Below are 65,805 nucleotides of genomic sequence, written 5' to 3'. Positions count from 1 at the left end.
TTTTTTTTTTTTTTTTTTTTTTTTTTTTTTTTTTGAGACGGAGTTTCTTTATGTAGCCCTGGCTGTCCCAGAGCTCACACTCTGTAGACCAGGCTGGCCTTGAACTCAGAGATCTGACTGTCTCTGAGTCCCGAGTGCTGGGATTAAAGGTGTGCACCACCCCACATGACTGGAATAGGCTTCCTAAACAGAACACTGTTAGCAGAGGCACTAAGATCAACAAGTAAATGGAATCACGTGAAACTGAAAAGCTTCTATATGGCAAAGGACACTGTCATTCAGACAAAGCAGCAGCCTAAAGAATTGGAAAAGATTTTTACCAACTGCCCATCTAATAGAAGGTTACTATCCAACATATATTAAAAAATTGATATCAAGAAAACAAATAACCTACCTATTAAAAAATGGGGTATAGATCTAAACAGAGAATTCTCAAAAGACAAAACTCAGATAGCTGAAAAGCGCTTAGGGAAAGTTTCAACATCCTTAGTCAACAGGGAAATGCAAATCAAAACTACCTTGAGATTTTGTCAGAATGGCTAACATCAATAAATCAAGAGACAGCTCATGCTGTAGAGGACGTTGAATAAGGGGAACACTCATCCATTGCTTGTGGGAATGCAAACTTGTATAGCAGCTATGGAAATCACTGTGGCTGTTCCTCAGAAGATGGGAATAGTTCTGTCTCAAGATCCAGCTATACCAGTCAAACATATACTCAAAGGATGTTCCATCCTACCGCAAAGATACTTGCTCAACCATGTTCACTGATGCTTTTTTCATAATAGCCAGAAATTGGAAACAAACTACATATTTGCCAACAGATGAATGGGTAATGAAAATGCGATACATTTACACAATGGCTCAGCCATTAAGAAATGACATTATGAAATTCACAGATAAATGGATGGAACTAGCAAAAAATCATCCTGGGTGAGGTACCCCAGACCCAGAAAGATAAATTTGTTATGTATTTGTTTATAAGTGACTATTAACTTTTGAGTCAATGATAACCAAGTTACAATCCATAGAACCACAAAGATTAGGTAGAGAATAAGTCACTGGGGGCAGGATAAAGAAATAGAATCCTTAGTTGTGGATGGATGAGGGGGCTTTCTTTGGGTCAGGAAGGAATTTTGCACACTACCAAACTATAAACATAAACACCAACGCAGACACAAACTCTCTGATCTACAATAGTCCTCTGCCGTAGGATGTGCTGGGGCAATGGGGTGAAAAAGACTGTGGGAGTGACCAACCAATATCTGATTTAACAGAAGGCTCATCCCTCGAGAGGGAACCTATGCTTTACACTGCTTGGGTAACCAATAGCCTGAGACTAGTTAGTCCAGAGACCTTGGGTAAACCCAAATACTACTGCTCTAATGACAACAAAATAGCAATAAAACAACTCCTAATGACATTCTGCTTTATTCATAGAGCAGAGTCTTGCTCAGCCATCACCAGAGAAGCTTCCCCCTGCAGCATATGGGAACTCAGAGCTCCACAGTCAAATATCAGAGAGTGACAGACTTTGAAATACTTATCCCTGAAAGGAATGTTTCATCAAATCCTTCCCCTTAGGGTTCAGGGATCTCCAGCAGAAGAGGAAACAGAAAGGGCATAAAAGCCAGAGGGAATGGAGAATACCAGGGCGGAAGAAGCTCTCTAAATCAACAAGTTGATGCACATATGGACTCACAGAGACAGAGCCAGCATACATAGGGCCTGCATAGGTCTGCACCAAATGGCGTCCTAGAGCTGAAAGAAGTAGACATATGCCCTCATCCCTGATCCAGAAGCAATCTGCAGTTGTAGAAACCTCCTTATTATATTTTATGTTTACTTTATTATTATTCCTTTGAAATATATTTTCTTTCTTCCTTCCTTCTCTCCCCCCCCCACCCCACCCCCGCTTATTTTCCCTTCTTTTTTGAATTTGAGACAGGGTTTATTTGTCTAGTCCTGGCTGTCCTGAAACTTGCTTTGTAGATCAGGCTGTTCTTCAACTCAGAGATCCCCCTGCTTCTTCTTCCGGGTGCTGAGATTAAAGTCACATACCACCACACCTGACTACAGGCCTGTTTTCTCTTTATTAATTACACTTTATTCACTTTGTCCCCCCTGTGGTTCCGTCCCTCCTCCTGTCCCAATCCCTCCCTTCCTCCACCCTCTGCATGTGTGCCCCTCCCCAAGTCCACTGATAGGGGAGGACTCTTTTCCTTCCTTCTGATCCTAGTCAATTAGGTCTCATCAGGAGTGGCTGTGTTGTCTTCTTCTGTGGCCTGGTAATGCTGCTTCCCCCTCAGGGGGAGGTAATTAAAGAGCAGGCCAATCAGTTCATGTCAGAGACAGTCCCTGTTCCTATCACAATGGAACCCACTTGGATACTGAACTGCCATGGGCTACATCTGTGCAGGGGTCTTAGGTTATCTCCATGCATAGTCCTTGGTTGGAGTATCAGTCTCAGGAAAGACCCCTGTGCTCAGATTTTTTGGTTCTGTTGCTCTCCTTGTGGAGTTCCTGTCCTCTCCAGATCTTACTGTTTCCCACATCTTTCCTAAGATTCCCTGCACTCTGCCCAAAGGTTGCCCATAAGTCTCAGCATCTACATTGATAGTCTGCAGGGCAGAGCTTTTCAGAGGTCCTCTGTGTCAGGCTCCTGACTTGTTCCCTCTTTTCTCCTTCTTCTGATGTCCATCCTCTTTGCCTTTCTGGATAGGAATTGAGCATTTTAGCAAGAGTCCTCCTTCTTGATTAGTTTCTTTAGGTGTACAGATTTTAGTAGGTTTATCCTATATTACATGTCTATATGAGTGAGTATATACCGTGTGCATCTTTCTGCTTCTGGGACAGCTCACTCAGGATCTTTTCCAGATCCCACCATTTACCTGCAAATTTCATGATTTCCTTGTTTTTTATTGCTGAGTAATATTCCATTGTGTAGGTATGCCACAATTTGTGCATCCATTCCTCCACTGAAGGGCATCTGGGCTGTTTCCATCTTCTGGCTATTACAAATAAGGCTGCTACAAACATGGCTGAGCAAATGTCCTTATTGTGTACTTAAGAATCTTTTGGATATATGCCTAGGAGTGGTATAGCTGGATCTTGAGGAAGCGCTATTCCTAGTTGTCTGAGGAAGCTCCAGATTGCTTTCCAGAGTGGTTGTACAAGTTTACATTCCCACCAGCAGTGGAAGAGGGTTCCCCTTTCTCCACAACCTCTCCAGCATGTGTTGTCTCTTGGGTTTTTGATCTTAGCCATTCTGATGGGTGTAAGGTGAAATCTTAGGGTCGTTTTGATTTGCATTTCCCTGATGGCTAATGAGGTTGAGCATTTCTTTAAGTGTTTCTCTGCCATTCAATATTCCTCTACAGAGAATTCTGCAGAGGAATTTAGCTCTGTATCCCATTTTTTAATTGGATTACTTGATTTTTTGCTGTTTAACTTCTTTAGTTCTTTATATATACTGGATATTAGCCCTCTGTCAGATATAGGGTTGGTGAAGATCCTTTCCCAATCTATAGGCTGTCGTTTTGTTCTGAGGAGAGTGTCCTTTGCTTTACAGAAGCTTTTCAGTTTTATGAGGTCCCATTTATTTATTGTTGCTCTTAGAGCCTGTACTGTTGGTGTTCTGTTCAGGAAGTAGTCTCCTGTGCCGATGAGTTCTAGGGTCTTCCCTACTTTTTCTTCCAACTGATTTAATGTGTCTGGTTTTATGTTGAGGTCTTTGATCTACTTAGACTTTAGTTTTATGAAGGATGATAAATATGGATCTATTTTCATTTTTCTGCACATAGACATCCAGTTGGACCAGCACCATTTGTTGAAGATGCTGTCTTTTTTCCATTGAATGGTTTTGGCTTCTTTGTCAAAAATCAAGTATTCATAGATATGTGGGTTTGTCTCTCACAAGACAGATTCTAGCAAAAAAAAAAAAAAAAAAAAAAAATCACAAGACTCAACTGAGTCTTCAAAGAAACCAGAAACTTTCACTTTATTATCATATTTCAGAGGGTCACTTGCTTGCCTGACTAAGTAACAGCAAATATTTCTGTGGCCTGGGAAAATGTCTTGTTGCTCCTCCCAACACATAAAATATCCATGTTCACACAAAGCAGCACCTTTGATCTCATAGGCAATGGCTATGAGGGGCTTGCTTCAGGAAGGTATCTTAGTAGCTGGGGGAAAACTATACGTTCAAAAACAATGGTAAAAAGAAGCTGCCAGGACCATATAAAACACTGAAGAACAGCTAACCTAAATTTAAGATTAACTAGACTCCCTGGCAAGAGCAGTCCTCCAACCAGAAAGCCTTAGACCTACTCATCACAGAACAAGAGGGAACTTGCATGTTTCCAGGAGGAATGCTGCTTTTAATTCATAAGTCTGGGGAAGTCCAAAGGCATATCAGTAATACTTCTGAGGGGCGGATGTGATTAACAGTCAGGACAACAGTCTTTTGGTCCCAGACTGGATAAGTTGAATACTGTCATCACTCTTACCATGGCAGCAGCTCCGCCACCCCTACCCTAACTTCCAGAACCAACAGGTCAATTTACAGATGGTCCTTCAACAACAGCTGCCATCCAGAACAAAAAAGGACCCTCATGTGACCTTGGCAAAGGGAGACATCTGTTCAACCCTGGATGAGCAAGTTGAGAAATTTTACGAATGTTCTCCAATAGGGCCCAAGGAAATATAACTGTTTTAAGGACAGAATAGGAGAGACCGTTTCTGCTCTACTCATTCAGCAGGAAGCAGTTCCAAGACTGACCTCCACCTTCAGCTCCTCTAACAAATGAAGGGGACAAGCATAGGATATAGTATAGTCTGGAATCCGATTTGGTTTTAGATACTCACATAGCACCTCTTCTAACAGTGCTCCAAGCAGCCCGGCACCTTTATCTGGGTGTACTATGCACACATACTCTTTCTTAGTTTGATTTTTATTGCTCTAATAAACATTATGGCCAAAAGCAAGTTGGTCAGGACAGGATATACTTCACCTTAGGACTCTCAGCCTATCATTGAAGGAAGTCAGAGAAGGAACTCCAGCAGGGTTGGGTGTGGAGGCAGGAACAGAAGCAGAACCACAGAGGAATGTAGTTTACCCCCTGCCCAGGAAGGGCATTCCTCCCAGTGAGCTGGGCTCTCCATTGTCAACCATCAACCAAGAAAATGCTGCCACCACAGACTTATTCTGGTAGTTTGATGCAGGACTTTTTTTTTTCAAGTGAAGGTCATCTTTCTAGATGCCTCTAGCTTGCTTGTCAAACCAAGGAAACAAAACAAAACAAAACAAACAAACACAAAAACTAACCAGGCCATATCCCTTCTGAATACTGTGATATCAGATGCACACCCCTTTTCCATCTCCCTTAAATGCACGACTCTGGATAACAATTACATTTAGGGGATGAAGAGATGGCTTGGTGGTTAAGAGCATGTGCCACTCTTAGGGAGAACCTGAGTTTGCTTCTCAGCACTCCGAATCAGGATGCTCACAACCACCTGTGATTCTGCTGCCCTAGTACGGCTCCCACAGGCAGCCATATTCATGGGCACATACCACCACGTAGACACACCTGCATACACACGATGAAATGAAAATAAGACATCTTAAAAAATATACGTGTTAGACAAATTTTGTTCAAAAATATTCTCATTGTACCTAGTTGGAAAGAACTGAAAAGCGATCCAGTGTGAACTGCCTTGGGGAGCATGAATAATAACACAGCTGTGCCCTCAAGTAAATTGTTAGTGAACCCTCTGTTTACCACCTCACGCCTATGTGTAACTAGGCATACACGTGTATAAAATCAGATGAAATATGGGAAGGACATCACAGTAGAAAAAAAGAGTATATGATCTAATCTATCCATCAAACAGAGAATCACCCTTAAAGTACCCCTAAAAAAAACCAAACTCCTTCTCTTGAACCCCACAAAAGACATCCCCAAACAATAATTAGGTCTTTGGGGCTGTTTCTTACTTATGGGACCAACAGCTTCCTTAGGGTGTGTTTCTTTTTTATCTGTTCTGTTTGTTTGCCTTGCTCTTGAGTGAAGCTACTCACTGCTAATTTGCAAATCTGCATGATTCCTTATTTTCATTTTTTTTTTAAATAAGAGTCCAAAAGCTTAAAGACACCTCATCCTGACCCCAGAAACCTGGAAGAGATCTTGTAGAGGTGCTTCAGTGCCAGAAAGTCCCATCCCACATCTCTTAACACATCATCCACTCCCTTCTCCTTAACTGTCAACTCGGTTGCTGTAGATCTCTTCCTTGCTTTTCTTTATATTTTTGCCATCTAAGAATGTATGGCTCAGGGTCATAATTTTGCCTCTGAATTTACATAAATAGAATCATAACTATTTTTTAATCACACTTTTAAAATTGACTCAATTTTTGATGTGTGTATGTAAGACAGAGAGACACAGAAAAAAGTGAGCAAGAAAAAAGAGAGCACAAGCTCAGGAGTAGAGGTATCAGTTACTCTAGAAGTCTGTTTTCTTCAGGGATTGAACTCAAGTCAAGAGGCTTATTTGGTAAGTGCTTGTGCCCATCACTGAACCATCTTCTCAGCCCATGCATTGGACTTTTCTTAGCTTGGCATTATGTTTCTGAGATCCATTTCTATTGTAGCATACAGTTACATAAGCCATGCTCGTTGCTATATAGAAACCCACCGCAGACTCACACCACAATTTATTCCTATTCTCCCACCAATGGCCATTTCACTTATTCTTAAGTTTAGTCTATTTTCAATGAAGTTGTTATAAGCTTTCTTATTCTTTACTGAACCTTGCAAGAATCTTCATTATTTAAAACAGATTATCTTTATTTTTAGCAGACATTCCAAATTTCTTTCCAAATTGGTTAAGCCAGTTTCCATTCCCACTAGCAGCACCTCATGCCCTTGGCAACTCTAAGCTTTCCAGTGCGTATTTAACTTCAGCCCTTCTTTGCAACTGTAATGTTCATTTCTCTGGTGACTAGCAATGTGAAGCCTTTTATCACATTCATTTATTAATTTAACCGTGTCTGGTTTTGTTTATTTGTTTAGGGTGTGTGTGTGTGTGTGTGTGTGTGTGTGTGTGTGTGTGTGTGTGTGTTGCTGTTGTGTCCCCTGAAACTGAAATTACAGACAGTTGTGAACTGTTATGTAGACAATGGGAATCAAATCTGGGTCCTCTGGAAGACTATCAAGAGCTCTTAGCCACTGAGCACATCTCCAGCTCAATATAGCCTGTTTGGGTCTGTTTATAACTGTTGAGTCTATCTGGCTATTTCCACCATTGGCTATTACTTTTTTTTGAGTTTCATGAGTTCTTCAATATTCTAAATAGGAGCTCTTTGTTGGCTGTACAAATAGCTATGGAGTATACGTTTCAAATGCCTTCAAATCCATGGCATCCCTGTTTGCTATTTCATTTTACTATTCTTAACTTTATTACAACAAAATTCACAATCCTTAATTTTAAGGATGCTGTTTTTGTTTGTTTGTTTTTAAGAGAGTCTTGTGCTATGTAACCTAGTCTGGTCTTGAACTCATAATCCTCCTGCCTCATCCTTCAAAATGCTGGGATTACAGGTGTGAGCTACCACACTTGGCTAAGGATGGTACTTCTTAAAAAAAAAAAAAAAAAAAAAATATATATATATATATATATATATATTGATTTTTATAAAATTAGTTCCTATACAGAACATGAACCTTTTTTTGCATTATTTTATGTAAAGAGTCTAGGGTCTATTTAGACTTTTTATTTTTGTTTATAGTGTGGATATAATTATATCATCTTCCTCTGTTTTGTTTTGATAAAGCACTGTCTTCACATCTCTCAGCAGGGCCAATTTTGGCAATATTTTAGCTTTTTGTCAGATTTTTTGACCTTCGATTTTGAAAATGAGAATAGCTGTACCTTCACTATTGCTTGCCCCTCTCCTACCTGACTTTCCTCTCCCCAGATCTATTAGCCAGAGGGTTTTTTTTTTTGGGGGGGGGTGGTTGGTTGGTTGGTTAGGGTTTTTTGGTTTTTCAAGACAGGATTTCTCTGTGTAGCCTTGGCTGTCCTAGATTTGCTCTGTAGACCAGGCTGACCTCGAACGCACAGAGATCCACCTGCCTCTGCCTCCCGAGTACTTGTTGGGATTACAGGTATGCACCACCACACCCAGCTCTAACAGTTTTTTTAACATCATCAAAGCTGCAAGAAGGTTCACAATTAATCACAATTAATCCCTCCATGTTTGGTGCTTGGGCATGTTAAAAGTTGATAGTCAATAAACAAAGTGGCATTATTATAATTAACCAAGTTATTCATGGTAGAACCAGAGAGCTGATGATGACATTCTCTTGGGACAATTCTGTTTTCATGATCCTTGTGTCCCTCAAAGAAAACTCATAGACATTGAGGTTAAGTAGAGTCTCCACCAACTGAAAAAAAAAAAAAAAAAAAAAAAAACAACCAAAAATGTTTTAAATTATTTCATACTGAGGAGATAACATTTTTGTTAGGTGATTTGATTTACCTGCAGTTTCTGGTCATTTTTTTTTTAAAACATTTTTAAGATACAGTTAAAAATAGGTTTTTGAACCATATTCCAGGATTGAATATCTATCTGATATACAGTTCATGTTTTCCTTGAGATAATTCCTCTGTGAGTCAGCCGAGCTCTGCTCTAACCTGGACATGCATCCCTCTGTGTCTGCACAAGAGTCATCCTGGCTGTCATCTCGTCACTCCTCTTATCTAGTAGTACCCCTCATGTATCTGAGAAGACCGAGCCAGCTGCAAACCTAAGGAATACAACCCACAAATGAGCATCGGCTCCATTTGTGGTGTCACCGTCAAGTTAGGGAATTTCTCCAAATTACTCTCTTCATTTTAATGGTTTTCTAGAAAAATCTTAAAGAATCTGCTAAGTAAGACCTGTATTCGTGATTAAGAGTCACTGTAGAGAATGTGAAAGTAGGAGAGGCCCTAGTTGGAAGAAAAGGGGGTTTGGCAGAAGTGGGAGGGGGATGGGAAGTGGGGCTGGAGGTAAGATGATCATAAATTATGTATACATTCATAAAAGTGTCAAAGAATAAAAAACAATAAATTTAAAAGAAGATAAAAAAGATTCCGTCAAGAAAGGACATTGGGAGCTGGGTATGGTGGTACATGCCTGTAATCTCAGCATTCAGGAGGCAGAGGCAGGTGGATCTCATGAGTTCCAGGCCATCCTGGTTTACAAAGTGAGTCCAGGACAGCCAAGGCTACACAGAGAAAACCTGTCTCTGCCTGCCTCTGTCTCCTCATGTGTGGTGAATACAGGTGTGTGCCACCGCGCCTGGGTTGGCCACATCTCTTTACCTAAACTAGACCTAAAAAATTATTTAAAGACAAATCCCTAAGTTTCCCATGGTTTCTACCAAGTAAATAAATTAGTAAATATGCATTAACTGGGAAGGCGATTCAAAACACATTAACAATTTTTTAAAAAATCAACCACACCAATACTTGCAATTAATTCAGAAAGATTTCTATTTTCAAGGAAGTCGTGTGTGCGCCTCCATTTTCACAGTAAAATATTGGGCGTACCAAGTGACATGTGCCAGATGTAAAAGAATAAGAAATGGAAACTTAGGGACTGGAGAGATGGCATAGTGGTTAAGAGCACTGTCTGCTCAAAAGGACCCAGGTTCAATTCCCAGCATCCACATGGCAGCTCACAACTGTCTGTAATGGCAATTCAAGGGATTGACACATTCACAATAATGCACATGAAATAAAAATTTAAAAAAAAATTAAATTAGATGTGAATACAATTTCAATTGTTTGAGGTAGGTGGAAGAACTTTCTGAGGAAAGGGAACTGTATTCACAGGGGATGAAGATGTTTAAAGGCAAGCCTTTCTGGCAGAGATTATGAAAAGCTTGGGTAGCCTGAAGAACAGGTTCTGAGGAGAAGGTATATGAGATCTATCACATGGAAGATCTTTCCTAACAGGCACTGGACTTTATTCTGCATGTAATGGGGAGGTTTTGAAGGTTTTCCATGGCTGAAACCGTCATGAAATAAAGTAGGGCTTCATAACTCTCTTATTTATTCTCTCTAAAGGTTTATGCTGCATTCGCGTGATCCACACAGTTCTGTGGTGGCAGTGCTATAATTCTTTGTGGCTAGAAGAACCTTTATACCAGATCTGGATCGTGAGGCTTCTGATCCCAACTCAGGATTCTTCAAAACAACTTCTACTGCCACAGGAAGGGTGGTATAAAGTACCCTGAAGTAAGCAGACCTTGAAATCAGCAGGGCTGCTCCTAAAGAGAACTTGTGAAAGAGAATGAGGTTGAGGGGCCAATGTTTAGCAAAACGATACAAAAAAAAAAAAAAAAAAAAAAAAAAAAAAAAAAAAAAAAAAAAAAAACACCTAGACCCCTCTCCTATCCAGAAGCTGGAAGGAACAGAGCCGTACAATCTCATATGTCTTTGAAGTCTGCCCTGGAGTTCTTAACACTGACCTGGGCACACTACAATGTCAGTGTGCCCAATATTGTCATTGCCTTCAGCTGGGCACTGATAGACACTTAGCCTGTTCAGAAAGTCATGAAGAAAAAGAAGAACAGAAAGCAAGAGCAGGCTGTGCCTTAATCCTCACATGAGGTTGAATTTTATTAACGCTCCCAATGGTTGGCTCAAACCACTCCAACGGAATTAAGTAGGTGCTTCTCCCAACACAATGAGATGTTTGTCTAGACGGCAACTGTAAGATCCCCGAGGACATGTGAGCCATGTGAAAACTGAGCAGCGAGCTCATTCACAACTGTTGGTTTCAACAGCCAAGAGTAGGCAACTGTGGAAAAAGAAAACAATTTTTCATTGTTCCATCTTGGGTACTGTTGTTTGTCTAAAAGTTTCCCTGCTAATGATTCCACATATGAAGATACTTTTTTAAGGAAGATCTCATGTTAAGATAGACATTTCATTTGATTCAAGCAGTAAAATATAAAGGATAAAATTTCTTGACACTTTATTACTTTTAAAGATTAACGTGGTTAAAACATTAGACAAGGCCTTTCTTTCAGAGTGCTTCCTCTGTTCTGTTTTTTTGTTTTGTTTTTTTTTTTTTTTGAGACATGTGTAGTCATGATTGTCCTGAACTCACTTTGTAGAAGAGGTTGGTCCCAAACCAATGGCTATCTGCCCCCCCTGAGTGCTGGGATTAAAGGTGAGAGCCTCCCACATCCGGCTACTTCCTCTGTTCTGTATTGGAGCGGACTGAGCTGCAAAATCCTTCTCATTCACTCAACTCAGCTATTTCCCGGTTACTGAGAAGTGATAGTAGAAACCTGAAGACTTAATTCTGTACAGAAACCCCGTGAAGTGCTAAAATTTGCTTATTGTTCAGTGGCCAGCACAGAGAACCCTGTCCTATGTAGCCATAAAACTGCTAATCAGAGTGGAAGGCACTGGAGACAAAATTAAGAGAGTAGAGATGGAGGTCTGCTCACGCATGCACCCTTGTGCCATCAATCATTTGCTCAGCATGGAGTAAAAATGTTGCCCTGGAAGTATCCAACCGCAGCTAGAACTTGACTAATGATCCTCAGAAGCTCAGCACATAAGACCATAGTCAGAGCTTCTGGAGCTTCTACTTGCTTATTTCATTCACTCACTCACTCATTCTTTCTTTCTTTCTTTTCATGGCTACTCACTGAATATTTACAGCATGCAAGGGGAGTGTTCTAGCAATGAGAAATCAGCTATCAGCGAAAGAGACAAATTTCCTGCCTTCATGGAGCATACGTTGATCATGAGGGAAGACAGTTTAAAAAAAAAAAAAAGCCCTATGCAAGTCTGGTAAGAAAGTAGATATGAAAAGAAAAAAGAAAAATGCTGTAAGAGAATAGCGAGCGCAAGACATATAAGTGTGAAGGAATGTGTGTGTGTTCGTATGCACCTAGTTTTATATGAGGATCCAGGAAGGGTTTTCTTGTAAAGAGGTTTAAGAAGAGAATAATGAGTCGGCCATGGTAGCACACACCTTTAATCCCAGCACTCAGGAGGCAGAGGAAAGTGGATCTCTGTGAGTTGGAGGCCAGCCTGGTCTACATAGTGAGTTCCAAGACAGCCAAGGCTACACAGAGAAACCCTGTCTCAAAAAAACCCAAAGAGAGAGAAAGAGAGAGAGAGAGTTTCATCTCGTTCTACCTACTAATATTTCATAATGGAGATTAAATTTCAACATAGATGATTTTGTTTTGTTTGTTTGGACCCTGAGGGTTAAAGACAGGACACACCCAGGGAATAACATGTTTTGTTGTTGTTGTTGTTTTGTTTTGTTTTTAAACAGGGTCTCACTGGGTCGCCTGGAAAACAGAGATCTGTTTGCCACTGCCTGTGGCTCCTGCTCCAGGGACTCTCACACCGGTAGACTCCCAGAGCACTCACATGCACATTCCCTTACAAAGACACATGCGTACACATAATTTAAAAATGCCGAAATTCAATCCTATTCCTCAATAAAGTGATAGAAAACACCTGGTGTTAACCTCTGGCCTCCACGTGTACCTTAACCCATACATACATACAAACACACCACACATACACACATACACGCCCTACACACACCAAAAGTGAAAATGATTTTTTGGGATGAGAGATGTTCCGGCAGAAGAAACCATTAAGTGTGAAGTCTCTAAAAACAAGACAGTACACTACGAGGCATGTTTGTGGAAAAGCAAACAAGCCTGAGTAGCAGGGACCAAGTGAGCAAGGATGAGAGTAGCAGCATGTAAATTCAGGATGTTGTCTAAGAAAGATGTGAGTCAGCCTCAGCATTGCTCTCTGGAGTCAGGTAGTCAGTGATGCAACAGATTTCCTATCTTAGCGTGTTCTATACTACTATTAACTTAGCAAACTGAGTAAGTTATAGAGAAAGGAGGTTCATTTGGAGCATGTGGCAGTGGTGCATGCCTTTAATCCCAGCTCACGGGAGGCAAAGACTCGTGGATCTCAATGAGGAGGCCAGCCTGGTCTACAGAGTGAGTGTCAGGACAGCCAGGGCTAAGAGAGAGAAACCTTGTCTTAAAAAAACAAAACAAAAACCAACCAACCAAACAAAAAGAAGGTTTCATTTGGGCTCACAATCTGGTATAAAATGGGTGTCTTTTGTGCTGGCAGAGTCCCCAGGCAAGGTAGGGCATCACATGGTGACAGACAGGGAGTGTACAAGAAACCTAGCCAAGCTGGTTTCTAGAGCAGACTCACTCTGAAGTAACCCATTAACCTAATAATCCATTAGTTCACGAATATGCTAATTAGTCCATCAAGTAACTCATGATACTAGAGCCCAAACAACATCTTAAAGGTCCCACCCCATTCTACCCACTAATATTGCATAACGGAGATTAAATTTCAATATAGACTAATTTGTTGTGTTTTGTTTTTCTGGATCCTAGGGATTAGAGGAGGGGCACAGCCAGGCAATAACATTTTTGTTTGTTTTTAAACAGGGTCTCACTGTGTATGTAGCCTGGAACACAAAGAGATCTGCCTGCTGCTGCCTGCCAAGTGCTAGGATAAAGAAGTGTAGGATCAAAGGGCCATCAAATTGACCCAATAACAATGGCATTTGGAGAATACAAGTTGTATTAAATAATAGCAATATTAATACATATGTGATGAACAGAATCAGAAAATCTTTCTTTCTTTCTTTCTTAACAAGGTTTCTCTGTGTAGCCCCTGTCCACCCTGGAACTCAGAGATCTGTCTGCCTCTGACTACCTCCAGAGTGCTGGGATTAAAGGTGTGCACCACCTCACCCAGCAAGAAACTTCTTCCTTTAGGCAAGAAAACTATATCAAAAATTCTTTTTGTTGGTTTATATTTGTCTTTGTTTCAGTTTGGTTGCTCTTTCCAGACAAGGTCTCATGGAGCCCAGGCTGGCGTCATGTCATCATATTGCTGAAGATGACTTTGGATTTCTGATTCTGCTGCCTACAGCTTCCAAGTTCTGGGATCACGGGAGCAGGGCGCTGTGCCTGGTTTATAATACATTTAATTTCTTACCTCTTCTATCTAAAAGTCAGAGGTGGGAAGTTTATGATTTCTTTGTCTGATATAGTTCAGAACATTCCTGTCTCTTGTGGAAAGTACCACCTCCCTCCCTAGTGTCCCCTGCCTCTCGAACAAAGTGTCCCCAGTGTTTACAGGGCTACCTGCCTCCCCCCCACTTTCTCAGAGTCAGTTTGTGATGTTCTTTCTGCTCAGATTACAGTGTGGCTCGTTCCCAGGAAAATGATGGCTGGTGAAGGATGGATGCCATTAATAACTCAGATCCCCTTGCATTTAAAACATGTCTTACTTTAAACCAAAAGACAGAGAAACTGTTGCAAAATTAGTGGCGTCACACTGTACCCTTTGACTTCCCAGGATGTCAATGGACATAGTTTTGGTGAGTGACTTCAGTTCTCAGCCATTTACTTTAAATTAAGCCATATGAGTTATATTGGTATTATGGGGTGAAAATTGATTTACTCTTCCATTAGTGTGTTTGGAGGAAGCCATTTCTTAGCTTCAGAGTTTAATGGAGCCAGTCTCTTACTTTTTTTTTTTCCTTATAAAGTCAAAACTTATTTTAAGACATTTGTCTCATACTCAGGCAGACTCTGAACTCATTATGTAGCCCAGGCTAGCCTCTACTTCATAGCAACCCTCCTGCCTCAGCCTCCCAAATGGCAGGAGTATAGGCATGAGCCTCAATGCCCAGGTTAGAACCAGTTTCAAATATTTTTTTTTTTAAGGTAGGCTAGGAAACATCTAAACATGTTAAGATAATCATACAACTCAAAAAATTCATCCTTTTCTTTTTAAAGTGTGTGTGAGAGACAGAGAGAGAGAGAGAGAAAGACACACAGAGAGATAGAAATACCATCTAGCTCTGTGGCCTTAAGCTCATTAGTTTCTTGGTTCAGCCTCCTATGTGCTAAGAATAGAGGCAGGTGTCACAAAACCTGACATAATTGTCTGTCTTTTAAATATAGTTTGTCTTTGGTGACATATGGTTAATTCCATGCTTAATTATTTATTCTCTCTCTCATGCACATGAGAGGGTGTGCAGGTACCCCACCACACACACACACAAACACACACACACACACAAACACACACACACACACACACACACACAGAGTTTGCTTTGAACACTGATAATGAAGCAGCTTGGAGTTTTAGCTTCATCTAAAACAAGAAGAAAAAAAAAACAGAGCATTTACTAGACATAATTAGGGCAAAGGCAGGATATTAGATTTAGTTGTTTGACATTTATAACCAAAGGAACCAAGCATGAAGGCACACACCCTTAATCCCAGCACTTTGGTCCCTGTGAGTTGGAATCCAACTTGATCTACAGAGTGAGACTATTCAGTCTGGAACTGAATATCTCAACAAGAAAAATAAAAGGAATAATGTCTTTTGTCATTTTGGAGTCTGTGTGAGTTAAGTCCTTTCTGTTTAGTCTCTTTGTCACTGTGACAAAACGCCTGAAACACACAGCTTCAAAAGAGAAAAGGCTTTATTTGGCTCATGATTTCAGAGGTTTCTGTCTCTGAACACTTTTCCTTGTTGCCTTGGGCGCTTAAGACAGAATAGTAAGGCAGAGAGTACATAGCATAGGAAACTATCCACTTCGTGATGAATGGGAAGCAGAGAAAAGGATGGAATGAGGGAGAGGAAGGAAAAGGGAGAGAGAGAATCTGGAGTGGCCTCTTCAATGGCTCATCCCAATGAATTAACTTTCTTCCATGAGGACATACCTCAGATGTTTCTACCACCTAAATGAGCCAAAGGATGGCAATCAAGCCTTTAGTGTAAGAGCCCTGTGAGAATACTTTAGTTGGGTTTTTTTGTTGTTGTTGTTGTTTGTTTTTTTGTTTTGGTTTTTTGAGATAGAGTTTCTCTGTATAACCTGGGCTGTCCCAGACCTCACTATGTAGACCACCTTGAATTCAGAGAACCACCTTTCTCTTCCTTCCAAGGGCCACTACTGCCCAGAGGGTGTACTTTAGATCTAAACCTTAGTTTGGTTGTTTATTTGTTGGTATTATGTTCTTTTGAAATGTCTATACCTGACCCTTGTTCATTCAAATGTTGATTTCTCTACCCCATTCTCTGGTTTCAGTCCGGACATTGCATTGTGATACTTTTTCTAAGCATCACATGTCTCAACTTTGTGTAAACATGACAAAATAAAACAACCAGCCACATGTCAAGCAATAGAGAGGAAAGAGTAGGAGGGAGAGGGGAGGAGCCAGAGGACAGGAAGGTGGGAGGCAGAGGAGGGAGAAGGGCAGAAGAGGCTGGGAGAGCAGAGGCAGGAGCAGAGATCTTGGAAAAACGTGGAGAATGAACCAGACCTAAAATTTCACTAAACATAATTGGGAAATCTAAATGTTAGGAAACTCTGAGGGCTTGGAGATTTAGGATGGACTAACTGTTGCCCAGCATTGTGTTCTAGGTTAATTAAATAAATCCCAGTCTCTGTGTGGTGATTTGTGTATACAGCTGTTTAGGATTAACAGCAGCTTTACCAGAAGATATATCAATAGTAAATATTAATAGCTACTTACAACATTTATTTTTTTTAAAAGATTCTTATTATGTAACCCTGGCTAGCTTGGAACTCCCTGTGTAGAATGGCAATGACATCACTCTGCCTCTACCTCTGCCTCTGTCCCTGCCTTCAGAGTGCTTGAATTAAAGGCCTATGCCACCATGTCAGCCCAAGGAGCAGAACTCTTGGTTGGCAGCTTTCTGAGTTATCTTACAAAATTCCTGACAAAAAAAAAAAAAACTTACAGGAAGGAAGGAAGGGTGTATTTGGGCTCATTGTTTGGGAGTACAGTCCGTCATGGTGGGACATCATGGTGGTAGAAGCTTGCAGCTGCTGGCCATATTCTAAGGTCATAGGTCATGCAGTAGAGAGAGGGAACCATTTGTGCTCATCTAATTTTGCCTTTTGTATTCACACCTGGGACCCCACCCTTTGAATAGTACCACCCATGTTCAGGATGAGACTTCCTACTTCATTTAACCCAGTCTAGAAAGTCTCTCATGGATATGTCCAGAGGCTTGCCTCCTTGAGGATTCTAGATCCCGGCAAGTTGACAGTACTATCACCATTGCTGCAGACATCAGGGCCTTAATGGTATTGCTCTGCCTCCACTTAACAGTGAAGTAGGCTGGGACAGCTGGGATTCCATGGAGAGACTCTGTTGCCAAAAGATAAAAAATAAAAACCATAACAAACAGTAAGGAGCAAGGCCTCATGGTCCATGCCTTTGAGGTGCACCCTGGTTCAGTACTCTTGCTTTTCTACCAAGCCCGTAATAGCCTCTGACAGTTTCTACATTATCAAAAAGGGATTCAGAATTAGGCTTCCAGCTTAATTCTCCTATGAGAATCAAAATAATGCATGTAAACTCCCGACAATGGAGCCTATACAACATAGATGCTTATCAAATGTTACCCATTGGTACTTCAGTTCTTAGACTATGCTGGGAGAGAAGTAGTGGAAGACTTGCCTGTCCTGTGATTGATTCCCTTAGTGAACCTTAAACTGAGAAGCCAGATTAAATCAGTCAGATCAGCTTGAGCCAGAACAGCTGAGTTGAACAAGCCAGCCAGAGTTCAGAAAAAGCCAGAAAGGGTGAGCTTTTTCAGAGTAAGTCTCAAAGGCTGAAAACATTCTAAACGTAGATTAGATTGTATGAAGGCTAGAAGCTTCCAGGACTAGGCCTATGTTAGCAGATGGAGGCAGTGAGACTCGGACACCACAACTGAATCGGGCAAATAAAGGATACTTTTATAACATATATTTCATGCCCAACTTCAGTCTGTTCCATATGCAAAAGTAGATAGCACTTGGGTTGTATCAAGAACAATAATCAAGAATTTATCAACTTAATGTATGTTAACAAACACTTTTAAGCGGACAAACATTGCACAAACATAAGGTGCCAGCTTGTGGCTCTTTGCATTCTCCAGGACACAGGCCCACCCTATCCAGTCTTCTTCTCCTTTGCCAGATTTCTGCCTGAATCCTTTTCTTCCTAAGGCTGTCTGCCCACTTTCTGTCATTCTTTCCTGTTGCTTGATTGCTAGGGCCATGGGACGTTATTCACTGGGCAAGCTCTGTATCATATTAAGTGCTGAATCGGAGCTACCAACCTGGTGTGTGACTCTCTTACTGGCTGACACCACCCATGAGCCCAGATTGTTTCTGAGTAATACTCAGCTAAGTGCTAGCATTGGAACCAACATAATAGTCTACATTTGATTTGTTCAGTCAGAAAAATTTTGTAGAGGTTTGTTGGTTTTTTTGTTTGGTTGTTTTGGTTTTGGTTTTCGGTTTTTGGAGACAGGGTTTCTCTGTGTATCAGCCCTGACTGCCCTGGACTCACCTTGTAGACCAGGCTGGCCTTGAACTCACAGAGATCTGCCTGCCTTTGCCTCTATGAGTGTTGGGCTTACAGGCATGTGCTTCCACAACCAGCAGACTCTTGGAGTTATTAAGACCAAAGAATCTTGTTTGTTTCTCTGAGGATGATATCATGGCAAATTACATGTACATATTAAGCCTTCCGTTTCCTTTGAATCCAATTCTTTTTCTAAGCTCTTTATTGTTGTTTGTTTTTGTTAGTTTTGTTTTTCAAGACAATGTCTCACTATGTAGCGATGGCTGTCCTGGAACTGGCTGTGTGGTCCTGGCTGATCTTGAACTCACAGAGAGTGATCAGCCTCTGCCTCCCAAGGGCTGGGATTAAAGGTGTGCTCCCCTATGTTCCACTTTGAATTTAATTCTTGATTTTTACAAGTAAAGATTTTTGTGTTTTAGTCTTTAAAATTGTTTTCTGTATTGATCATACCTTAATTGTACTAAAAAGTCTGGGATTGGGGAAAAGGCCATCATGCTATTTATTTAATGATTCTTTAATGAAGTTGTTTTCAGTGAAAGTAATATGGCATTTGAATTTTCAAGGTCAAGGCTGGAGGGATGGCTCAGCCTTTAAGAGCCTGCTTTTACAAAGGACTTGCGTTTGGTTCCTAGCACCCTTAGTGGTTTACAACCATCTGTAACTACGGTTTCAAGGGGTGGATATGGTACTCTCTTCTGACTTCTGTAGGCATCAGGCATGGACATGGTACACAGATATATTACAGGCAAAATACTCATACACACCAAATTACAAAAATAAAAATATGAAAATTGTCACAAGATCTATATAATAATCGTCATGCTTTATTACTTTCTTTGGGGAAAAAAAATCAGCCAGATACACATTCAGCGGAGACCAAATACAATCCATTACTTAGTGTATGTGTGTTCACATGTGAAGATCAGAGGACAATTTGTAGGAGTTGGTTCTATGCTTCTACACATAGGGATTAAATCAATTCTTCAGGCACTTTAGCTGCTAAGCCATCTCTCTAGCCCTTTAACTTATAGTTATTATTACAGAGGCAAGCATTTTTAAGAGCCCTTACATTGCATTTTTAACTGATTTGCTCTAAATGTAACTCTATCATCTTTTTTGGTTGACAATTTCAAAAATGACTTTTAAATACCAAGTTGGTTTGTCCTCGTCTTTAAAATGTGGGGAGGACACAGAAATGAAGGAACACCAAGCAAATGTCAAATCACACATAAAAGATTTCAAAACCCAGAAAAGGCCTTGATTACCACCCCTCCTCGAAAGTTCTCTGTAAGTACAGAGAGAAAAAGAAAAGCTATCCATGGCAGGATAACAATAACACCAGAGCAACTCTGCCATTATAATTCTATCTTTATCATATGTGACAGCTGTTCTTGGTTATCAACTTGACTATATCTGGAATGAACTTTACCCCAGAAATGAAGGACACACCTGTCAGAGAAATTTTGTTTGGGTGAATACAGTTACCTCCAGACCTTTGAGGTGGTAAGACATACATCTTTAATGGGTGTCTTGAGTCAGGAAGACACAAGTCTTTAATTCAGATCTTGAGGTGGAAAGACACACCTTTAATCTGGGCTGCACCTCCTGCTGGAAGCCTGTATGAGGACGTGGAGGAAGGAATTTTTTGCTCTTTGCCTGCTTGCTCTTGCCTTGCTGGCAAGTCCATTCCTTCACTGGCATTAAAACTACTTCTTGGGAATTCCAGCATCTACTGAAAACCAGCTGAGACATCCAGCCTTGTGGAATTTTGGACTTTCCATTCATTACCCTCTATTGTTGGATTAATACATATACATATATATGTGTTTTTTATTTTTATCTAATTTTAATTTTATTCTCTGTGCACTGCTATGAAGGTGTCATAATCCCTGGAAATGGAGTTAGAGATAGTTGTCAGCTGTCAGCCACATGGGTGCTGGGAATTGAACGTGGGTCCTTTGGAAGAGCAGACAGTGCTTTTAACCACTGAGCCATCTCTCCAGCCCCTACATTTCTACTTTCTAAGAAAATTAGATTTGCTTTTCTATGATGCTGACTCTCTTTTCTGGCCCATTCTCCAACTTACAACTTAAGACATGTGAATCTAAAATTACTTTACTAGCTTATTCTTTTTGTTTGTTTGGTTTGGTTTTGGTTTTTCAAGACAGGGTGTCTCTGTGTAGCCTTGGCTGTCCTGGACTCACTTTGTAAATCAGGCTATCCTCAGATTCACAGCAAACTGTCTTCCTCTGCCTTCCAAGTGCTGGGATTACAGATGTGGGCCACTGTGCTCAGCCACTAGCTTATTCAAACAGTGGCAAGGAGATGATCCAGGCTCCCTGTCATTTTTAGCTCCATACAGTTAGCGTATGTATCCATAGCATATGCTACTTTTCTTTCAAAATATTTCCCAATTTATAGTTAAACATTTATGTAGTATTATCTTTTTTGCCTGCATAAGGTTGAGATCCATGGAGACAGGGTAACACGTTTTCTCCACCAACGTATATTTCAACACCTGTTTCAGCTGGTGCCTATCAGCATTCTGGGGACACAGGCAGGAGGAACAGCTTGCTCACTGTCACACTCAGCAGCCACGGGGAGATTTCTTAGACTTTCAAAGACCTTGACTGGAGCCAAACTGTGGGTTTAGACGCAGAAAAGAATTTTAAGGATAGCCAGTTTATGAAGCAGAGTTGGGGATAAGAAAAATATTTTAATATAGGCTTACGCATGACAGTTAACAGAAAGAAAGAGGTGAAGAGAGACTCTAAGAAAACAAGAAACATCTGAGAGTATGGACATGGGTGTTCTAATGAATAGTGGCCTGTCCAAGGGAGAGTCTCAGGTCTACCTGCTTGGCAATAGTCATGCATAGGATTTTGGTAGGATTTGGAGTTACTATCATTAAAGGGTGGCTAAGAAACCTGAATGACATCACTGGGTGATCATCTTTGCTGTAAACAAAGTTCAGAGTCCTGTGATCTCAGATGTCTAGGAAAGTAATGAGGCCCTACACCGGTCATAAACACTCAGTCCTTAAGCCTGGTTCAGGTTTTTGTTTTGTTTTTTCTGAGACTGGGTTTCTCTTGTGTAGCCTTGTCTGTCCTGGACTAGGTTTGTTGACCAGGCTGGCCTCAAACTTACAGAGATCTGCCTGTCTCTGCCTGGATCACAGGAGGGCACCACCACACCCAGTTTCACAGTTACTTTTACATAAAATATTTATGTACAGAAGGAATGTGACCTTGGTGTCCACAGCCTTTGCAGGAAACGTTAGTTGTGCTGGGGTTGCTGTTTCTTGGTTGGCAGAGGCTGCAGTCTGACTCTGGGATTAGGCAATCCTTTCCTCCCCATTTGCCTAGAATTCCTGTCTTTCTGTCTTCTCTTTTCCAAGACAGGGCCTCTCTATGTATCCCTGGATGTCCTGGAACTCACTCTGTAGACCAGTCTGGCCTCCAATTCAGAGATCCGCCTGCCTCTGCTTCCCCAGTGCTGGGACTAAAGGTGTGTATCATCAAGTCTGGCTAATTCCTTCTTTCTATCCTGCTTCAACTTCCCCTTCTTTGACTTTAGTCCCTTAGTCTGAAGAGGGCTGAAAATATATCCCAAGATTAGCACCCAAAAACTGTAATGGTAGTAAGTTATTAAAACTTATGGCAGGGGCTGGTGAGGTTGCTGAGCAAGTAAAGGTGCTTGCCTGCCGACCGTGCAAGCTGGGCAACATAAGTTCCATCTCCAGAACCCACATAAACATGGAAGAAGAAAACTGATTCCACTAATGGTGCTCAGACCATCACACAGAATAGTTAAGAGCCATCAGGTCTTATAATACAGCTGTTTTATAATAACTTTTGAGTATAGGAATGAGATCCTACAGAGTGTAAATGAACATACTGATGATTACATAGTAATATTATGTAAAATATAAACGAATTTGAAGTGGATTAAACTTAAGAAAACTAGTATGAAATTATAATCACTGAGCATATTGTATATTAACTATTCCTAAAAGGAAAACAGTAAAACAAACCAAAGGATAATAGAAATGGAATTTACTTTTGTATTATAGCTGGAGTGGGTGTGTCAATAGTTCATACTAAAGAGTTTTATATGGAGGCCTGCAAGGCCTGAGTTATTGTATTTCTAATCTCCTCAATGCCCCCTCCACCCAACCACACCTTTTTTTGTTTTGTTTTGTTTTACATTTTAAATTTAGAATGCGCTGGGGGGGTATATGTCAAAGTTCACATATAGAGCTCAAATAACGTTTATGAATTGGTTCTCTCCTTCTGCCATGTTGGTCCCTGGGATTGAACTTAGATCACCTGGGTTGGCAGCAAGCACCTTTCTCTCCTGTGCCATCTTGCTAGCCCTGTATGCTGCTGTTTAAAATCTAATCTAGCTTTTATTTCATTTTATATTATTACCAATTATGTGTAAGAACATAGGTAGTCAAAAAACTTAATTTTTGGTTGTGAAGGTTGTTTTAAATATGAATCTTTTCAGTTTTGATAGAGTCTGATGAAAAAAAAAAGTCCTTTACTAACAATAGTTATCCAATGGGATAAACAGCAAAACAAAGTCCTTTTCTACACTTTCAGAGAGGAGGGGAACTCTGATTAGAGATCAGACCTTGCTCTAACTAGAACATATACTGGGGCTGCTGCATGCTGGGAGTTTAGGGAAGGTACTAGATAGTATGAAAAGGTCAGGAATCAGTCACCTGGGGTCTGAGTGATAGCATTCTATTGCTTCATCCTCCCTAAGGGCATCTGGGATTTCAGAGCTTGTCTTCTGGGCTGGGGATGCAAGGGAGGCTGCAGAGGAGCATGCTGACCCCCTCCACAGCAGCAGCATCTGCGATCTGACAAAGGTCAGTGCAGCTTCTGAGAGGCAATTCTTAGGGAATTAGGAGCGCTTTGGCTCCTGCAGTTTTCCTTTCAGTAGAGCCATCTGTTGGGGTGGGCCAAGGTCCTGCTGACCCTATGACTTCCTTGGAAGAGCTGAGGCCATTCTCTTTTGTGTTGACCCTCCTCTTTGTGGAATGTACACTGGAGTTCAACCTGGGGTCTACATGGCCTCTTTGGTGGAAACAGATGTGACCCACTAGAACTATTTCCATTCAGAGGTGTCCCACAATCCCTTGGGACCTAGCTGACCTGAAGGTAAGGACCAGACTGTTGGCTCTCCTTTTAGCTCCTATAATCCTTATTGGCTTGGAACTCTAAGTCCAGTTATTGAACACTCTGAAGGCCAGTTACACCAGTACTGAAGGCCAAACAGTGGCTTAAAATTTTATTGTATGACACTTAAGGCTTAGTGGCTGTTAAGATTTTTTGTTGTTATTAGAACAACAAAGCCTGATACACAAGAGAAACTATGAGTATCTTGACAAACTCTTAAATCTTGACAAATTTTTAATTATCCCTTTAGAACTTCATTTATGTATATGGTATTTTGAACCTATCTACCCCACTTATTCCCTCCAACTCTAACCCCCCCCCCCCCACATATTCCCTTCCAGTTCTGTGGCGAAGGAACTACATTTCTTCTTTTTTCATTTTTGTTATTGTTTTTGATTTTTTGAGACAGGGTTTCTCTGTGTAGACTTAGCTGTCCTGGACTGGCTCTGCAGACCAGGCTGGCCTGGAACTCAGGCGATCTGCCTGCCTCTCACTCCTGAGCGCTGGGATTACAGGCCTGTGCCGCTGTGCCAGGCGGAACTACATTTTTTAAGAATCCTTTATCTATTTGAATAATAGAGACTTCAGGCCATCCTATAGACACAAGACTGAGAAAACGATTAAGGAAACCACATCTAGAAGAGGGCTACCTAATTATTCTTATGTCTTTCTTTTCCTTTTTTTCTTTTGAGACAGGGTTTCTGTGCAGCTCTGGCTTTCCTGAAATTTGGTTTGTAGACAAGGCTGGCCTTAAACTCGGAAATCCACTTTGCTATGCCTTAGTACTGGAATCAGAGGTGTGCACCACCAAGGGACGTAGAGCTCATCTTTCTGTTTTGCTTTTCTCCAAAGACTGACTTGATGTTACTGGACCTATTTATTTCCCCAACAAGGCCGGACCTATTCAGTCTCTCAGTCTCTTTCTCAATCTGTGCGTGTGATGCTCAATTTCTCGACATGCTCTGGTGGTGCCTGCTTTTGTGCCCAAACTAAGCAGAGGCAGGCAGAGCTCTGTGAGTTCAAGGCCAGCCTGGTCTACAGAGCAAGTTCCAGGCTAGTGGAGCCACACAGTGATACTGTGTCTCAAACCACCAAAACCAAACTCTAACTGGCATATCCGAGAAGGTAGGTGGCGGAGCTTCTAGTAGAGACTGCTAAAGCTGAGGCATTTTTTTTCTTTATTTCTTAAAACTCTAGTTACACTGCAAGCAGTTTTATCTGCTGTTCACTTATGCATCAGTGTCACCATGTGAGCACCATAAAAGCTTAAGTACGTGCAGACAACATACCGATTTTAAATTACCAGGTTTTTGTTACCTGTCAGTTTTAAGTTGCAATATTGATCAGTTTTGGTTTTTAAAGCATTAAGCAACCCTTAATCCAAAATGACTCAGTGTAAATGACTCTTGATTTTGAAGGCGTAAAGTCTAACCCAATTACGGATTAGGCTTTCAGCAGATGTGTATGGAGGCATCAACAGCTCGATTTTTAAAATGAATTTTTTTGTTGTTGTTTAAATTGGACAGGATAATAACCTTGTAAAACTCGTTTTTGAAATCGAAGAGCAAAAGGGAGAAAGACATAATTTATGCTCTTTTTTTAAATAAAAAAAATTCTCTAAAGTTATTTTTATCCCCGGTAAGTATGGTTTCCATTAGCCTTTCCACCCGCTAGCGTTCCAGGAAAGTATCCTTTATCATGACTACTACTTAACCCCAACAAATACAGAGGACAACATTCTTCTCAATAAATTACTGTGATAAGACCCTAAATGAAAAATATAGGTGGTAAATGAAAACGGCTGGTAAAGGGTAGCCTCGTTTTATTGTTTACTAGTTTACAGAAATAAATCGCAAAGATCCTAGGATCAGTGAGTGACCCAGACTAAATCTCCAATACATTACTTCATCATAGCAGTGACCCCGAAATAGGTTTCTTAAGCACATTATGCACCAGGCACTCCACTTGCTTGTGCAGAGCACCAGGGCAGCAACCCTCCCCCACACCAACCCCACAACATCGCAAACACGAGATCACCCCAAGTATGACCTAGAAATAAGGTTCCTGTGTTCCAGCCAAGGCCAACCCTAATGGTACCTAAGAAAAAGGCCTAGGGTTCTTAAAATGCCCGAGTGAAATGCCCTAACTGCACAGTTGCCCCTAAGGTCCGGCAGGTCTGGTGTAGTCTTAGAACCGGTGGGGAGCAGTACATTTGTGCCCAGGACCCGCGGAGGGGCCAGCAGCAGTGCGTCTTCTGTTCGCGCTCTGGGCAAGTCCACAGCACCTTGCCCGGGGTCCGGCTCGTTTGTCCCCTCGCTCCATCTCTTCAGTCCTGTCCCGGTTCTCCGTCGCTTCACTGGAATAGTACATTTCCAGGGGTTTCCACAAGCTGGTCTAACAGTTCAGAACGGCGGCGCGGGGCTGGGGCTGGCGGGCGGTCCCAGCTCAGAGCCAGCAGCGCACCGCGACCTAGGGCGGCGGCGGCGGCGGGCGGAGCTGCGGCGACACCCGGAACCCTGCCAGCCTCCTCCCGGCCTCGCCCTCCCGTCCCGCGGGGAGGGGAGCCGCGGCGGAGCCGGGGGACGAAGCGTGAGAACCGGGCTGGCGAGGGAGGCTGAGGGCGGACAATAGTGTTAAAAATAGACGCGCTGCCTCCACGGATCCGGCGAAGCAGCTCCACCCAGGGCGCCCCGCGGCCGGAGAGTGACTAGGCCACGGTGACCGCAGCCTCCTCGCCGCCCTCCCCCGGCCCCGCCCCGCCCCGGCCCGCCCCGCCCCCAGCTGGTAACTGCAAGCCTTCAGGGGTGGGGCCTCGGCCCGCGACGTCACCGCGCTGCCGGCGTGCCGACCGGGTTTTCGCTGACGCATAGGCCCCGCCCCCGCCGCCTTTCCCCTCAGATCCCGAGCGCCGGTCAGACCCAGAGCGTCAGTCGGCCGGACCGCGGAGCCGTGTGCACCGAGGCAGGCGTCCGCTCGCTGCCCGGGAGTCGCGCAGCTTCCCAGGCGGAGGCGGAAGCCCGAGGAGCGCCGCCCGTGGGCCCCGTCGCCGCCCAGGCCTACTCCGCGCGCCTCCTCGCCCGCCCGGGACGCCGCTGTTGGAGGCGTGAGGCGCCGGCGGCCGAGCGCCTGGAGCGGCCGTAGCCCCGCGGCCTTGCGGCCCCTCTCCTCCCTCGCCGCCCTCCCACCCGAGCTGCGGCGGGGCTCGGCCGCCCCGGCGCTCCTGCACGAACAAAGGAGGCCCCCGGCGGCGCCGCAGCAGCCCCGCCGGCGCTCCGGCCCGCTCCGGCCCGCGGCGGCCGCTAGCCCCTTCCCCGGAGGCCTCGGCCCGGCCCACCGCCCGGCGTCGCGCGCCACCCCGCCAGTGCATCCGGGCCCCGCAGGGTAAGTGGCGCGAGCCGGGACGGCGCGGGGGCGGGAGCACGCCCGATCGGCGAGCACAAAGACGGGCCCGGCCGGCCGGGACAATGCCCGGCGCGCCGCGGCGCCCCGCTCGGCCGAGCCGCCCAGACAAAGGCTGGGGCTGCTGCCGCGCCCGGCGCCCCGCACGGCCGAGCCGTTCCGGCGAGGGGCCCGCCGAGTGCATGACTCAGTGGTTTTCTTGGAGCAGGCCCTGCCGGGCTTCCCGGAGCGCGGCCTGCGCTGCGAAGGGGGGATGGGGGCCGCCGGGCCCCGAACTCGGTCGAAATCGCTGGAACCCGGCCCCACGGCTCTCCCCCCGCCCCCGCCCCCGGAGGGTTTTTTAAGTTTTCCCAGCGTGGTTAGGCTGCTCCCTCCAGATCCCTTTCGTGGAGGCAAGTCGAGCGCCTCTCCCTTTGTTTCCTAAGGGAACGTTTTGTGAACTTGACATTTTTCTCGCCTTCCGTGCACTCCGTGTAACTGTATTTTGAGGACGGTGTTAGAAGTTATCTGTCGGTTGGAACTGCCTAAGACTATTATCTGGGCTAATTAGAAAACAATATATGGGTCAGAACCTGTCTTCTTCAATTTGTTATTTAGTAACCAAGGGAATAGGAAGGTAAAAATGAATTTTTTCTTGTCATTTTTAAGGATTTTTTTTTAAGTGAGATTTCATTTTCTCAATTTCTGAAAATATTTCGCTTTTACTTTTCAGCTTTGTTTTTTTTTTTTAAAGTGTCCCGCCTCTATTTGTTTTAGTTCTTTTTTTGTGTGCCTAGGACCGGTATTAAGTCCGGAAAGGAGGTTTAAAAAAACTATTTGGCAGAGGTGACTGAGACTGGAGACTAAGGACTTGCCCAAGGTCAGGCTTAGTGGCACCTTAGAGTTTAGAATTCAGGTCTGACCTCGAGGTCAGTGAGTGGTCTTGCCATTTTTAACCATCATGTGCACTTGAAACAGGTATCCCATAGTTTAAAAGAAAAAATTCATTCATTTCACATTTTGAGTTCGAAAATGGTTTCCTTAGTCAAGTGAGGTTTCTTTAAGCTACGAGCTAAGCCGTGAATTTTACTTTAAAAACAAAACAAGCATTCCAGTTATGCCCGGTAGGGCTTATGGATGAATACTACGTTTCTAACGACTTGGTCTTTTTTTTTTTTTTCCTAGAATATAAGGAAAATACAGTGTATCTGACCTAACATACCCTATAGTTGTTATTAAATGTAAGGAGTATTTATGCTTCAGTGCTTTCGAAATACATGTGCCTGTTTACCTCTTTTCTAATAACCAATTTTTACTTTGTGATTAATTGTGCTTGGGTATTGTGGATTGAAGGTGAGATTGTTCTCTGTGCCTACATTAGAAAAACCTGGAGGCCTTAATTGCATTTTGTTTGTTATGTGAGATATATGAATACTGCATCGTTAGTTCTTGGGGTTGTGTAGGAGTTGGCAGGCTCTGAGATATAAATAGAAGCTGATTTCAGAGGCCCCTGTTGACTAGGCTTTATGTGAGAGCCTCCATCCAGCTCAGCTTGTCACATTGCAGCCTTGTGACAGGCTGGAGCGCCCTCCCATGTGATCTGAGCTTCGGAGAAATATTAAAGCAAGCTGTGCACATGTGATGGCATTTAAAATGTGCCTTACTAGGAGAGGGGGAAAGCCTTATAGAAAGCCAATGTCTTGATTCTTGGTCTTTCTGTGTGTTTCAGTTTAAGATTTGAGTTTTCTTGAAGGTGGAATCCTAGTCTGGGTGGGGAAGACATTAGGTGGTAATCTTCCTCATTAACCTAAGAAAAGTGAGTGCTTTCTTACTAACTTAATCAGTTGGTTTTAGAAATTCCATGTCCATATACTTTTAAAAAATGCCAAGTGTCACTGAAGTTAGTGTAGTAAATGAGACTAACAGTTCTTAAGTGGGCTGAAAAAAGCCTGACTTATTGCATAGGGTAAACGGCAGTACACTGCTTGGTGAAAGTGAAGATGCCATAATTTAGTACTTGAATAATAGTGTTTGAATCATCTTTCTGTGCTCTTCTTATACTCAGTATTTAAAGACTGCAGCTAAAAGTGTTTATTAAACTGCTTAAGTGATCTTGAAATATTTACACTGCCCTGCTCTGAAATGAGTCAGCTAAATTCCACTCACTGCTTAAAGAGACAGTATCAACAGAATTACGACTATTGTTCTAAACTGGCTTTTAATCACTATATACAAGCTCGACTTGGCTCAAGATAAGGTGTTCTTGTGCTGCTAACAAAAGAAAAAAGATTGCTGTCATTTAACTGTTCAAGACCTGCTACTCTTTGTCAGGATTCTGTCCTGGTCAGATTGGTTATTCCCCTTCATTTTATGATTTTTGGTAAAGAGTTAATAGGGTGTGACTTACTGTATAAAAAATAGTTGAAAAAACTGAGTGGCCACAATTTCCTTTTGACCAAATGCTGTTAAATAATGCAGTTTACATAATTTTTTCAAAATAGTTTTTTTTTTCTATTTAATTTTTATACAGTAGAAAACAGTAAATTTAGCTCATTTTATGCTCATGTAAACAACTTTAAGAAAAGTCAAGGTATGCTTGCTATATAAAGTTTTCTTTTTTCCTGGTAGCCTAATATTAATTTGTTTTTAATTTTATGTGCATTTGTGTGACAGTGCCAGATCCCTTGGAACTGGAGGTACAGACAATGAGCAATGTGGGTGTTGGGAATTGAATCTGGGTCCTCTGAAAGAGCAGTTCGTGCTCTTAACCACTGAGCCATCTCTCCAGCCAGTAATAGTAAATATTAACCATGACCAAAGATATTTTTTTTTTTTATTGCTATACTACATCGATGAAGTTTAGGCTTAGAAAGTTTTTGGGTTTTAAGAGGAAAAAAAGAAATACTTGTTAAAATTAATAGAGACCGAAAAATTTAAGGCTGACAATTTCTGCTTTGCAGGTTTCTAGGCACTGAGGCTACAGGTTCCTGTCTCAGTAGAAGTACTACTGATGGGGCCCAAGTATGTCTTTAAGACAGCTTCAGGGTATGGCTTTAAGAAAGTCTAGATGGGCCATAGAGATGGCTTAGCTGTTCAGAGAGAGTGCTTGATCTTTTAAGAGGACCTGGGTTTACAAAGCTGTCTGTTCCCTCTAGTTGCAAGGAGTTTAATGAATAGGCACCAGGGATATATGTGTACAGACAGACATACACTTACACACATGCAAATAACCTTTATTTAAAAGCTATAGGGCTAAGTCCAGGATTCAGCCAACTTGAACTAAATGTCAAGAAGTGATAGCTGGATTATTGTGGGGGTTATTTCCTCCCTATTTTATGTGATTTAGTCCATTGAAGTAACCATCATTTGAATGGTTGGCCTGAGCATAAAGTACAGATGGCAGTGTTCAAAATTGATTCAGACAAGCCTGGTAACTGGCAAGCTGATATTTTCAGAAACTGATTAAATAGTGACAGGTATACACTTTAGTATTTAGTAGTGGGTTTGTTTTTGTGGGGTTTTTTTTGTTTGTTTGTTTGTTTGTTTAAGTCCTGAAACAAGTCTTTAAAACTCACTGTTTTAGTAAAAAAGATACTCATTTCTGTTTAATTAACACAGGTTTGCTTTCTGTTATTAACAGATTTGGTGTTTAGGAATAGCAAAAGGTGTAGTGATTTTATTGTATTCAATTTGGTTTTGTGACATGCTAATTTCTAAAATTGTGTTTTGTTTATAGCAGAAAAATATGGCTCAGGAGACTAACCAGACTCCAGGGCCCATGCTGTGTAGTACAGGATGTGGCTTTTATGGGAATCCTAGGACAAATGGAATGTGTTCTGTTTGCTACAAAGAACATCTTCAGAGACAACAGAATAGTGGCAGAATGAGCCCAATGGGTAAGTTGCTTCCAAGGAAAAAAACACTTGAACTGGAGGAGAGAGCCTAGGAATCACGAGAATGCCTGACAAGAACTTACCATTAAGACAGCAGCCCAAGTGCTTGGCGTGACTACCTCAGCAACAAATGACTATTGTGCAGACAATCTTGTAACATTTTTAGTTTTCCTTTTTGAAGTTTTGTTTCATAAGTATGTCTTGTGGGATATGACTTTTATTTATTTATTTTTTTTGTCTGAATGTCAAGTGTAGGATTGAAGTGCAGTGAAGGTGCTTAGATCACTAAACTAAATGCAAGTATTGATGCTTACTAAGACTTTATTTACTAAGTGGGTTTTTGTAGTGCTAATTTGTTTCTTACAGATCCCTTTTTTTAAATAGGGACAGCTAGTGGTTCCAACAGCCCTACCTCAGATTCTGCATCTGTACAGAGAGCAGATGCTAGTTTAAACAACTGTGAAGGTGCTGCTGGCAGCACATCTGAAAAAACAAGGTAAGAGTATACATTTCAGAGTCTCTCTAATAGAAAAATCAAGATATCTTTGCTATACATATAATAGTGTGGTTGTATCAGAGTAAGAATGTGAAACCGTGCCTTACAAGGTATGTTCCAACACAGCCGTTCCTGTTGTCCTTAAATTATAGGCACAGTTAAAACACTTTGTAGGTCTACAATGTGATACTATCCAAATGTGCAGCCATGAGTTGATGAGCCATTTATCAAATTACTTTATTCTTACTCATTTATGTTGAGCATCCAATATCTTTTCCAAATTTTTAAGTTAATCTGGTGCCGTATGATCGTGTTGGAAGTAACACAATTTAAAGTTGAATTGACAACTTATCTCAAAAAAAAAAAAAAGTACCCTTAACATCTTTAAAAATAATTGTTTGCTTGAACTCAAATAGAAATGTGCCTGTGGCTGCCTTGCCTGTAACTCAACAAATGACAGAAATGAGCATTTCAAGAGAGGACAAAATAACTACCCCGAAAACAGAGGTGTCAGAGCCAGGTATGCTTTTTAAGTTTAATACTAGTTCAGTTCTGAATTTTGCAGTGTGAGAAAGAATTGAGTTGGTGATGGGATTCTCTTCTTTCCATTGAAGAACCAAACCATGGGATAGCTATAAAATACAGGCCCAGCAAATAAGTAGTATTAAAAATATAAATTACTATTTTTACCCTCTTCTGCTCATCCCCTCCTTATCCTCACTTTTTATTAAAAACAATAGACTAGTCTGGAAACTATATGATAACTTAATGATATTAAATGTCAAGGCCATAGGGAGTTTTATGGCAACTAATCAGTCTCAGCCCTGTCAGTGTTCTGCTAAACAGTAAAGTGAATGCTGGGAGCTGTCAGTATTGGGTCCCTATTATATGTGTTACAATACTGTATGGAAGTGCTTTTTTGTGTTAAGTGGTTAGTTGCTTTGGAGAAATTGTTACAACACAACCAGAAGTTCTCTAAAAGTTACAAGAAGCTTGACTTCTGTTAGCATTAACTGTGTGCATGATTTACTCAAATCAGTTTGGTTTTGGTAGAGAGTAGGCAAATGAAGTGTAAAATGATTGTGGGGAAAAAGGATATCGGGATTTTGTCTGTCTTGAAGACTTGCTGATGTGCCAGCTTTTGTTTTTCTATATCTCAAAATTATTTGGTCATGAAGTGGCAGGTGAATTTGTATTTTAAATGAGTCCTACTTTGAAAAAAAAAAAAAGGCCCAGTGTGTTTATGGTTGTTGTTGGTGTTTTGTTTTGTTTTTAAATCCATCTCCCCTTCCCTTGTATGTCTGAGGAGCTTATGTGTTAACATTTTAGGTGTGGGCAAAGAAATGGCTAACACTTTCCAACTAGTTACTCTAATAGCATTAGGAAAAGTTACATTGAAGTTGTCATAGTAGCTTTTAAAAAGTAGGTGGAATAATTTTTATTCGTTTGTTACTAGGCTGTTGATTCCACTGTGTATATTGCTAATGTGCATTGAGGAGATGAGCATAATGAGCAATATGCTTGACCTAGAAACTTGACCATACTAAGAGTATTGGAATTGGAATATTGTGTAGGCAGTGGTTTAGCATTGTATGTGCCTAAATTTTCTATTCTTCGTGCTTGGATTATTTCTAAGGGTTTATGGTTGAATATAAGTATAAGCAATTTTTTTTTTTTTTAGTCTCTTATTTTGAAGAACTAGTAAGGATGGGTCTTTAATACAACAGTCTCCAATTTTTCATTCATGTGACAAATCCTATTGATAGAAATAAACAAATTTAAAAGGTTGGGAGGGCATTTTATGTCTCTTGGTTAGTCAGGTAACAGTGAAATAAGACCTGTGTCTTTAAAAACAAATCCTGGTCTGAAGCCTAGTTTGGGGTTACCTGTAACCTAGCACCCATCAGGATTAGGCAGAATGGTGGCCTCAAGTTCAAGGACAGCCTTGGCTACAGGATAAGAAGACCATTGTCAAAACAACAAAACAAATTCTGTCTGCCTGAAGGGTCTGTTAATTCAAAAATTAATACTTCCACAAACATATCCAGTGTATTTGATAAACTTTGTTTAAATTTTTAGAAAGCAGCTGGCTGCTTGTTTTATTTGAATGGATTTCTTAACTGGTTGTTTACTGGTTGTTTAGTATGTACTAGCATAGTAATTGCAGGAAATGCTCAAATATAAAAGGGCCTGCTTAAACAAATACATTTTGAATCTTATTTGTTTCTCTTAAATATTCTTTTAAACTTAAATAATTGTCAGCTGGTGATTTCCCTACAAGCTTCTAATTTATAACCTTGTCTTTCAGTTGTCACTCAGCCCAGTCCATCAGTTTCTCAGCCCAGTACTTCTCAAAGTGAAGAAAAAGCTCCTGAGTTGCCCAAACCAAAGAAGAACAGATGTTTTATGTGTAGAAAGAAAGTTGGCCTTACAGGTATTAACACATAAAATAATTCGTGTCTCTAAAGAGTCTAGAAGAGACTGTTTGGTTTTATACATTAAAAGCAAGTAAATAAATAAAATATCCTAAGATTTCCAGGAAGAGTGGGCTAGTGGGTTAAGGAGTGGGATTTAATTTCCAACCACTTTAAATGTTGGCCTAGTCATGTAATTAACCTCAGGCCTTCCAAATTATTTTTAATCTGGACTGTTGATACTTAGAAAGTAGCTGAACAAACAGCAGTGAACACCTACTTAGAGCCAGGCATGAAATGGTCTGGCTATTTACAACAGAATTTTGTAGTAGGTCGTGTATAGTTTTCAACTGAGATTCACTCCTGTGTGGTGTATCGTAAGGCTGTATTTTGAATTCAAGCCATCCTAATTCTAGAACCTGCATGAATTCTATCTTGTTGTCAGGAGCTGACAGTCTTTCATAATCAAAGCAGTGAAAAACACTTTTCTACAGTGACTAGAGTGCTTTTTTTTTCCTCGCCCTAATTGCTATAAGTTGCCAAGTGATTCCTCTTGTTTGTGCAGGATTTGACTGCCGATGTGGAAATTTGTTTTGTGGACTTCACCGTTACTCTGACAAGCACAACTGTCCATATGATTACAAAGCAGAAGCTGCAGCAAAAATCAGAAAAGAGAATCCAGTTGTTGTGGCTGAAAAAATCCAGAGAATATAAAAAAAAGTACTACATGTGAAGAGACTGAAACTTTGTTTTTATTTTAATATATCGTAGGAAAACATTAAAGAGCAGATGCATGGCCATTTTCCTTTGATGTTCTCCAGAGTTTTGCTTTATACTTGTCTGTCTTATAATTGATATTTTAGGATGTTTGGGTGTTTGTTACAGGCAGAATTGGATAGATACAGCCCTACAAATGTATATGCCCTCCCCTCAGTAAAATTGGACAAAAATCTGCACAGCAAATTGAAATACACAGATAATAGGAACAAAATTTAGTTCCACGTGCCAAACTAAATGAATGAAATCTCTGCATGTTTGCAGCATATCTGCCTTTTGGGAATGTAATCAAGGTATAATCTTTGGCTAGTGTTATGTGCCTGTACTTTAAAAAAAAAAAAATGGTACACCAGAAAAGGACTGGCAGTCTACTACCATAGTTAAACTTCACATTAATTTCAACATGACTTTTGAAAGCAGGAAGAAAGCTACAAAACCAGTATTTGGTGCCATGTGTAAGCCTGATTAAATTGGCCTTCTAAAAGCTGTCAATTAGGACATTCTGCGAAAGGTAACATCACAACTGGTTCTTAAGTAAAACCATCAAGTCAACAACAGGGTGCCTGAGATAATCTTTGAAGCTATTGTACTGGCCTGCACCAGAAGAGATCTGCATTCTCATTACTAAAATTGTAGCACAGAACTGCACTAGGATTTGTTTACAAGAAGAAATTAAACTCTACGTTTGGTTTTCACATACAGCAGCTCTGTTAAATAACATGCATCTGAGTTTTAAGTTGCAAAGGTATCTGAACAGTTAATTTTTCATGTGCATCTTTTGTTGAATGTTTTGGTTCAAGAAAGAATGTTTAAAGCTTTTTAAAGACTTCAGTTCTTAATGTAACTGTACCCTTCTGCATGGAAAATCATAACCAACATGGCTGCAGTAGACTTCTTTAGTGGTATCCAGCACCACTTGCAGAGGGCTGCTTTATCATATTGTATTTGGGTGTAGGACTCTAGTGTTCTTGGGTGTATTGCATGGGCTGCATTATCTACAGCATTGTACAATAACAACTAGAAAAGGCAGTATACTTCACTGATGCTTGTCTGGTAATATCACTTCTGTGTTATAATGGAAGGTTTTTTGTGATGTATGAACTTGTGTTTTTTTTTATATATAAATGAGTATAGTTAGATTAGTGTTGTGGTAATGCCTGTTTTCATCTGTAAATAGTTAAGTATGTACACAAGGCACTACTTCTGATTTATTGCAGTGTTCAGTCCTAGTTTTTCTTTATTAAAACATTCAGTTTCGCTTCAATTTTATGTACCTTAGTTCTGAGTTAGATTTGCAGATGTGTACAGATAGTTCATATTTATGTATTGCACATAATCATGCTATTCAGCATTGATGCTATATTGTATTATGTAAATAATAAAAGCAGTGTACAGAGGGAATCTTCTTGTTTATTGGGTTTTTAAGCCTTAGGCCCCTAAACAGGGAAAATAGGAAAGTTTGCATATTCAGCTTTATAGTTGATTTCATATAGCTCTGTACTGTAGATTTATTTTCCATGATTCTTGAATTCAGTCATATGAATACCATGATAAGCAAAATGTGAAGATCTCAGTAGATAACATTAATATGAAATAATCCTGAAATTTGAGAGAGGAATGGAATTTAAGTAATTGCCTATATCCTTTTTCTGTGCTGTGTTCCCCACCCACCCACCACCCAGTGCAGTGACACAATCCTGAATGAGAAAGTAGGTATGACTTTTTTTTCCAACAGAAAACAATTTATTTCTGTATGGGTTTGGTTGTAATGTAAAGAGGAAAAAACTTAAGTTTGTGCAGGTGTTATGCTTAGATAATAAGGAATAAAAGTAAATGCTCCAGGCCAACTGAAGTCAAGAATAGAACCATTGCTTTTTAGGGATAACTTTAGAGCGGAAATAGTATGATTCATAACCACCCATTCTTGAGGAATCCTACTGGTTGAATTAAGTGGAAATGTATAGAGGTCTGTGCATTGAACAGTAGTATCTCCCTCAGTCTATAGGGTATTGAATCAGTTGTTGGAAATACGGAATTTTAAAGGAGAAACTTGTACATTTAAAATGACTACCTCCTCACGGGTGTCAGCAAAAACCTGATGCTTTACAATTTTTATTCTGGGGACTGAACCAAAGGCCTAATGGATGTGAAAGGAAGTGCTCGTGTTAGTGCTAATGTGAGAGCTAAACCTTGGATGGTCTTATGGTAGACCCTTGCTGTCAGTGTGTAGCAAGGCATTACAATGATCAGTGGTTTCATAGTGATATTTTGGGGCAGGGAGGGATGTTTGGGTCTCAATCCTAGCTCTGGTCTGGAACTCACAGTGCAGTCCAGGTTAACCTGTTAACTTGTAATCCTGCCTTGGCCTCGGGTGTGGGAATATAGAAATAAGCTGTTGGCTACATCTAAGGGCACATGTACAGTAACCCTAAGATTTGGATTTAAATAATTTGTAAAGAACATCTGGGAAGAATAATTCAGTGTGTGAGGCACTTAGGAAGATTTGAGTTCTTACTAGACTCTTGGACTCAAAGTATGTCCTTCATTCCAGGCTGATTTAACTGCTATCCACATTGAAATTAAGTACTATGTTAATCATAAAAATAGGCAAATCTTTCAGTGAAATCTAGTGTACCTCATCTGTAAAGCTAGGGCTTTTAACCCAGTGTGTTTACAAAGGGAAAATAGGCTAGTTTTGTTTTTTGTAGTGCTAAGGAATTAGTATTGGGCTATCATAATTGGTGGGCCAAGTTACTTTAAGGCCATACTGCCCTGTTTGTTTCATTTATTAGGACGATAATACCTAATTCAAGAATATCAAGAAAGCACCTAAAATATTTCCTGTCACTGTATTGATTTGCTATCGAACTTGGCGGAGAAAAGAGTGGTTGCATAAAGCTACCTAAGAGGCTAAGAATAGCTTTACTTATTTATTTTGAACAATCTTCTTTTGTATTCCAGGCTGGCCTTGAACTGGGTGCTCTTGGGACTGACTACAAGGATGTGTCACTGCCTGGCTGGTTGGTTGGTTTTGGTTGAGACATTGCCAACTCTAAATCACCTTTTAGCCAGGCTGATCTCAAACAATTATAAATGTGAGCTATCATGCCTAACTTGAGATCTCTAACTTAAACAGTTTAAAGTGATTGGAGCCATTCTTCTCTCAGGTTTTCTTGGACGATATCTACATTAAAGCTCCTAACTAGTAACCCCAAAAAGGTAAATGTCTAAGACAGTAGCAAAATGCTAAACATACATCTGGCTTTCTATATATATAAAGCCTTAGCTTGTCCCATATATCTGGGCATTTTGGTTCTTTAATTACCTGCTTAGGTACAAATTCATGTGATGTTTATTTTTACTTTGAAACAATTCTTAAAAGTGGGTGTTGTCCATAGTACTAGATACTAACTTTGGGGAGTGTGTAGTATCGATAACATTGTATACCTGAGGGCTGGAGAGAGAACTCAGCAACTAAGAGTGCTTGGTGTTCTTCCCTAGGACCCCAGTGCAGTTTCCAGCACCTACATACCGCTTGTAACTCAAAGCTTCAGGGACCATTCTAGCTGTCACAAGGCAACATACATGCTGCCACCAAGCCTAACAACGTGTGTTTGATACCCAGGAGCCAGAGATACACCTGTCCTTTAACCTGCTTGCAAGCCCCCCACCCACACACAAATAATGTAGAAACTTAAAATTGCAGAGTCCTGTTTTATACTGTCTCAGAGTACATTGCTGTCCAAGTAAAAATGAGCTTTGTAGCATAAATGTAAATTTTGCTCAGAACAAGCTAAGTGTTTCCTTTTGGTAGGGATACATTCTTGACATGAGAAGGTTTTTTTTTCTCTGTTATTGAGGCAGGGTCCAAATATAGCCATTACTTTCATAACTTGCCATGTAAATCAGTTGTGAGTGCTGGGATTAAAGGTGTGGACCACCTTGACCGTGTAAGATAATTCTAATTCGTTAATAGCAAGATGAAGTTAATTACAGGTTACTTTTAAGTAAATGGACACTCTTGAATATTTTTCCTGATTTGTTTGCAACTGTCACCACAGGACTTTTAGATTGTAGCTAGGCATGTAGGGTTTTGTGCTTCTAATCCCCCAGCGCTCCAGAGGCTGAGACTAGAGGATTGCAGCAAATTTTAGGCCAATGGACTGTGAGACACTTTAGGATTTGGTCTTTATGTGAAATGTACAAAAAGCTGTTCAGGAGTTAATTTGCTGATTTAATAGAAAAGTAATAGAAAATCTAGTACATTATCAAAGTCAAGTCAAAGGCAGTAACTGTTCACAAAAGAACAGCAATGTTAAGGCTGAGGTTGGTAGACAGTTTGAAGCCAGCCTGAGCTACATGTTAAGACCATGTTTTTAGAGTGGGGTGGAATAAGGGTGATGAAGAGATAGCTGAGTAGTTTAGAACACTCTCTGTCTGCCTCTCTCCTCCCACTTTCTGTGCTCGGTGTCTGTTTTTGTCTGGACTAGCTCGAACACTTCTGTCTAAATTTCTCAGGCAGCCTGTATGTTTAACCCATGGCAAGCCTTCATTCCATGCTTGTTGTCTCTCCCCATCACTAAGGATTTATTAAAGTGTGGAGCTTCCTATTGTACCACATCTTTTTACTCTTACAAAGGCCCTAGGTGTTTTTTGTTGGTGTTTGTTTTGTTTTGCTTTGTGATTCTATGTCCACACCTATGAAAAAGTACTTAACTGGGGTGGTATTTCCCAAGGAACCCCTCCTTTGGACTTACGGTATATAGCTAATAAACCTATAGAGCATACTAAATGGCTTCTAACATTAAGCTTCAAGGTTATGGTTACTGTAAAGTCATTCTGCAGTAAAAAAAATCTTGTTAAAAATGGTGCTCTACCAGCTCATCAGTCTTTAGCCATTTTTGTTTTACATTATACAGAGATAAGCTAAAATTACATATATTTTTTAAAGTGCCATTTTTAGTTACTCAGTTGGCATAAAAATTAGATTGTGTTGATTATCTGAGGGTCACATAACAGTTTTAACATTTAACACTTCCTAGATTATATAAGATGAGAAAAAATGATGTCGGATGATACTAGTGTGAAGCAAATTCAATCTACACATTGTGTCATTGGCACAGCTTTTAAGCATTGGGATGAAATGTTTGAGTCTTTAAAAGAAAGTAAGGCATTTGTGGTGAATTAAAGAGTAGCTTGTCGCTTGTTACTTGATAAGTTGAGATCTATAACTAGTAGGTAGCACATACTATGAAACAGGGCTATGTCATTTAATGCTAAGAGGATTAAACTGCTAAGAAATACTAGATGAAAAACTTACAAGAAGAGGGTTATACCATTACATTCCTGGAATGCTAGAGCCAGGGTATGAAATAGAAATATCAACAGGTTACCTTTATTTAATCCCTTCATTGAGCTCTGTCTTGCCCTCACATTTTATTGAAAGTTTTCTTTAAAAAGGTTTTTGTTTTGTGGTTTTAACAAGGGTAGTAGGAATCTTAAATTTTTCCATTTTAAGGCCATGGTTGCTTTCATATATGGTTCTTCAACAAAGTTTACTGAATTTCATTTAATTTCTACCAAGTCTGGTTTAGGCTTACCACAAATACAATGTGTTTAGGCAAAAGCTAGAAATGGTGTGAATTTGCTTCCTCTAGGAAACAGGTCACAATCAGACTAGAGCACCCAGCGCTGTCAGTTGAAGTTATGCTTTTAAAGACCTTACCTTCTTAGAAGGGATGGGAATACACAGCCATTCCTGTTTGGCCTGGAGATAAAATAGCCGTGACCTACAGAGCATGAGGAAAACATGAGCAGGATGATTAGGCAGAATTCCCAGGATCCAACAGGAAACAAGCGCACTGATATCTAAGTGCTGAGGTAGCCTCAACTACGTTCTGGCCAAACTGAAGGGTTTTTTGTTGTTCTGTTTTGGTTTTGGGTTTTTTTTTTTTTTTGTTTTGTTTTGTTTTCTTTTCTTTTCTTTTTCTTTTTTTTTTTGCCATATTCTAGATTAGGGAGGCTATTTTTAAAAAGATCTCTATTAAAGTTTACTAGAAGGGATATTCTATAGGACTGATAACCAAGAAAAGAACATTAAAGTTAACTTACACAAAATACTGTTGAGAGGGATTGTACAGTGGTTTAAATTCCTTATAGAGGTGCTACAGTATAAATTTAATGTAAGTATATATGTAATTTTATATTTCCTGACAAAGCACATCTTAAGAAAATAAAGGGTAAAGTTATTTTTTGAGTGTATTTAACTTAACCTAGTATAGCCAAAGTAGAATCAGGATCCTAGCACTTGGGAGACAACAGCAGGTAGAGCTCTTAGTTTGAAGCCATCTTGGTCTACATCAGGCCAGGCAGGGCCACACAGTGTGATTCTGCCTAAAAATAAAATCTGTGACTCTGGAAAAGTTACTTCTTTTGCAGCTTAGTGCCTTTATCTCTTATCAACTAGATGATGTGTCTAGTTAAGTCCAGTAGCATTAAACACACTATTGTAGTTAAAATTCTACCTTCTCTTTTTTTTATTAATTTTTTTAAAATTTTATTAATTACACTTTATTCACTTTGTATCCCCCCATAAACCCCTCCCTCCTCCCCTCCCGGTCCCACCCTCTCTCATTCAAGTACTAGGCATGGAGATAACCTAGAACCCTTGCACAGATGTAGCCCATGGCAGTTCAGTGTCCAAGTGGGTTACATAGTAATGGGAAGAGGGACTGCCTCTGACATGAACTGATTGGCCTGCTCTTTGATCACCTCCCCCTAAGGGGGCAGCAGCCTTACCAGGCCACAGAAGATGACAATGCAGCCACTCCTGATGTGATCTGATAGACTACCTTCTCTTTTTAAGATTTATTTTTATCTGTATGTGTTTGTGTGAGTATATGTCATGTGGTATGTTCAAATGCCCTCCCGAAGAGGGTGTTGGGTCTCATGAGCCAGAGTTACAGTTCTTGTGAGCAATTTCATGTGGGAACTGGGAGCCAAACTTGGGTTCTCTGAAAGAAAGTGTTCTTAACACTGAGCCATCTCTTCACCACCCTCCTTACATCACCCAACTCTAAAAACAGGATCTTACTGTGTAGCCCAGGCTGGCTTCAAACTCAGTGTTCACCAGCTTCATTCAGCCTTTACAGTGCTGGTATTACAGACATGTATCTCCATACATGGCTTTTTCACCTTACCACAGCTAAGAACCTCTCCAAAAGGCCTATTCACGGGGTCTAGGAGGCATGATTCCGATAGGTGGGATATAACAATCAGTCTTTTTATAGTGAGCTAAAAATAATGTGGTAAAATGAAAGTGGAACCCACCACTAGGCTTTCTGCAGTGTTTGCTTTTCTTAAGCTGGAGTCATTAAGTCACTGAAATTCTGTTCTATATTTAGTATCTTTCTTGTCACTGAAATTGCATTCTGTATTTGTTTGGCTTTTTTTTTTTTCTTGGTCAAAAGAGATCCATGTCTCAAGATTATGGATCTAAATGGCCTTTGGGGGAATGAAACTTGTGTACTTTAAGAGGAAATTAGTGTCACAGAATACCTTTACCTCCTTTTCAGAGACATAAGAACAGTATTACCTTTTCTCTTTGTGTCAGAGGTACCAAGGATGGTTGTAGATTGAAGGAGAACATTCATTGATGACCCACAAAAGTGGCACTCTAGTTGGCCAGGCCTGGTGGCACACACCTTTCATCCTCACACTCTTATCAGGAGCTAGAAACAAAGGGGTCTCTATGAGTTTGAGGCCAGCCTGGTCTACATAGTGTGTTCCAGGCCAGTCAAAGACTATAAAATCAGACCCTGACTCAGAAATAAAACAAAACAAAAAGTCATCATCTTTCTGTTATTGTGAGATTTTTCCTCTGACCATAACAGGATGCTATTCTTGGACTATGTCCTGGAGCCAAGGCAACTAGAGCAGAACACCACAGTAACAGCAAGATTTGTGGTAATGGGTCCGAAGACGCTCCCCTGAATTCAAGTTATTACTCCTCCCCAGTTTGCAAGTGATCTTGGGGAGATGTTAGACTACATATAGAAATAAAGGATTGAAAACAGTGCTCCGTGAGTTTGCCGTCCATGCTGAAGTGGGGCTTTGTGGTGCTGCATCTATTTGTAGGAACACGCACACATGCACACATGCACACACGCACACACACACACTTCTAATCCCTCACCTGTGCACTGTAAGAAAGAACAATAAACTTACTGTTCTTACCAAGTTGAACTACGGCAAAGTTACATTTCAGTTTATTGGTGATGCTCATCATGGTGGTTAGACTTTCATTTGTGTCTCTCCAGGAAAAGGTAACAACACTTGCCTAGTTTGACATAATGGCTGTGGCGGTTTGAATGAGAATGGACCCCACAGGCTCACATGTTTCAATATTTGGTCCCCAGTTAGGGGGAATGTTTGGAAAGGATTAAGAAATGCCACCTTGTTAGAGGGGATGTGACTCTAGATGTCAGCTGTAGTTATCAAGCCCAGACCAGGGTGCAGATAATATGTAGGAGCTCAGCTACTGTTACAGGACCATGCCTGCATGCCTGCCCCCATGCTCCCCATTCTGATGGTCATGTATTAATCTTTTGTAACTGGAGGCTGTAAGCAAGCCCCCAGGTAAATGCTTTTCTTTATAAGTTTCTTTGATCTTTTCTTCACAGCAGTAGAACAGTAATTAAGACCATGGCACATGCCTGAAATCCAGCACTCAAGAGGTAGAGACAGGAGGATTGCCACAAGTTTGAAACCTTCATGGTCTGGATAGCAAGTTCCAAGCCAACCAAGGCTACATAGTGAGATCCTGACTCAAAGCAGCAACTCTTCCACCTCTTCCTCATCATCGTTTTGCCTTGCCATTTTTCTAATGTTCTTCTATTACTCCTCTCAAGCACGGACCACTGTCTTTCTTTGCCTGGTAAGTAATTCCAAGACAAGAATGTTAGTTTCAGATGTTACCTTACACATTTGTCTTAACCTTTTAAGTCAAATGTTTTATTGCATTCCTAGCTGAATCATAAGAAGGGTAAAACTTATTCACTCTACAGTGCTATTTCCATGGCTGAAATAGATTTAGTCTCAGTCTAATTGGGACAGCACTACATTATTATTGTCAGCCCTCTCTTGATGTATAATTTCTGCTTGAACTTACATCCTAAACTACTATTGCAAGAGAGATATCTTAGAATCAATCTTTGAAGCTCTTCTAATCCTTCTAATTCTTTCTAAGCCTTTGATCCAGAGTTAAACTTGATGAGGTTTTTGTTTAAGTCATGTTGAAGAATGGAAAGGTAACTTAAATATTTTAATTAAGTCATTCTCAAACCTTGGGTCACTGAAACCAACTGGAGAGTAAAAAATGCCACATATGCATGTATGAATACTTTTGGTCTTAATTCACTCGCAGTGTATCAGAAAAAATAGAATCTTTTTGGTTTTTGGTTTTGGTTTTTGTTTTTTTACTGTTCTATCTTACATGATTTTGCCAAGCAGCCACAGGAAACACTGTTTTGAAATATGTTTATTGTCTTTGATAAATTAGACTTATACAATAAAAAGAGAGGTGAACTTGGACAGTCCAGAGGTTCACTTACTTGGTTGTGGGCCTCAGCGGTAACAGTGTTAAGAAATGGGGAGCCGGGAGATGATTGGATTCATGAGGATTCCAACATCATCGAGAATTAATGAACTGATACATTACAGCTGGAGAGATTTGAAGGTGGTAGAAATTATAGAATAAGCTCTGGTTAAAGGAAGTAGGACTAGGGTGCCATCAAAGACACAACTTTTCTCTGGTCCCTTGATTTTTCTCTGTCTTTATCTCCGGGCAACCACGAGGTCAGAAGCTTTGCTATCTCATGAAATCTCCACCGTGCTACCCTATCTCACCACAACCCAGGAACGATGTTGCCAAGTGACCTAAAACTGTCACCCCAAATGAATCTTTCCTCCTTTAAACTTTTTTTGGGGGGAAGGGCTGCGTTTTTTCAGCATCATTTAGCAGTGGGTATACATCATCTCATGTAGACACAAAAACAGTAAGGGACTTTACAAAATGTTGACATGGAACCGAACCCATTTTGATCTAAACTTAAATGTTTCTCAATATGTAGCTCAGATTTTGGTCTAGTACCTACTTGTTTATCTGTTTGTACCCTGTTATTTACCATCGTTGAAGGAAAGCTACATAGAGCTTTAAGTCACTCCTCCAACATCACTACATATGCCCACCTTCAGGAAAGGGGCTAGGGAGGGGCATTGGAAGTAGAGTTTCACTTTTCTGATGCACCGTGTGAATTATTTAGAAGTTGAGTGACAATCTAGGGCAAGGAGGTCAGACAATTCCCAGCATCCTACTGCTGGATCTTCCTGGCACAACTGCACATTCCTATTCAAAGACATTTTCAGATCAGTAAGCACCTGTTTAAATGACTGTAAATGCATAATCAAAAGATATAGGACCAGCAAGATAGCCCAACTACTAAAGATACCTACTACTAAGAATAACCATCTGAGTTGAATTCCTGAAGCCCACCTGATGTAACAGAACCATGTAAGGAAGTGTGTTTCATGCCTCATTGAGAAATGTGGTAGAAAAAAAAGAATTAAGGACCTTGAAATTCGATAGTCTCAGCTTTCTCTTTAGAGCTTATGTATAAGGAGTTTGGGGCAAGTTGTTTAATACTTTTGTTTCCCCAATACAAAGGGTACCTAAATGAGACAACTAGTGTTCTAAGTCCAGTCACGGGAAACAATATCCAAAGAGTTCAGCACAGGATTTATCGGAATAGACACTGATACTCAGACTTTTCACATCCCACTACTGCCTGGTACTGAGCTAGCTCTTACTAGGCAGGTGTTCCACCACTGAACTAAATCTCCCAACCCAATTCACACTCCCCTCCCACTTGGGTCATAAGCTTCACTCTGACTTCTCTGGCCCAACCTCAGTTGAGTAAAGAAGTACCTGAGCTGGAAAGGACCATGCAAGACATTAAAGTCAAGCTGCTGTAGTGATAATTGAGTGAACAGAATGCTCTTCTTTTTGTGGAAGGGAAAAACATATAACTGTTGACATAAACAGAATCTTCGAAGTAAGGACCCTAAAACTTACCTAAATGAGATGAGCTGCATGGAAAAAAACAGGTCATCAGCTGTAGCTCAAGATCAGCAGAGTTACAGGGTCTGGGGAAAATGCAGACCTCAGCAAGCAAGGTTCCTCCTTCAAAAAGCAGTAAACTTGAGGAAGTAGTTTACACAGTGGCAGATATGGACAAAATAGATAGAATGACCACCTTCCAAGTAATGGAGTTCTTCTCCAGGAGAGAAATATAATAATGGGGACTTAGAGAGGAGACACAGCACTGAGCTACTAGGGTGTTGATATGACTGTCTGAATAGTATCTCACTGGTTTTCTCTCCTTGAGACATCGAGCATGTTTGGCTATGTCCATACATGCATGCTTGCATGCATTTGGTGTGTAGGGGGAGGTGTACATATACATGCAAGTCACATGTGTGAACATGCATTGAAGAAGCCAGGAATCGATGTTGAGTGTCTTCCTTAGTTACTTTCCACTTTCTTTTTTTGAGACAGGGTCTCATAGTGAACCTGGAGCTTACCAAAATGTTTCATGTATTGTTATTTGCTAATAAAAATAACATTTTCAAAATGGATTTTTTTTTTTTAATATAGTTCCCTGGAAAACACTATAGGCTGCTTTGGGGTTTGCCTAAAGGCGTTCTGTGACTCAGAGTCTTTCTGCCTCTTGAGTCTGATTGTTCCTCACATATGAAGTGACAACCATGCTTCAGACAGTACTGTGGTTCTAGAACTCCCTCCCAGAGCTTCGTTTCCTCCTCCACTTGACAGGATTCAACTCACAGACTGTGCTCACTAAGCTGCCTAGTGGGAGCTGCTCTTGAGGCACTGGAGCATGCACTGCCCTCTGGGATGTCACCATACACTATCTTCCTGGCCACCGGTGTCTTTATTTTAATGTCCCTGTACCATCCACTAACTAGTGCTTCATTTTACCTCAAGTTTAACCACGACTCAGTTCTGGTTTGAAAATTCAAGTATCTGTTTTAGGCATGTCTGCACCTTTGTTTCCAGAATGAACACAAAAAACTCTGAGGCGGATGGGGAGGAAGAGAAAGGCGAATACACACCAGGGAAGCCAATAGCTCATCTTTCTCCTAAGTTGTATTTAAAACCAAAAATCCTCACAGTTCCCTGTCTCAGCTGAAATTCTGTTGAGGCTTTAAATACATCCCTCAAATAGACTTCTGTGAAGTGATGATGTTGGAGTCAGAGCAGTCATATTTTACGTTAGGCTTTGAGTCTGTTTATCCATGAAGGCCACAAACTCATCACACAGATGCTCTTTCTCCTTACAGCTGAGTCCCCAAATGTGAGAAGACTTTCACAACTGCCTCTCTCGATAACACCACCTTGCCTTCCATGGCACTTTGAATCTTAAATGTCCCCAAAAGGCCCATCTGCTTAAGACTTGGTCCTGGATATGGAGAGCATTTAGGTGACCTTTGGGCTGTCAAGGAGGGTGGGACAGAATTCTGGAATATTATGATTCTGGATTTCTATTTCTTTTCACTTCTTGGCTGCTGCGAGGGGAGCAGCTTCCTTCCTTATGTGCACCAACTAGGATATGCTGGCCCTAGTTGGTCCTAAAGCAATGGGCTAACTAACCATGGACTGACACCTCTGTGTTAATTTTTTCTCCTGCAAATAGAAAAAGAAAAAACCATCTATTTACCACAGATACTGCACCAATGACAGACAGAAATGTAGTTCCACCAAAGTCCAAGTTTGAAAACCAAAGAATTTACTTCTGCTTACCTACAGCATGGCTGAATTAGTTATAGGAGTATGTATCTCCCAAATAGATAGCAGCCATATGGCTGTGTCATGGAATCTGCTTTCAATTAACATTCAACTCTCCACATACTCTAGCATCCCCCAAGATCCTTTGCAGGTAGGGAAGTGCAGGAAGGACTAATGGCTGGATTTCCAGATGAGGGCCTTATGACTTCCTATCTGTCACTCTACAAGGACTGCCCACGACCCTATTTTCATCACCATAGACATAGCTACCTCTAGACTGGTCCACTTAATTACTTGCCATAGCTACCAAGCCATATTAACTCAACCCTAAGATGGCAATGGGGAGAGCATGTTATGCCTGGAAGAAAAGGGTCCTGCTCCAACACCGTGAACTAAAAACATTTTTTTTCTCTCTCTTTTTATTGTTTAAGATACTATATAGCCACAGGAAGCTGACATATCTACTTTCCCCTCCTCTAAAGAGGACCACTTGCCTTCCCTGGGTAGATACTAAATGTTGTTCCCGCAAGTCCCTGAATCTGTTTTCCTTCCTCCCCAGCAGGGTCTTCTTGGGCTTCCAGATTAATCAGCTTCCATTTCAGGACCTGATGTTTCTCTGCTCCCTTCCCATCAAGCCATATGACACAATGCACTCTTTTTCCCAAGCTCCTCTGGCCTGTGATCACTTGCCTTCCCTTCAGATGTAAGTGAGAGGCCTGTTAACCAGCCAGTCTTAAAATTCCTCTGAGGAGAGAAAGGAAACACATTTATTCATGAAACAGCTCCCAGCACATTTAAGTCTATCTGTTTCTGTTGCTTTCTCACTGCTCAGTCTTGGATATAGGCTGGAGACTGAGTTTCAGCGACAGATGGTGGAGGATAATCTTTCATTTTGCCATAAAGTTAACCCTCAGAGGGTCCTGGAAAAGACCTTCCACTTGGAAAATCAGTGGCTGAATAGTACATGTTTGTAACCTGATGGGAAAGAAAGAAAAATAAGGCTCCTTTCTGTTCTTCAGGCCAGAGAGCTCACATGCCTTTCTTTTTAGGCTAACTTACCTTTCAAGACACTATGACAAATCTGTCCTCGGCGCTCTGTCTTATTTGTGACACCACCAATGCCTGTGCATGTTAATTAATGATGATTGCACTGTGCTTGAGCCCCTGCAATAAATAAGAAAATGAGGCTATTAAAGATAATCCAATAAACAAGCCCATGAAAAGCTGTCTTCCAGTGTTATTCGTTGCTATTTTTAAAGAGGCAGATGACTAAATGAAATATAATGCTGAAATTAATCTTTTGAGGTTGATAAATGGAGACTATAAATGTGACTTTAAAAATGCCTTTTAAATCTTATGCTGGCTAAGAAATCACAGGTTTATGTGTAGATGAAGCATTCATTTTATTATTCTAACAAGTTCAGCCAAAGTGGGGTATGATTTTTAATAAGAAGATTCTTATATTAGGGGTTGTGATTAAGTAAAGAAACCACATTGATGAAAAAAAAAGAAATTCCAATTCTAATCAATAAATAAGAGGCCATCAGACAAATTATAAATGAGTTGAATACAGAATACTTAGTAATGATATTTTTAAAATACTGGTATGGTAGCATATGCCTGTAATTCCAGAACTCAGGAGGCTAAGGCAGGAGAATCAAGTTTAAAGCCAGTTTGGACTACAAAGCCTATTCAAGGATACACTGGGCTGAGAGACACAGAGAGGGAGAAAGATCTATATCTACCTATACCTGAATCTATACTTATATGCATATGTAGGCTTAGATTTTTTTTCAAGTACCTAATTTATTTAAGGTTCTTAAGCACCTCTACCTCCCTTCCTGTGCTCCAACTCTAGGTAGGAAATTAGTAGGGAAAGGGGCTGTAGACAACTTTTAGCTACTTCCTGCTGATTAGGGTCATTGGATTCTTTAGGGATATGCCAGTCTCAGTTGTCAAGATAACAGCAGTCCAGTCAAACAGCAAAGCAGAGCAGCAGCAACAAACAGCAAGCAATAGCAACAGAGGTGGTGCCATTCAGCAAATGCAGCCAGAATCTGCCCAAACAGCACAAGTCCACCAAATCAGCAAAGCAGCCATGAAAAGTTCTCTGAAGCATTCTCTCTGCAAAAACCAGCAAAGCAATCCAAACTGTTTCAAAGCATGGAGATGCAAAAAGCTTGTTCTCACTGTCTGTAGGCTTTTATTTATCTCTTCTCAGAGTCCACATGAGGATGTTTTCCAGCCAGCAAAACCCACACCCCTTGCATGAGATAGTTTCCACCTGAAAAACATCACGCACCTTTTCACAAGGGTGGTTTTCCAGGAGGGAGGGCAATTCCCACATCCCACACTTAGAACCAAAACATCAACAAAAAATGTTCACATGGCACAACTGAGTTTCCAAAGAAACCAGAAACTTCCACTTCACCTATACCTATCCTATATGAGGAGAGAGAAGAGTTAATATGGTTCCAAGTATGACAGAGGACAAGATGTCAGGTTTGAGGGAGAGAACTGGTAAAGGAAGAGAAGATATGACCTGGTGCCTGTGCTAACAGTTATAAAAAAAATTGGCCTTCATGCGGTTTAGAATAGTAGTCCCCTTCCCTCCTCTCTTTTTTTGTGGCTTTGCATAATAGCAGTGATGAACAATACATTCAGACATATTAGGAAATCTGAATTCCATCACAATCCTGACCAGAGGCAAGCCTCTGCAGTATACATTACCATTTCCTACTGAGAGCCTGATATGGAGACAGTGAGGAGCAAGAAGAATGCTTTCATAGGAAACTGGAGTTAAGGGCCTGGAAAGATGGTAGTTAGGAGCATCTCTTACAGAGAACCTGGATTTGATTACTAGCACCCACATGGAAGCTCACAACCATTTGTAACTCCAGTTTCAGAGGATCTGGTGCCTGCTTATGCCTTCCAGAGGCACCACTAAGAGATTAGATTCCCTGATAGGCCAATAAGGATAGGCATCAGAACTTAATAAAGTAATAAAGATGATGAACTTCCAAGCTGCCTGGCTTCTTCCTCATACCCCTGATCTGAGACTAAACCCTGGCAGCTTAAAACAAAGACCTGGAAGGCTTTTATTTTCTTCCACAAGAAGAAAATGTTCATGGACTGCTTGGAGGACTTCAACGTCAATCAGTCACCAAACCTAAATCACGGAAGGAAGAGCCTTCAAATAGATCCATACTTACACCTTATACAATACTTCACGCCAAATTGGTCAAGAACCTCAACATAAGGCTGGATAGAGTGAACTGAACTCATTGGCACAGACAAAGACGTTCTGAACAGAACACCAGCTAGCACAGGCACTAAGATCAACAATTAATGAATGGAACATCATGAAACTGAGAAGTTCCTGTAAGGCAAAGAATACCACCATTTAGAGACAGTGGCAGCCCACAAAATAGAAAAAGATTTTTTTTACTAACTACACATCTAATAGAGGGCTAATATCTAAATATAAATACATAAGGAGTTAAAAAAAAACTAAATATAAGGAAAACAAATAACGATTAAAAATGGGGTACAGATCTAAATAGAAAGTTGTCAAGAGTGGAAGCACAGAAATGTTCAGCATCCTTAGTCACCTGAGAAACACAAATCATAAACTACTTTGAGATTTCATCTTACACCAGTCAGAATGACCAAGATCAAGAAAACAAATGGCAGTTTGTGCTGGTGAGGATGTGGAGTAAGGGTGCATGCTCATTCATTGCTGGTGGGACTGCAAACTATGACAAAATGGGTCCATATTCCTGTCCAAAGGAACAGACCTGGGGAACACTGCAATCATTGCCAAAGGGGATGCGTTCTCCTTTTCTGGGTAGTGACCCAGTGCTAGGGACACTCAAACTTCTCAGGAAGATGTCATTACATAGTTCCTTATTAAAAAAGGACCTTGTCCTTGGAGTTTATATTAGTCAGGGTTCTCTAGAGTCACAGAATGTATTGAATGAACCTCTATATACATATATAGAGATACATATATGCATACATTATATACATATACACATTTACATTTAAACACACACACACACACACACACACTGGAATGACTTTCAGGCTGCAGTCCAGTTAACTCAACAATGGCCAGCTGTCAACAGAAAGTCCAAGAATCTAGTAGTTGCTTAGGTCCATAAGACTGGATGTCTCAGGTGGTCTTCAGTAGATGATGGAATACAGAAGATGTAGGCTCCAATGCCAGTGAAGGAACTATGAATATAATAGAAAGTGCTAGCAAGGTGATGGCAAGCAGGCAAAAAGCATAAGCTTCCTTTTTCTATGTCCTTATATAGACTCCCAGTAGAAGGATTGGCCGGTATTAAAGATATGTATGTCTTCCTGCCTCAAGATCCGAATCAAAAGGCCTGTCTTCCTGCCTTAAGATCCAGATCAAAAAGCATGTGTCTTTCCACCTCAAAGGTCTGGATAGAAGCGGATTGACCCACTTCAAACCAAGCAGAAAATCTCTCACAGGTGTGCCCTCCATTTCTGGATTGTAGCTCATTTCAGACATAGTCAAAGTGACAACCACGAATAGCCATCACAGAGAATGAGGTTTTTGTTTTCTTTTTACCTCTGGGGAAAAAAACGAAGAGATGCAACAAAGGATCAGTGTTAACATGTGACAACTGAGACTCACCCACACATCCCTCAGATCTTGCAGATGAATTTTCAGAGAAAACTATATATGATCTATCTCACAGGTCATCTTTCTTACGAATGAAATGATACTTGATGTGAACTGGAACTAAGCAGACTATGATATAAAAAATCTCCAGAGGAACAGGACCAATAGAATGTAATTATGCAGGAGATTTGTTACATTAGCTCACACAGTGGCTTTCATGAAAGCTAGGAAAACCAGCAGATGTTTAGTGCACGAGCTGGTAGCTTCAGAACAAATACGTCCAATGATACAGCCTTAGTCTGAGGCTGGTCTGGAAGATCCCTGGAGAACTACTGGTACAAGTTTGCATTCAGACTCTGAAGAATCTCGTCTGAGGTCTGAAAGCTCCTGTTTCAGAAGAGTCTGTGTGTGTGTGTGTGTGTGTGTGTGTGTGTGTGTGTGTGTATGTGTGTGTGTGAGAGAGAGAGAGAGAGAGAGAGAGAGAGAGAGAGAGAGAATTTCCCCCTCTGCTTTCTGTTCCATCAGGGATTCCAAACTATTGAATGCTTCCCATGTTCAGAATAGGGCTTCCACCCCAGATTACTGACTCTCAGGCTGATCAACTGCAGAAACACTTTCCCAGACACAGACAGAAGTATGTCTTATCACTTTCCTAAATGACCCTCGGTCTCGTCAAGTCACCAAGATTAACAGTTACATTGAAGAAGCAGACAGTGATAACCATGTGGGTACCCAGAATATTAAATGTTGGTAGGGGAGAGGGTAGGGTAGTTCTACCATAACCCTAAGAACACATAGACTAGAGAGTTGGCTTGGCAGTTAAGAGTACTTGTTGCTCATTCAGATGACTTTGATTCAGTTATGAGCATCTTTCCGGTGGTTCACAACCATCCTTAAATCTATTTCCAGGGTATGCTATGCCCTCTTCTACTCTTTGTTGGCACCAGGGGTTCATATAGTGCACATGCATACATACAGGCAAAACACTCAAACACATAAAAATTTTAAAAATATTTTGAAAAAGAATCCATAGACTTGGGACTTTTGAGAAATCTATGCCTAGATGCTAGATTCATGGTTCTGTGTTGAATTCATCATTGCAGCAGCACAATTAATTAACTCTCCTCTGGTTTCAAATAATTAAAAAAAAAAGTGTGGCCAGAAGTATGGAGTAGATAATACTATATTCTATAAGTATATTTTATATTTCCCTCACTATAAGAAGAAAATTATATATATATATATTTTATATCAAGTGATAGGAAATACTTTAAAATACTATAAAAGTGATGGGTGACGGTGGAAGTGTTGACTATTTTCGCCAAAACTGTGTTGCTGTAATTGCTACTTTCCTTTTTAAGTGCATAATTTTTTCTCTGAAATTATTAATGCATATTAATATGTACATGTTAATAGATTTCACTGTGACCTTTCCACACATGCATATATTAGGCTACTTTCTACTAATGATATCGTGCATTCTTATTTCTCAAATGTGACATGTGGAGGCTATGGGACCTGACTAACACAATATTAGAAAGAATTAGTATTCTTACTAGTGTGTCATCTTTGAAGCAAAGGAGTGACTTCAGAAACAAAGAGGTCACAGTAGAAGCACCAGAATAATAATGCCTCAATAATCAGTGAGATTCTATTGCGATAATGGATGCTTCTAGAAGACAGCAGGAGTGGAGATGAGAGGAATTAAGTGATGAAATGGAACAAACTAGATGTTCCTGGACTGGGGTTATGAAACAGCCTGGATCAGAACACAGAGGGGAAAAAAAAAAAAAAAAAAACTTCGTGTAAAAATTCTCTTCTCTGACGCTATCTTTTATTCTGTAAATTATTTTCAATGGTAGGTCTGTTTTGTGAGCTTTGGACATTCTTTTTTAATATTTATTTTATGTATGACTGTTTTATCTACATGTATGTAAGTGTACCATGTGTGTGCCTGGTGCCCTAGAAGGACAGAAGAGGGTGGATCTCCTGGGTCTAAAGCTACAAATGGTTGTGAGCCACCTTGTGGTGCTGGGAACTGAGCTGGGACCCCTCCACGAGTGTCAACTACTCTTAATCACTGAGCTGTCTCTCCAGCCCCAGACATTCTTCTTATTTTTATTCTTATTTTGAGAAAATATAATAAAAAAAAAAAAAAAAAAAAAAAAAAAAAAAAAAAAAAAAAAAAAAAAAAAAAAAAAAAAAAAGAAGCCACTAACAAGTAATGAGCAGGTGAGGCTGGTGGAAGGAGAGGCAGCATGTTAGAGTTGCAACTCCCAGCTCTAAGGCAGGGTTCAGTAGCTAAGGCTCTGATAACAGTGCTTCCCTGGGCCAGTGTTTTTGCATGAATGTAGCTTGAGAATTCCTAATCTTAAAACCCAGAATCCAAAATGCGTCAGCCTCTGGAAAAATTTGAATGATCACCTGACAGAAAAAAAAAAAAAAAAAATCTTACTCTGAACCTCACGTGAACAATGCAGTCAAGACACAGGCTACCATTCAACTTACTTTACAGATATTAAGAATACCTTCTAAAGCCAGAACTCTGTGAGTTCGAGGCCAGCCTGGTCTAAAAAGTGAATCCAGGACAATCAAGACTACACAAAGAAACCTGTCTTGAGTAAAACAAACAAAAAAGAAAATGAAAACAGAGAGAAAAGAACACCTTCTTTCAGGGCAGTGGTAGCACACGTCTTTAATCCCAGCTCTTAGGACAAAGAGGCAGGCTAATTTCTGTGAGTTAGAGGTCCAGACAGATGTAAAAAGTGAGTTCCAAAACAGGGAGGGCTGTTACACAAAGAAATCCCACCTTGAATAATAATGATAATAATAATAATATAATAAATTATTTCTTCAAAAAAGAATGCCTTTTCTTTTAACTATGTTTATACTCTTATCTTAGTACCTAACCTCCTTTTGCTGTTTTCTATGTGGTTTTTCTCTGGCTCAGGAAACATTTATTAAAGCTGTGTGTTAGAGTCAGTGCCACAGAGGCTGTGTTCTGCCCAGTTCACAAACCCCAAAAGGCCAGGAATAAACAGACTCTGCTGTAAATACATGAGGTTCTTTTTATTATAAATCATTATAAGCTGCAGCTTGGGCCCCACCCACTGCTGAAGTGGTGAGAGCCAAGCACCCCATGCTCAGGTTAGTTGGGTGATTTAAAGATTCTGGCCCCTCCCAGCATGCCCAACGCAGGGGCAATTCCTGCCTGGCAGGTATCTATTGGTCAAAATGCTACATTCTGAATTGATTGGCTATAGGAAGGTCCCAGACCATTAATGATCTGGTGTCCCTCCCCAGGGGGATGGGCCAGTTTCCTAGCAACTGTATCTCTAGTGGGTGGGGAAAAAATGCAGTAAGGCGGTTCTTCCCCTCAGGGCATTCCTGGACTTCTCCACCCACCTAGTTCAGGCCTTAAATAATAGTTGCTAATTTTTAATCTTTTGGTCTCTCATTTCCCCCTTTCCCACGATCATTTGAAGACCCAATCTTCCAGATATGACCCCTTGTATCCTATAGATTTACCTTTTTACAATGGGATCTGAGTACCATTAGCGTATTGCTCTCAAGCATTTCTTTATGAAAGCCATCAGGCAATTTAAAATACAAGGCCCAAAGATAAAAATCAAAACGAGTAGGGGTCCCTTCAGGGTGAATATAGGGGTAGTAAGCCAAAAAGAACTATTATCCTTTTTCTCTAGTGTTCAAATGACCAGGGCACGTGCTTTCTCTTCTCTGGCTCCTTACAGCCTTCTCTCCTTCAGCATCAACTCTCTGTCCTCACTACTTCTCCTGTGTCTTTTGTTTAGACACTGCCCATTTTTCCTGCAAAAGAGCAAAGAGATTGGAAGATAGGCAATTTAACTTAAATAGCAACTAGTGGATTTTCCCTTGTTACCCTGGTGTCCTGACCAACGGCTATCAATGGAACACCCACACAAAGTACCTTTATGGTAGGACCTGTGGTGTGAACACCCCACAGTCACATTGTCTACCTACATAGTGATCAGCAGCCTCTACTTCAGCAGCCAATTAGCCCACCACTTTACCACTTTTGCAACCTGTTCTGCCACCCAATGAGGCCTTCCTGACTGACTTTTCCCCCCACCCCAATCAGCTCTGCCATTGCAGCCACTCTATTATGTCATCCTGTATTACTAAAGGCAGGCAGAAAAGACTGCTCAAGGGGAGCACAGGAAGATGTCTCTCAGCTGGCTAAGTGAAGTAGCTTATTGGCCAGAGCCAGAGGTATTTGAGCCAATCACAGCACACTTTACATACAGACGTAGATGTATGTTTATGCCATTCACAGTCTTGCCACCAATGGCGGCAGCAATTATTGCTTTTTTAGACCACCAGAGAAGTTTCCTCCTTTGTCCTACATGGAAATGGTTGCAAGATCCCCTAAAGTGCACTAAGGCTTATGGTTGTAGAAAGTTGGGTATGGACTGAGACAGCCTTGGCTGAGGCTGTGCCTTCAGAAGCTGGGGTGTTCGGCTGCAATCAGCTTGCTGGTTTACAAGGCACCTCTGGAGTGTTAAAATCCACTGGTCCTGTCATAAAGATACCCTCTATGGCTGTTCCACTTGACAGTCCTTTGGTCAAGGCAACTGGGAGATCAAGTAAGAAGTTAAGCTGTCCATCCTCCAACATCTTTCCTTTTATAGGAAAATAAACCTAGAAAGAAATATTCACAGTAAAGGGCACTAATAATGATTTTAATGGATTTTCTAACAGTGTTTTAACAGTCCTTAACACCTGCTTAGGGTCCAAGTTAATACTCCTGACTCACCCTCTATAAGGATCAAGGAATTTGTGGAAAAGCACAGTAGATAAAGATGTTGGCTCACTGCTTCTAGCATCTCTGGATAAAGTAACAAAAGGAAGAACAAACTCAAACATAAAATTTCCCAGTTTCAGATGTACACAAACAATCTAAAGATTTCTACCTGTGTCCTGAAAGAGAGAGACAGAAAAAAAAAGTCTTTCCTCTAGCAGCCTCTAGAGAGATATGACTAAATGACAACATAGGGAATCAAGGAGAGAATACAATAATATCACAAAAGTCCAACTTGATGAACCGATGAGTTTTATCATTGTTATTTAGATACACAGAGAGTTTCACTGGAGGTAAAAGTAACTCTGCCAGCGGCGTCACCCAAAGTGCACTCCAGTGCAGCGAAAAGCTCATGAAAGCTGGAAACCTGTAGCGTACTATACAGCCGGCAGGCAGCACACAGGTAGGAGACTGTCCATTTAGTCCAGGTAGCTCAGGTGGCCTGAGTTTCTTCTAGGCAGCTCAGTTGATCTGTCTCTTCTAAGTAGTTTGGCTAGCTGGAGTACTTCCTGCTTGGGGTTGAAAGGGCCTACTGAATCTGGTCAGTTTCAAGGACTTCCTGAAGTCATTGAGTTGTTTACTTCCTAGGCTTAACTTCCCAATGAGATGTTTTACTTCCTTTTGGAATATCCTGTTGTTTATATAGCAAATATCCCATGTCTTAACAAGTTTACTTCTTAGAACATCCTATTGTTCTTAGCTCCCCTTTTAAATCTTGTGTGTTAATAAGCTTCCTTCCAAGGCAAAAAAATTTAATTTTGGAGGAAACTGCTCCACAACACAGCGGTAGGCCAGTTGTTACCAAAAGCAGAACCCAAATCCTTGTCATACAATCTCCCAGTTTGCAAATAGGTTTAACTCAGCCTCACAGGTTGTCAGCAGTTATAGAGAGAGCATGAATTTGAAAGGAATGGGGTCCTGTAACTTGGGTTGGAGAAAAGAGATGGCATGGGTTTTCAAGGAGCAGGATTCTGTAACTTGGATGGAGTTATGTGGGATACAGTATGACCCATGAGGAAGATCAATAAACTCCTAAAGATTTTCATGAACTTTCTAGTTGATAAAAGTAGAAAGAAGTCTGGGTATATGATTGGAAGTGGATGTTAAGAGGGTGAGATTGAGGGGACTCTGGCCAGCTGGAGCATGGCAAGTGTGGCTCTGTCAGGCCTTGCCCTTCTCCTCCATTCCCTCTGCCTTGCTTAAAAATCTTTAGATTAAATTTCTAAAGATAGCCACCAAGGTCTATTTCCTTATTTAGCTATTTCCTTCTTATTTGTCTATTTCCTTCTCCTGAGGCTGTCTACCAAAGTTTAGCTATCAAAGTATTAAAAGTCTAGCAATCAAAAGCCCTCTTTGGTTGGCCTAACTAACATGCCAAATCAAACTATACCCCCACACTCTAGCTTAATCTAACACAGTCCTCCTATTTTTCTCTTAAAAATTTCACTTGCATGGTCATTTGCTGCTGTTTCTATGAGTCAGAAAGCAGCCACTTTAACTTTTCTTTCACACTTAATAAAGGATCTCTCTGTGAAAACAGGTGTTTGGGTGTGGTGTGTGCCTAATCTGAGGTCTGAAAGGGAATGCCTGATGTATACTGGCCTCCAGAGATAACAGTGGGAGAGTGATAAAAATTGTCAATGTGGATTTGTCAATGTGGATCCACTGAGCAGAAATTGAGTTTAATGTTGAAGCTAAGGCGGTTTAAAAAAAAAAAAAAAAGGAAAACAGGCATAAGCAGTTTGTTTGAAGGCGGGTCCAATAGATGGTTATTAATGAGCTAGAGATGTCTGAGATCCCTTGGTTTAATGTTGGTTGGAGGAATTCAGAGTGTCCTGAAGCTTGGAATGTTGCTGAGAACTTTCCCTGTAAATCCAATCTGCCACAAAGGCTAATATCAGGAAGAAACAGACTGTGTGGGGGGGGGTGGGAAGGGGGGGGAACACCAGCATACCCAAAAAGCTCTGTCATTGCCCTGGTCTTGGCTCCAATCTCTACAGCTGGAGATGTGTCTGCTCTGCTGGATAAGTTTAATGCAAGGGGTCTAGATGGAGTAGCAAGAATCAAGTGACAGAACTGAATACCCAACATCAAGGTGAGTGTGCTTGTGATATTGGGTACCATGGGCAAAGCAATATTTTTAATGGTCTGACATATGGGTACCATTGGCACTGGCTATTTGATCATGATATTCCCAGGAATGAAATATATAGGAACCCTAAAGAGTTCTTGATTGATCTATATAAGTAGAAAAGTTCTAGAGCAAATGACTAAAGAGCTACCTTAAATCAGCAAAAGAGACTAATGACCCATCAACTAATTTCTAGATCTGCGGCAGTTGTGGATCCAGATCTTCTTGAATGAAGAGGGTCCTGTTGAAAAGGAACTTGCTACAACACCAATAAGTTTTACTATTAATCTTTCTCCCATTTTTACCAAGAGAATTATGGCCTTTTACTAGGGTAATTTACTGCTAGAAAGAAAACAATTCTACCTTCAGGAGCCTACAAGACACGTCTCTGAACTGATATTTATTCAAGAGAACTGCCCTAAGCATTGTGGCCTGCCAGTTACAGTAGTGGATTATAGAGGGCAGGTGATCCGAGGAGTTTTATCTGAAATCTAGCTCACAGTGGGCCCCGTAGGACAAATGGGCCCCAGAACTCACCCTATGGTTATTTCTTTAGAATTTAAACTTAGTTTAGATATCCTTAGAAATTAACAGCATCCCTACATCAGCTATTTGACCTGAAGAGTGAGGACTATATGAATGAAAAACCCAATGGAGGCCACTAGGGCTGTCTCTACTGGGAAAGGAGGGCACCAAAAGCAATACCCCATCCCTAAAGAGCTTTCAGACATGACCACCACTGTCGAGGGCTTGAAAAGTACATGAGTGGTGGTTCCCCTGCATTTTCTTTATACTCTTTCTCTTATTTGGCCTGTTCAGAAGATGGACAAATCATAGATAATAAAAGTTGATTATCATAAACTTAGTTAAGCAGTGGCTCCAATTGCAGCTGTTGTTCCAGATGTGGCTTCTTTATTTGTACGGCTTAACACATTTCCTAATACCTGGTATGCAGCTATTAACTTTGAAGACATCTTTTCCATACTTGTCCAAAAGGCCCACAAGAGAAATTTACTTTCAGCTGGTGAGGCCAACAACACACCTTTACTCTTTTATGCCAATGGTATATCACTTCAACAATCCTGTGTCATAACTTAGTTCACAGGGATCTTGATCATCTGTATCTTCAATAAGAGACATTATCTTAATTATACTATGCTGTTTGGACCAAGTGAGTTGGAGGGAGCAACCACTCTAGACTTGTTGTTAGAACATAGATACATTCCCATCATAAAATGGGAAGGAGGGAGCAACCACTCTAGACTTGTTGTTAGAACATAGATACATTCCCATCATAAAATGGGAAACAAAACCAACTGTGGGAATAGCTTTTTCTAAAATACCGCTTACCTTCAGAAACTAAACTTTTGCCTGACTGTTTAACTAAACTAATAATATGCTTAGAAACCATTTAAAACTATAGACCCAATCGGTATCCCTACTGTGTATTCAGCCTGCTCAAGTTTAACTTGCTTTTAAGAGAGCAACATAACCAAACTTACTGACTTGGACTTCCCATGTAACCAACTTTTATCATTTCTTCAAAGCAGCCAATTGGTGAAAACAACTTTAAAGAAAAATATCCACCATAAATGTTGAAAGCAACGTGTAGATATGGGTTGATAACCTCTGTTTATGGTTTTGGGTGCTATTGTGGATTAATAGGTATGCTGTCTAGTTTTATGTCAATTCCACTCATGTGAGTCATTTTGGAAGGGAGAACCTCAATTAAGAAAAATGCCACCATCAGATTGGTCTGTAGGCAAGTATGTAGTACATTTTATTAATTAGTGATTGGCGTGGGAAGACCCAGCCTATTGTGCGTAGTGTCATTTTGGGTCTGGTGGTCCTGGGTGCTATAAAAAGAAAGCTGATGATCAGGCCATGGAGAGCAAGCCAGTAAGCAGCACCCCTCCATGGGTTATGCATCAATTCCTGTCTCCAGGTTCTTACCTCGTGTGCCTGCTCTGACTTCTCTTGATGATAGCCTACAAAGATGTAGAATTAAATAAACCCTCTCCTACCTAAGTTGCTTTTGGTCATGGTTTTATATCACAGCAACAGAAACCAGGACAGTAAATTTCAGCAAAGTAAATCCTTCCGTTGTTAATTCTGGTAAAACATTTGATTAAGTCAAGAGAATTCTCATTTCTTTCTCATACCATGTTTCTGTTTTTTGTTTTTTGTTTTTTTTTTTTTTGTGCTGTTCAGTAAGTATAGAGCAAAACTCTTTGCTAGAGAGAGAGAGAGAAAGCAGACATAGAGGGAAGACACAGAGAGAAAATTGGAGCACAAATCAAATTTGTGCTTACTCTTGGCTAAATTACTCCAAGAAGAAGAATATTTTCATTGTTTAATATGGCATCAATATATACAACCAAAATCAAGGGCCTTTTTGCTTAGAAAAATTTGTAGGAACACAGTGTTGTAGGACACTCAGAAATGTTTCTTCTAAGGTGATATTCCTTCTAAATATCTGACCCTTTCTACCAAGAAAGAAAAAGTATAATGGTTCATTTGGATTTTGGAGGCAATGTGTTCTCCCTGAATTGTGGAACTATTTCCCATATGCCAAGCACCTCAGAAAGCTGCTAGTTTTTAGTGGGGTTAGAAACAAGAGAAAGCTGTTCGACATGTCTAGGCTGCTTTTCAGGCTGCTCTACCATTTGACTCATATGATCCAGACTTGAGGTATCAGTGGCAAATGGCAAATGGGGATGCTGTTTAGAAATTTTGGCAGGCTCTTCAGGGCAAATAATAGAAGCCATTGAAATTTTGGAGCAAGAACCTACTGTTACTTGCAGACATCTATTTTCTCTTTGAGAGACATGATCTGCTATAGTGTCTTAGTAGGAACTGAACACTTGACAAGGTGCTATTAAATAAACTTCCCACCCTAAAGTTCCCATTTGTGAGCTGGGTATTATATTGAGAGACCAAAAGATTAAAAATTAGCAGCCATTATTAATTAAGGCCTGAACTAGGTGGGTGGAGAAGTCCAGGAATGCCCTGAGGGGAAGGACCACCTTACTTCGTTCTTTCCCTACCCACTAGAGATACAGTTGCTAGGAAACTGGCCCATCCCCCTAGGGAGGGACACCAGGTCATTAATGGTCTGGGGACCTTCCTATAGCCAATCAATTCAAAATGTAGCATTTTGACCAATAAATATTTGCCAGACAGGAATTCCCCCTGCCTTGGGCATGCTGGGATAGACCAGAATCTTTAAATCATCCAACTAACTTGGGCGTAGGGCTCTCGGCTCCCACGCAGTGGGGAGTGTGAGCCCAAGCTGCAGCTTGTAATTTACAATAAAAAGAACCTCATATACTTACAGTGGAGTCTAGTTATTCCTGGTCTTTTGGGGTTTGTGAACTGGGAAGAAGAAGAAGAAGAAGAAGAGGAGGAGGAGGAGGAGGAGGAGGAGGAGGAATAAGGAGAAGGAGAAGGAGAAGGAGAAGGAGAAGGAGAAGGAGAAGGAGAAGAAGAAGAAGAAGAAGAAGAAGAAGAAGAAGAAGAAGAAGAAGAGAAAGGACCAGGCCCGATCCCCTCTCCCAAAAAGTCACTAGTCCCAGAAACTAGGCCACAGGTCACCAATTCCAGGAATAAGAAAACCATAAAATTCCCTATGCAAGGAATAGCCTGGAGGTAATCACAAGAATGGGAAGGTGTCTTATCTCAGGGTGGGGCATGTGTGCTGGGCAGCCCACTGACCTAACATTCTTGAGGTCTATAGACGGTTCACTCAACATTAGTTATGTTAATTAGCCAATCACTTTGTAACAAGCTTGCCCTTGCTGAGTATCAACCAGTCATGTAACTGCTAAGCTAGGAATTCTGGGTTCTTGCTCAAACCCTAAATAAAAACCTTGCCACGTAGCTGCTCGGAGCTCTCCTCTCTGATTCACTGCTTTGGTGATGGAGAGACTGAGCTTAAGGCCAAATAAAGCACTTTGCTCTTACATACGTGGTCTGGCTCCTGGTGGTCTTTGGGGACCTTAACATCTGGGCATAGAAGAAGAAGGGGGAGGAGGAGGCAGCTGTCTGAGCACAAGGATGCATCCCTTTCTTCTCCCTGACTGAATATGCAATGATTTGACCAGGGACTTTAAGTTCTAATCAGCCTGACTTCCCTATCATGATGGACTGTATCATCAAACTGTAAGCCAAAATAAACCCTTTATTCTTTTATCATTTTTTTTATCACAGTAGCAGGAAAAAATAACTAATGTAGATACTGATTCATAGATTGTAGTCAATGGTTTGGCTGGATGGTCAGGGACTTCACTGAGGCATGATTGGAATATTGGTCAGAAAGATATTTGGGAGAAGAATTATGTGAATAAGTAATCTCCAAGTGGGTAAACAGTGTAAAGATATTTTTTATGTGTAAATGGTCATCAAAAGATGACCTCAGTAAAGGAAGGTTTTAATAATCATGTAGATGTTGTGCCCACAGAAATGGGTAGCAGTCAACATCTTTTCTTGGCCATTTTTGTCACTGATTACTGAGCCCATGATGGCAGAGATGGAGGTTATGCATTGGCTCAATAACATGGACTTCAATTCTACAAGCTGACCCAGCTATGGCTACTGCTGAGTACTAACCATGACAGCCCCAGAGACAAATGTTAAGACTCTGCTGATACCCTTACCAGGTAAGACCAGTTAGCAACCTGATGGCAGGTTGACTAAACTGGACTTCTTCATTGTGGAAAAGGCCATGCTTTATCCTTGCTGGGGTAGATCTTGTTCTGTGTGTGGACTTGCCTTTCTGTGTATAGTGCTTCTGCCAAAACTACCATCCATGGAGGTACAGAATGCCTGCCATTGTATTCCATACAACATTGCTTCTAACCAGGAAACTCACTTCATCGTCAAAGATGTGTAGCAATGTTTTCATGCTCATGGAATTCACTGGTCTTACAACCCCACCATCATGTAGTGGCTAGTTTGGCAGAATTGTGGAACGGCCTTTGAAATATACAGTTAAAGTCCAAACTTGGTGGCAGTAGCCTGAGGGCTATGCAAGGCTCTCCAGAAGGCTGCAAGGGTTTTGAGTCACCATACAATATATGGTACTGTTTCTTCTATAGCCAGGATTCACTGGTCCAAAAATCAAAGGGTGGAAATGGGGATGGTACCACTCATCACCCTTTGTGACACACTAGGAGACTTTCTGCTTCCTGCTTCCATAACGTTATGCTCTGACGGCCTAGAAGTCTTGCTTCTAGAGTGGGGAGTGCTTCTGCCAGGAGCAAATGTTCCTCCAAACTAGAAACTAAGACCCTGGCTAGTAACAGCTTGGCACCCACAGTATGGGAAAAAAATCTAAGGTACTCAACAAATGCTTGCCTAATTTAATTACTCAGCCTAAGAGATTTTTTTTTTCCAGGAAAAATGAAGAAAAAAAAAAAAAAAAAAGGCCAGCAAAATGGCTCAGAGGATAAAGTGTCTGCTACAAAGCCTGTCGACCCGAGATTGGTCCTCAGAACCCATATGATGGAAGGAGACCTTAAAGGAGACTTCAAGTTGTTCTATGGCTACACATTGTTTTATGGCTTCCACATATGCACCACTGCATGTACACACACACACACACACACACACACACACACACACCCCGATTATTTTTTTCACACAAAGCAAATTTAAAAGAAAAAGAATTTGGAATAACATGAAAACAATCATCATATCACGTTGTCAAGTGAAGTTACAGAATGAAAATAAAATATGCCCAGATAATCACAGCTAATTTTAAATAATAATAAATAAAAACCACCCTAAAAACAATGCATAAAAATAGACTGTGGGAAATTTAATGGTGGTAGAATGGTACAAGCTCTTTTTAAAATTGCTATTGTTTTGCTCTCAGATTCGGGACATACTCTTTTATTAATCATTAATTATTCACATCTTTGTTATACACATGCCTCTCTTCAGCACTGAACATTAATGGCAACATTATGCACTGGGACAATAACTAGTTTATAGAACTCCAGCCTGGACTGGCTGAAAACTGAGGCAGTTGCTGCTACGGAGAGCTGAGGAGGGATCTCCATGAGCTCCAGCAGGGCAGCGAAGTGAGCTGCAACAATGGCGCAGGGGACACCGGCTACATCAAGCTATTCTTATGATTACGATCACGGTGAAGACAGGGCTTCCAAATACTCCTATCGGGAGCTATAAGGAACATTAGCTCAAAAAAGGGCAGCAGAGGAAACTAGAAAGAAAACTCACTAGGTCTCAGAATCCATTTAACTCTTCCAAGGCAAGAATACGCTAAACATAAGGTCAGTTTTCAGCGTAGAATTCTGCTTCTCCCTCCCTCCGTCTCGCAAAACAACGTCTCTCACAAATCCCTCGGATACAAAACAGATCAAAACAACTGCTCTGGATGTGCTCTGCTCCGCCTCCGTCCATGTAGAGCTGAGGCTTCTCACAGAATAATCTGGAAAGTGCTATTCAAAGTAAACTGCCCAAGGAGCTGTCTGGAACAGAGCACTGTCACCAGGGCCCTATTGTGGCTTGAAAGGACAGCCAGGGAAGGGGCCCATTAGGAGCAGCTGTGTCTACATTCCCAGCTACTTGAGCGAAGCATCTCTGCCTGTCTCCAGCTGTCTCCCAAGGAGCCCTGACCTTATTTGAGCTGCACAAAGGGATTGTGGTCCAAGCCGGGGGGGGGGGGGGGGGGGGGGG

The 65,805-nt window shown here is 40.9% G+C and overlaps 1 protein-coding gene across 1 annotated transcript; it reads left to right on the top strand.

Annotated features, from left to right (window-relative positions):
- Positions 1-26,972: 26,972 nt before the first annotated feature.
- Zfand5 (zinc finger AN1-type containing 5) lies at positions 26,973-36,020 on the top strand. The gene is made up of 6 exons (XM_055613903.1): positions 26,973-27,042; positions 30,776-30,935; positions 31,317-31,428; positions 31,845-31,948; positions 33,737-33,862; positions 34,408-36,020. Exons 2-6 carry the CDS (start codon positions 30,785-30,787, stop codon positions 34,554-34,556), a joined length of 642 nt encoding a protein of 213 aa, XP_055469878.1. The 5' UTR covers positions 26,973-27,042; positions 30,776-30,784; the 3' UTR covers positions 34,557-36,020.
- Positions 36,021-65,805: the final 29,785 nt, after the last annotated feature.

This window comes from Psammomys obesus, unplaced genomic scaffold, assembly GCF_907164565.1.
Source record: "Psammomys obesus unplaced genomic scaffold, mPsaObe1.curated_primary_1811, whole genome shotgun sequence".
Lineage (NCBI taxonomy): Eukaryota > Metazoa > Chordata > Mammalia > Rodentia > Muridae > Psammomys > Psammomys obesus.
The sequence above is the reverse complement of the archived record's forward strand: the minus strand, read 5'-3'. Positions and strand labels throughout refer to the sequence as shown.

Excerpts from the sequence above, each read along its gene's own strand:
- Zfand5 (XM_055613903.1), top strand. The coding sequence starts at position 30,785 with ATGGCTCAGGAGACTAACCAGACTCCAGGGCCCATGCTGTGTAGTACA. Across the intron at positions 31,429-31,844 it reads AGCACATCTGAAAAAACAAG|AAATGTGCCTGTGGCTGCCT; the intron begins GTAAGAGTATAC and ends GAACTCAAATAG. Across the intron at positions 31,949-33,736 it reads AACAGAGGTGTCAGAGCCAG|TTGTCACTCAGCCCAGTCCA; the intron begins GTATGCTTTTTA and ends CTTGTCTTTCAG.